This window comes from Anomaloglossus baeobatrachus, chromosome 3 (genome assembly GCF_048569485.1).
Source record: "Anomaloglossus baeobatrachus isolate aAnoBae1 chromosome 3, aAnoBae1.hap1, whole genome shotgun sequence".
In the NCBI taxonomy this organism is placed as follows: Eukaryota; Metazoa; Chordata; class Amphibia; order Anura; family Aromobatidae; genus Anomaloglossus; species Anomaloglossus baeobatrachus.
In genome coordinates this window covers 472924380-472996468 of record NC_134355.1, presented here as the reverse complement: position 1 = coordinate 472996468, position 72089 = coordinate 472924380, and the positions used below count along the sequence as shown (strand labels likewise).

The 72089-nt window shown below is 44.0% G+C and overlaps 1 protein-coding gene across 1 annotated transcript; it reads left to right on the top strand.

Moving 5' to 3' along the window:
* Positions 1–40031: 40031 nt before the first annotated feature.
* On the top strand, positions 40032–63088 carry ZNF639 (zinc finger protein 639). The gene is made up of 5 exons (XM_075340605.1): positions 40032–40151; positions 52791–52854; positions 54059–54157; positions 54317–54424; positions 60777–63088. Exons 3-5 carry the CDS (start codon positions 54070–54072, stop codon positions 61874–61876), a joined length of 1296 nt encoding a protein of 431 aa, XP_075196720.1. The 5' UTR covers positions 40032–40151; positions 52791–52854; positions 54059–54069; the 3' UTR covers positions 61877–63088.
* Positions 63089–72089: the final 9001 nt, after the last annotated feature.

Here is a 72089-nt window from a genome sequence, read left to right as displayed (position 1 = left end):
ACTCGGGCTGGATGTGAATATCCACTACCCCCAAACACGACTAAATCAATCGCCTTATAACAGAGGCTCTTAGTTAAATGTAGCATAAATTACTGTACCATACTTGCCTAGTATAAGGTCAAAGAAACCCTCAGAACCTCGACGCACGTTTCAAGACAAACCTTTTCATCAGGAGGCTCTCTTTTTTTTAGGTGAAAGATCCCTTTGTCTATGTGTTTTTTTCTGGTTATGTTTTTCTTAATGTTGTGATGTTTTTAGTGATTTGGAATAAATAAAAAAAAATTTAAAAAAAATATTTTTTGCAAAATTAAATTATTTTGATACAATATACTCTGATTTCTGTTTGTTTGTTGATGACATTTAAAAAAATAGCAATAACAATGTTCTACCATTCTTCATCATCATTCTGAAATACAAAATGTAAAAAATAAAGAAATAAAAAAAATTAGAAAAAATAGCAATAACAATCTTCTATCATTCTTCATCATTCTGAAATAAAAAATGTAAAAAATAAAGAAATAAAAAAAATAAAAAAAACTAACAATCTTCATCATCATTCTGTCTTCTATCATTCTTCATCATCATTCTTTATTAATCTTCTATCCTTTAGTGTGAACAATTTCGACACAGACATTAATCCTTAACTGTAACAGAGTGCAAATAAATTATTTGTAGTCTCACACTCTAATCCATTTATTCATGCAGAAAAAAAAAGAAAGAAAACAATAGCGTAAAATCAAACATGATATACAGTACAGTCATTAGAAAAACTAAGTATACCATATCAGGAGGTAATAAAAATTAAATAAATAAAACTTGTTCAAAATTCAGATAAATACAACTTCAGATGAACACTAACATGTTATAAATTACACAGTTTCATTATTTATTTAACAAAAACTTTGTTAAAAATTCATTATACCCCAAAAAAGTTAAGAGGGGAGGTAGTAGCAATGTATGACTAATGAAATGTCATTGATTAATTGTTCTTCAGGTAGTGTTGCTTCCACGATAAAAGCAGAAGTTTTATAAGTTTGCTGGTCTGGAGAATTCAGGCAGGTGTTAACACAATGCCAAAGAGGAAAGACACCAGCAATGATCTTGAAGGAGCAATTTTTGCTGCCTACCAAACTGGTGAGGGTTATAAGGCAATTTCCAAACAGGTTCGAAATCAAAAGTTTTCAAGGACAAAGATTATTCAAAAGTGGTAAATATTCAACAACATTAACATTCTTCCCAGGACTGGACATACCTGCAAATGCATCCCACAGTCAGATAGTATTATGATAAAAGGAAAAGATAGAAAAAAAAATCACTGGAGTGGTGCTTTAAATTATCCTTAAAGGGAAGGTGCCATTAAAAAAAAAATTTAATAACTGAAAAAATATAAATTATTAATGTTATAATGTCTTGTTTAAATATCATTTGTTTTTAATGGCAAAATATGAAAAAAATAATTTAAAACGTTTGATATGTTCCACTTTTAAACACTAGGGGGAGCAGCTGTTGAAAACCAAGTGGGAAAACTTGTTTGTATTACAACTGCAGTAACAGTGGGTGGAATCTGCACTCATGTGTGTGATGTCACACCTCCCCTCCCAATCTGGGTGTTTCCAAAAGGATAAGGAAGGATGAAATTTAGGATCACAGAGCAGAGGCATTTCATTGGTGATTGCAAAGTGATCCTGAACTGTGAAAGGTGTCACTAAAGATGCCCGCAATGCTCTGCTACACACGCACGCCGGCAATGCTCTGCTACGCACTGTGACGGGGTATGCAACAGAGCAGTGAGGGACGCCAGGCCAAGGAACAATCCAAAGGGCTTTATTGGAACCACAAAGATAAAGCAGCAAACATAAATATAAATCCTTCAAATCTGCAAGGAGTCCACAACAGAAAACAAAAGATCCAGGGGCACCGCCTGGTATTCCGATGCCAGGGGAATTAGGGCAATGGTCCTTATATGAGTTCCTTGAGTCCAACAGGTGAACAACAAAACACAATCCCAGGTGGCCGCGGATCTCCAGTCTGTAACAGTCCACACACACAGACCCCAGGATCCAGCCGAGCTCCAACTACCTGAACTAACATGTTCTTCTCTCCTGGGATCAGCCCCTTAGGTGGGCACACCTCCCCCTGGCCATTTGATGCATGAATGGACTTTAGACTGCTGGCTCTGTTCTGTTTACCAAGTTGTAGATTGGAGAAGTCCCATGCTGAGAAGAACAATATATATATGCAACCTCCACCAAATCAATGGCAATAGCTACTACTGAAGCCTGATTGCAATATGATACAGGCTGGGGGAAGCTATGGTCACTTACATCACAAGATATAATACTACAGCTAATACAGAGAGAAGGTAAAATACATCACATGGCATCTTATACAAAAATATGGGATGGAGAAAACTACATACATCATGACAATTCCTTCCCCTCCCAACTTGTGTACGTACTAGGGACCTCTACAGGTCGCTAGTTAAGTACACGCAGGCATGGCTGACAGGATTCAAGGCTCCTCTTGCCTGAACAGTCCATCTGCATTTTGGGTGTTGGCTCCATCTTCTTTAGTGTATGATGAAGATGTAGGGTTGAATGTTCGGGTCCAGTTTATATCCTCCTTCACTTAAACTCTGCTTCCTGCACCCACAAATCGGCATTGTATATCTCCCACATCATTGCCTAGGAGTATGTCTGCAGGAAGGCCGCTCATCACACCGATTATGCATTGTTTTGCCCCAAAGCCATAATCCAGGGTCACACTCGCTCTTGGAATGTATCTTTGAGTACCTCCAGCCAATTCAATGGCAATTCCTGGTCCCTTTTGAATTGCTTCTGGTTGAATTACTCGGGGATCTGCGATGGTGAGAAAAGCCCCAGTGTCACGAAAGCCAACAACTTTTTGGCCATCCAGCACAACCTCCTGTAGATGTTTATGCTGAAGATCATAAGAACACGTGGCTGTGGCTCGCACTCCATAGACTCCTGGTAGGGAAGTCAACATATCAGGGTCACTTGGCAAATCATCAGGGCCTGAATCCAGCTCTTCTCCTGCTGAAGGTGTCTGTAGATAATGGACAGGCAAAGGTGGTCTGCAGCTGTTCTGCCTCTGAACACCTGGACAGTGAGCTTGCAGATGCCCAGGATGCCCACAACCATAACATCTGTGCTGCGTCTCACTCCTTCCAGTTTGCCTTCTGGAGAAGTAGGTAGGAGACCTTGGTGACTGATAGGGAGGTGCAGGTGCTGGAGGTGGTTGTCGATTTGGAGGATGACTCCACTGGATAGATGGGCATGTGGCCCGCAGATGTCCAGGATGCCCACAGCTATAACATCTCCGCTCTTCTACTTTCTCTCCTCATCGTATTCCAAAAAATGTGGTAGAAACAACTGGAGGCACGTACACACGGGTATCCACATGAGGTGGTGATCTAGGTCGAGGAACATTGGACACTGAAGGACAAGGAACCTCTGGTGTTGGGGAGCTGGTCATTTTTGCTCCCTCTGCTAGCAGCTTCTTCCATTGAGGCTTGATAGTGAGCACCTCATCAGCTAGAGCTGCAGCTTCCTCCACAGTGGCTGGTCTCCTTTCACGCACCCATTCCCGGATCTCAGCGGGGCACTTGAAGTAAAACTGCTCTTTTAGGAGGACCTGGAGGACGGTCTCCAAGGTTAAGGCCTCCTCTGCCTTCAGCCAACGATGCCACAGATGTTTGAGTTTTGAAGGACACTTCCTCATCACATGCTAAAGTACGGAACTGAGTCCTGTAAGTGTCTGGCGTTACAGCATAATGTTCTAGAATAGTCTGTTTAATATCCGCATACTCACAGTTCCACCGAGGGTCCATAGCTCTATAGGCTGCAGCAGCTCCACCCTCTAAGAGCCCAACCAGATGCCGGACGCGCTCCCTTTCTGGGACTTCCATTAATCGACACTGATGCTCAAAGTCCTGGAAGAAGCCCTCAATGTCACCAGCAGCCTCATTAAAGTGCTTGAAGTCTTTGCGGGACACCCTGGGAAGTTCCCTCATGATGGGTGCTGGGGTTACAGTCTGTCTGGAACCTCTCGCGGCTTCCACAACGAGCTGCTTATCCAGCAATGCCATCTCCTCCATCATGCGCTCCTTCTCTTTAGCTCCACGCATGACCTCCATCTTATATTCTATGGTGGTCTCCTCTCCCAGCAAGGCCATCTCCTCCTCGTACCACACAACCCATTGACTTTTTTGGGTATTTACCTCCGGCTCCCGTCTTTGCTCCCCTTGCTGTGGAAATTGTTCCTCGGTGCCATCTTGCAGGCGAGCGTTTTCCAATGCCTCAATTAGTTGCTCCTTAGAGTGTCCTTTGTAGCCGACACCTAATTCACGGGCCTTTGTTTGTAGGCTCACCACAGTCCAGTTCCTGTATCCTGAGGTTCTGGTTTCAGACGTTGATTGGCCGTTGTCCTCCATTTCTTCTGCTCTGATCCCGCCGCTGCCAACCAGTTTGTGACGGGGTATGCAACAGAGCAGTGAGGGATGCCAGGCCAAGGAACAATCCAAAGGGCTTTATTGGAACCACAAAGATAAAGAAGCAAACATAAATATAAATCCTTCAAATCTGCAAGGAGTCCACAACAGAAAACAAAAGATCCAGGGGCACCGCCTGGTATTCCGATGCCAGGGGAATTAGGGCAATGGTCCTTATATGAGTTCCTTGAGTCCAACAGGTGAACAACAAAACACAATCCCACGTGGCCGCGGATCTCCAGTCTGTAACAGTCCACACACAAAGACCCCAGGATCCAGCCGAGCTCCAACTAACTGAACTAACATGTTCTTCTCTCCTGGGATCAGCCCCTTAGGTGGGCACACCTCCCCCTGGCCATTTGATGCATGAATGGAGTTTAGACTGCTGGCTCTGTTCTGTTTACCAAGTTGTAGATTGGAGAAGTCCCATGCTGAGAAGAACAATATATATATGCAACCCCCACCAAATCAATGACGATAGCTACTGCTGAAGCCTGATTGCAATATGATACAGGCTGGGGGAAGGTATGGTCACTTACATCACAAGACATAGTACTACAGGTAATACAGAGAGAAGGTAAAATACATCACATGGCATCTTATACAAAAATATGGGATGGAGAAAACTACATACATCATGACACGCACACTCGCTCAGAATGCTCTGCTACGCACGCCCACCCGCAATGCTCTCCTACACAGGCACGCCCTCAAACGCTCTGCTACACACGCACGCCCGCAACACTCTGCTACACACACACGTCTGCAATGCTCTGCTACACACACACACGCCCACAACGCTCTGCTACATATGCATCCCCTGGACGCTCTGCTAAACACGCACCCCCGCAATGCTCTGCTACACACGCATTTCCGCAATGCTCTGCTACACACACATCCCCGCAACGCTCTGCTACACACGCATTTCCTCAATGCTCTGCTACACATGCACCCCCGCAACGCTGTGCTACACAGGCACGCCTGCAACGCTGTGCTACACAGGCACGCCCACCACTCTCTGCTACACAGGCATGCCCTAAACGCTCTGCTACACATGCACCATCGCAATGCTCTGCTACACACACGCCCACAATGCTCTGCTACACGCACCTCCTGTGAGCCTGGTGTCTCGGCAGCTACTCCTGTCACCACTGATTACAGTGACAGGAGGAGCTGCCGGTGATTGCAGCTAATATACTCACCTCATTCCAAGTCCTCCGCTAAAGACAGCATCTCCTGTCAGGGTTAAGCCTAAAATGTACGGGCTCCTTCCAGGTCCTGACTGCAGACAGTACATTCCAGTGTCTTCATTAGTGAGTCTGTTACAATGTATGGGCTGCAGTCAGAACCTGGAAGGAGCCCATACATTCTAGTGTCTTTAGTCATGAATCAGCTAGAATATACGAGCTCCTTCCCAGTCCTAAACGCAGCCCATATATTTTAACAGACTCACTAATGAAGACACTTGAAGACACCTGGAAAGAACCCGTATATTCTAGGTTCAACATCCTGTCAGCCCAGTGTCGACTAGCGCTGAGCACAGAGCGGTCACAGGGGAAAAGTGGAATGCACAGCATACGGTGTGGGCTCCACAGAGATGGCGGCGGTCTCCTCCCAGAGCTGTGATCTGGACAGCCCAGGGAGCGGATAAAAGATAGGGTTGGAGCCTGACTATTATCTCTTATTCACAGGTACTGTAGGTACTGTAATATTTGAGGTGAGGAACTCTTGTTACACACAGCAAATGCAAGATGGCAGCCCCCAGTGATTGGGTAAAAATAGAATTAAAAAAAATAAATAAATAAACAATGAATTTAATTTTGTATTAAAAATAATTCCTTCCCTATGGGCATGGACAACGTAATGGTGTTGAGGGAGGAGTTTTTATTTTTACTTAAATGCATTTTTTTTTGCTAAAGCTAATTTTTGCTTTTTAGCTTTATTAAAAAAAATGTAGCATTTGCCTTTATGTCTCACTGTACAAAGAACACTGCAGAATGAGTTAACAGTGAATTCATCAGAGAGGGTGTTATAATGGCAGGTCTATAACTGATTTATTTTTCTGACTTCTCTACACAATCGATTAAAGTCATTTGAACCCACCAATATAATCAAAATGTATTAGCCCCTCTCCCCTAATTGATGATGATAAGGGCAATAAAAGCCTGGCGGTTGAATTCAAACACTAAACATTTTAGTTTTCTCTGAAATTAGTCACTGCCATAATTGTCTGACAGCGGCTTTCTCCTAATTCCCCATGGACAGCATATGAAAGCTTGCTTGGTCATTTCCTTTGAGTGCGAAGCCGATTTATGACCACATGAAGGAAAACTGCACTTTGAGGTGTTCATAAATCAGCTTCCATAGAAGAGAAAAAAATTAGAATCCCTGTCATCAGATGATCTCACTGAGGGATTCACAAGTAACTCATTCTGCATGTTGCCATTGTTTCCACATGCCGAATTGGCATGATGGAGGAAAAAAGATTGCAGATCTGCTCTGCCTCATTGACTAACATTGGTTCGAGTGCAATGCGAGATTTTCTCGGATTGCACTGGTCCAATTTAGATGCTAATGTGAGCAAGACCTTAGCTAGATCATGACCAATTTCCTTAAGGCCCGTTTCACACGTCAGTGAAAAACACTGACGTTCTTCACTGACGTGTAAAACGCGCACATGTCCCTCCGTGTTCCGTGATTCACGGCACACGTGGGTTGTCCATGTGCAATCCGTGATCCGTGATCCCGTGATTGTATATGGACATTACTCACCTGCCTTCACTGCTGCTGTCCATGGTGCTGAACTCCTCGGCTCTGCAGCGTCCGCCCACCGCTCTCTGCAGCTACTTCCTGGTCGGCAGTTCCTGCTTCATGAATATTCATTATCCAGGCAGGAGCTGCTGAGAGCGGAGCAGGCACAGCGAATCGCAGGCAAGGTAAGCTGAAATTTTTTAATACTTAATATGTCCGTGATTTTCTGGTACGTGTTTCACTGATCACACACTGATCACACCATAGTGTGGTCCGTGGGTTATCAGTGATGCCAGAAAAAAACTGACTTGTCTCCATGCAGAATCACGGCCAAGGGTGCACGCTGCACGGAGACACGTTCAGTGAAAAATCACTGATGGGTGAGCAGACCCATTGATTATAATGGGTCTGCGTATGTCAGTGATTCTGGTGCGTATAAAAAAAAGCACAAACGTACCAGAATCACTGAGGTGTGAAAGGGGCCTAAGACAGTGGGAAGAAAAGGACAATAATGATAATAATAAAAATGTTTCCCAGAGATCTTTTAAGATCTCTCAGTGAACAAATTATACAAAAAATGAAAACTAATATAAAAACATCTTCAAAAGAAAAAGTAATCAAAAATAAAAAATGACCATGGAAGAAGAAAAAAAGGATTACATAGATTTAACAAAAACAATAACCAAAAAAACCTACTGATGCTAGGCACACAACTATAATAACATTGGAGATGTATATACAGGTTTTTTTGTATGTGAAACATACCGTAAACAGTAAAAACATAAAAAAATGCCAAAAATTGCTATTTTTATACTTGTGTTGGAAAGATAAGTGTTGGAAAGATAAGTAATAATAAATTATTCAATAATGTACATGGCCCACAAAACAGCGCAAAAAAAATTACAAACTGCCCTTCATAAAACAATGAGGCATAGTTCATACCCAGTGGTTTTTAGGCTTTTGTTTTATCTTGTAAGAAAACTGTTTTGTTTTGGGGGGGTTTCGGGGGGTTTTGTGTCTTTTATTTGTTCACTCATATTTCATGCATTCTCTTTTTAAAGAGTAGTTTGTTAACCCCTTCACTCTCGAGCGATTTTCCATTTTTTCCTCCCTTTCTTCCAAAAGCCAAATTTTTTTGTTATTTTTCCGTTAATATAGTCACATGAGGGCTTGGTTTTTGCAGGATGAGTTGTACTTTTGAGTGATACCCTTCATTCTGCCCCATATTATACTGTAAAATGGCGAAGTGAGGTGAAAATGCAAAAAAAAAAGTGTTATTGCATGATTGTTTTTTGTTTTTTCTTATTTGCCATGTTCACTATATGGTAAAACTGACCTGTAATTATGATTCCCCAGGTCAGTATAAGTTCATAGATACCAAATATGTATTAGTTTCCTTTTATTTTACAGGTGAAAAAAAAAAATCTGAAATTTGTCAAAAAAAAAGAATTACCCTACTGTCAACATTTTCCGAGACCCGTATAGTTCTCCTTTTTCGGGATTTGGGGCTCAGTGATGGTTTTTCTTTTTTCGCTTCTTGAGCTGATTTTTTCCAATTATACCATTTTTGTGTAGATGTGATGTTTGGATCACCTGTTATTGTAATTTATTGCAATGTTGCGGCGAAGAAAAAAAATGTAATTTTGGCATTTTTACTTTTATTCTGCTGTTACGCAGTTTACCAATTAGATTACTTTATTTTGTATTTTGATACATCGGCATTTCTGAACTCTGTGATACCAAATATATGTGTGTTTGTACATATATATACACTGTATATACACACATATATACAGTATATATATATATATATATATATTATTGATTTATGTTCAATAGGACAAAAAGATGGTAAACTTTTGTGTTTTGTTTTTCTTTTTTTCTTATTTTTAAAACCTTTTTTTTCACTTTTTATTGATTTTACTAGTCCACTTTGGGGACTTGAAGCCTGCACTGTCCGATCGCTTGTGCTGTACAGAGTATTGCTGATGCACAAATGATCATCTTCTGTGAATGCCGGCACTGAGCCAGCGTTCACAGGAAGCAAGTCATGACAGTGACAGGGGTCATCAGCAGTCATGACAACCCATCAGAGCCCTGTGTAATTGCACAAAACGTGTACTTGCACTAATTTTCTGGGAGGAATACTTCATTTTCTAGAACACTTTCAAAGGTGCCAAGACTTTCTGCCTTTACTGTAACTAGGGTAAGAAGTAGTAACCTGAGCTATCCCTGAGGAAGGAAGCTGTATTGCTTTTGAAACACATTGGATTTAGCCCGATTTACTATGGATTAAGACGCTGTATATTGCCTGTCTGTCTGAGAACACCAACTAAGAGGTCTACAAGTGAGCGAACACCTCTGGCCGGAGCAGCACTCTGAGCTTTATTACCGGATAATAAGACACCTTTGAACTATGATTACTGCCTGACCCATGGGACACTGTTTGAAACTCTGATGATTTAATACTGGATATTACCTGGAATTGTCTGGACCCTATACACTGGATCACCAGGTACTCTATAATACAGATTCAGAGAGACAAGCAGCTATGCAAATGTGTCTCTAAGGTGGCACACGTGCATGTGCCTCTTAAATGTCTGTTTTTTTCTTGTTTTATCTGTATATCATAGTGTTGAAATACACAGATCACTGTGAATTTCTCTCTGCAGTGCATGTTATTCGCAATAGTGCAAATTGACTCGTTTATGTAGCAAATAAAAAAAAATTCTATTCAAATGTCCGCATATGGGTAATTTATTCCTCTAATTTATTTTTCTATAACTTTTTTAGATTTTTCCAATAAATACTGATTTTTAAACAAATAACGTGTGATGTATTATCTATTTGGGCAATAAATATACAACACATCAAACAACGCTAAGGAGGTTTTCTGGTTTTATACAAATAATTCTTGATCACATGATATTAAAAAGTTCTACAAAGTTCAGGGGCATTTACTTAGGTTGTTGGCCACTACTTTTTAAGTACCTTTTGTGGGAGCTAACTGCCATAGATAAGCACTTTAGTAAATACCTTACTTTCCCAAATTCATATGTAAGCTGAGCCTGGTCACGTGATCTCTGACTAAGAATCCGCTGACTTCCTGTGAGGTCATGACACATTCTCCATGACTTTGTGCTGGAACAGCAGAGCTCACTCACTGCTTCTGTGCATACAGCTGCAGACACAGCTTTCCCCTCTCCTTTTCTACCTCCAGAGACTTTTTATATTTATTATATCTATGTATATGTATGTATGCCACAGGATATGTGTGTGTGTGTGTACACTACAGTTCAAAAGGTCGGGTCACTTAGACATTTCCTTATTTTTGAAAGGAAAGCATAATTTTTGTCAATGAAGGTAACATTAAATGAAACAGAAATACACTCTATACATTGTTAATGTGGTAAATGACTATTTAGCTTCAAACGTTCTAATAGTACAATGTGTTTGCTAACTGTAACAAATCCCTTGAAAACCCTTATGCAAGTATGTCAGCACAGCTGAAAACAGTTTTGCTGATTAGAGAAGCTATAAAACTGACCTTCCTTTGAGCTAGTTGAGAATCTGGAGCATTACATTTGTTAGTTCCATTAAACTCTCAAAATGGCCAGAAAGAAAAAACGTTCATGTGAAACTCGACAGTCTATTTTTGTTCTTAGAAATGAAGGATATTCCATGCGAGAAATTGGCAAGAAACTGAAGATTTCCTACAACAGTGTGTACTACTCTCTTCAGAGGAGAGAACAAACGTGCTCTAACCAGAGTAGAAAGAGAAGTGGGAGGCCCCACTGCACAACTGAGCAACAAGACAAGTACATTAGAGTCTCTGGTTTGAGAAATCGACACCTCACAGTGCCTCAACTGGCAGCTTCATTAAATAGTACCTGCAAAATGCCAGTGTCAATGTCTACAGTGAAGCGGCGACTCCGGGATGCTGGTCTTCAGGGCAGAATGGCAAAGAAAAAGCTATATCTGAGACTGACTAATAAAAGAAAAAGATTAATATGGGTAAAAGAACACAGACATTGGACAGAGGAAAATTGGAAAAAAAAGTGTTATGGACAGACAAATCGACGTTTGAGGTGTTTGGATCACAAAGAAGAACATAAGTGAGATGCAGAACAACTGAAAAGATGCTGGAAGAGTGCCTGACGCCATCTTTCAAGCATGGTGGAGGTAATGTGATGGTCTGGGGTTGCTTTGGTGCTGGTAAAGTGGGAGATTTGTACAAGGTAAAAGAGATTTTGAATAAGGAAAGCTTGATTGTAGCCAATTTCATCCTACAACAGGAAAATGACCCAAAACACACCTCCAAATTATGCATGAAATATTTAGGGAGGAAGCAGGTAGCTGGTATTCTATCTATAATGGAGTGGTCAGCCCAGTCACCAGATCTCAACCCTATTGAGCTGTTGTGGGAGCAGCTTGACCGTATGGTACGCAAAAAGTGGCCATCAAGCCAATCCATCTTGTGGGAGGGGTTTCTGGAAGCATGGGGTGAAATATCTCCAGATTACCTCAGCAAATTAACAGCTAGAATGCCAAAGGTCTGCAAAGCTGTAATTGCTGCAAAGGGAGCATTCTGTGACGAAAGCAAAGCTTGAAGGAGAAAATTATTATTTCAAGTAAAAATCATTATTTCTACCCTAGTCAATGTCTAGACTATATTTTCTATTCATTATGCAACTCATTTAATAAATAAAAGTATGATTTGTCATGGAAAAGACAAAATTGTCTATGTGACACCAAACGTTTGAACTGTAGTGTGTGTGTGTGTGTGTGTGTGTTTGTGTGTGTGTGCATATATGCAGTCCCTCCCTAAGTTCTGACACTTATCCATGTTATGTAAATAAAAGCTTATAATCTCACTTTAAATTCATCCATTGGTTTCATGAATTACTCTTTTGAAAGCTGAAACCCTCCCAAATTTGGTTTAGTTTATGAAAATAAAGTTGCTGCAAAGCTGAAATACTGATCATTTAACCCTAGAACGCGCAAGCATAACAATCTACCATAGAAAACAAATGACCTAGCAGCCTGCGAGGCCCCAGGTATGCGTTCTAGGGTTAATGAACACAGAAAGGTCAGATTTTTGGCAAGACAAAAGTTGTCACCCACAGAAAGTAATGTGAAATTCAAACAAATACCGTATTTTTCGCTTTATAAGACGCACCTGATTATAAGACGCACCTAGGTTTTGGAGGAGGAAAATTAAAAAAAAAATTGAGCCAAATAGTGTGCTAGAATATTTTAATAAAATTAAAATAACATTATTTTAACAATTTAGACTCAACAGGAGTCAATAGCAGCATTGTTGTATTATGGGGGACCTGTGGATGACGCACTATTATGGGGGACATGTGGATGACGCACTATTATGGGGGACCTGTGGATGACGCACTGCTATGGGGGACCTGTGGATGACTCACTGCTATGGGGGACCTGTGGATGACGCACTATTATGGGGGACATATGGATGACTCACTATTATGGGGGAAATGTGGATGACGCACTATTATGGGGGACATGTGGATGACGCACTGCTATGGGGAACCTGTGGATGACACTGCTGTGGGGGATCTGTGGATAATGCACTGCTATGGGGGACCTGTGGATGGCGCACTATTATGAGGGACCTGTGGATGACACTGCTGTGGGGGATCTGTGGATAACGCACTGCTATGGGGGACCTGTGGATGGCGCACTATTATGGGGGACATGTGGATGACTCACTATTATGGGGGACATGTGGATGACGCACTGCTATGGGGAACCTGTGGATGACACTGCTGTGGGGGATCTGTGGATAATGCACTGCTATGGGGGACCTGTAGATGGCGCACTATTATGAGGGACCTGTGGATGACACTGCTGTGGGGGATCTGTGGATAACGCACTGCTATGGGGGACCTGTGGATGGCGCACTATTATGGGGACATGTGGATGACTCACTATTATGGGGGACATGTGGATGACGCACTGCTATGGGGAACCTGTGGATGACACTGCTGTGGGGGATCTGTGGATAACGCACTGCTATGGGGGACCTGTGGATGGCGCACTATTATGGGGGACATGTGGATGACTCACTATTATGGGGGACCTGTGGATGGCGCACTATTATGGGGGACATGTGGATGACTCACTATTATGAGGGACCTGTGGATGACGCACTATTATGGGGACCTGTGGATGATGCACTGTTATGTGGGATCCGTGGATGACACGGCTATGGGGGACCTGCATGATGCACTTTTATGGGGATCTGGGACTACCACCCCCCTCATCCTTAGGAATACACCCATGTACTGTATACCATACATGGCTGTATTCTGAAAGATGAGGGGGGTTGTAGTTACATTTACACTTTGGCCACTACATTAGTCCCTCCCTGGAGTGTTTACAATAAAGGACTACAGCCCCCATCATCCTTCAGAATACACCGATTGATACAGTATATTCTGAAGGCTGATGATGGGGATTGTGTTCCCCTTCAGTGTTTTTTGCTCACCTATTAGGACCCTTCGTTCAACTGACAACACTTTGTCAGGCTCAGATCACTGATTGGTGTAGGCAGCTCTGCAGAAGTTGTCTCCACCAATCAGCATCCAGCCCTAGCGAGGAGAGGGAGAATCGTTCTTCTCTCTCTCCTCTTTCTTATGATAGTCTCCGTCTGCTGCGGAGATCTAAAATGGAGCCCGCGCATGCGCAGATCGCGATCTTCGAGAGCCGCGATCTCTATCTGCGCCTGCGTAGCCTCCGACGCGATGGACTTCAGGAAAATGGCTACGGAAGGCAGCGCATGCGCAGATGGAGATCTCGCTTCTCTGAGGTCTCCATCTGCGCCTGCGTCACCTCCGCCATTTTCCGGAAGTCGCGTTGGAGGCAGCGCAGGCGCAGATAAAGATTTCGGCTATGGCGGCTGCCACCGCAGCGATTGCCGGGGGATCCATGGCGGCCGCCACCGCCACCGCAGCCAATTGCCGGGGGATCCATGGCGGCCGCCACCGCAGCCGATTGCCGCAGGATCCATGGCGGCCGCCACCGCAGCGATTGCAGGGGGATCCATGGCGGCCGCCACCGCCACCAGAGCCGATTGCCGGGGGATCCATGGTTGCCGCCACCACAGCCGATTGCCGCGGGATCCATGGCGGCCGCCTCCGCTCCAGCGGCAGCACCAGCACCAGCCTCCTGTGACTCACTCCACCGCTGCATCACTGCCCGGTAAGTTACATTCACTTTGTAAGACGCACCCCTATTTTCCCCACAATTTTGGGGTAAAAAAAGTGCGTCTTATAAAGCGAAAAATACGGTAATTAACTTCTAATACAAAGATATGTTGCATAACATTGGTGAATGAAGTTGTGGTGCTATTAGAGCCATATTTAATATTTTGTGGGACTTCCATGAGCTTGAAGGACTGCATCCATGTGGTTCAACAATGATTCATACAATTTATTGATGTAGTCATCAGGAATCGCAAAGGATGCAGTCTTACATGCCTTTCAGAGTTCATCTAGATTCTTTGGTTTGGTCTGGGGTGCTGTTTTCTTTTTTTATACACACGCACTAATTAACCGATCATTTAGTGAGCACAGGTGAGGATGTAAACTAGGATTGGGTGCATTATATGACAAGGCGACTAAACTTTTGTCTTGCCAAAATCTGACCTTTCTGTGTTCATTAAATGATCAATATTTCAGCTTTGCAGCAACTTTATTTTCATAACCTAAACCAAATTTGGGAGGGTTTCAGCTTTCAAAAGAGTAATTTATGAAACCAATGGATGAATTTAAAGTCAGGTTATAAGCTTTTGTTTGCATAACATTGATAAGCGACAGAACTTCTGTCAGGGAGTGTATACAGTCATATGAAAAAGTTTGGGTACCCCTATTAATGTTAACCTTTTTTCTTTATAACAATTTGGGTTTTTGCAACAGCTATTTCAGTTTCATATATCTAATAACTGATGGACTGAGTAATATTTCTGGATTGAAATGAGGTTTATTGTACTAACAGAAATTGTGCAATCCGCATTTAGACTAAATTTGACCGGTGCAAAAGTATGGGCACCTCAACATAAAAGTGACATTAATATTTTGTAGATCCTCCTTTGGCAAAAATAACAGCCTCTAGTTGCTTCCTGTAGCTTTTAATGAGTTCCTGGATCCTGGATGAAAATAATAAGGAGAGAAGCTCCGCGTCACTGATGAGTAGGTGCTCTAGGGTAAAAATTATACATAGAAAAAGAGTAACCCCGGCACACTACAACTCCCAGAAAAAGGCAGAATGCAATAAAGTTGTATGCAATATTTTTATTAACACAATAGTTCCTTGAATGTCTTTTCAGAAAAAATGAGTGTGGTCCAACAAACATGGACGTTTCGGCCACAGGCCTTCGTCAACATGGACTATTATCTGACAAATATACAAAGATTACAATCAAAATTACATTCATAAATGAAAAAAAAGGGGTTTTAAATGCATATATATACATATATGCATATATATGTATATGTATATATATGTATATATACATATACATATATATATATATATATATATATATATATATATGTATATATATATGTCTATATATATATATATATATATATATATATATATATATATGTCATATGAAAAAGTTTGGGCACCCCTATTAATGTTAACCTTTTTTCTTTATAACAATTTGGGTTTTTGCAACAGCTATTTCAGTTTCATATATCTAATAACTGATGGACTGAGTAATATTTCTGGATTGAAATGAGGTTTATTGTACTAACAGAAAATGTGCAATCCGCATTTAAACAAAATTTGACCGGTGCAAAAGTAAGGGTACCCTTATCAATTTCTTGATTTGAACACTCCTAACTACTGTTTACTGACTTACTAAAGCACTAAATTGGTTTTGCAACCTCATTGAGATTTGAACTTCATAGGCAGGTGTATCCAATCATGAGAAAAGGTATTTAAGGTGGCCACTTGCAAGTTGTTCTCCTATTTGAATCTTCTATGAAGAGTGGCATCATGGGCTCCTCAAAGCAACTCTCAAATGATCTGAAAACAAAGATTATTCAACATAGTTGTTCAGGGGAAGGATACAAAAGATGTCTCAGAGATTTAAACTGTCAGTTTCCACTGTGAGGAACATAGTAAGGAAATGGAAGAACACAGGTACAGTTCTTGTTAAGCCCAGAAGTGGCAGGCCAAGAAAAATATCAGAAAGGAAGAGAAGAAGAATGGTGAGAACAGTCAAGGACAATCCACAGACCACCTCCAAAGACCTGCAGCATCATCTTGCTGCAGATGGTGTCAATGTGCATCGGTCAACAATACAGCGCACTTTGCACAAGGAGAAGCTGTATGGGAGAGTGATGCAAAAGAAGCCATTTCTGCAAGCACGCTACAAACAGAGTCACCTGAGGTATGCAAAAGCACATTTGGACAAGCCAGTTACATTTTGGAAGAAAGTCTTGTGGACTGATGAAACAAAGATTGAGTTGTTTGGTCATACAAAAAGGTGTTATGCATGGAGGCAAAAAAACACGGCAGTCCAAGAAAAGCACTTGCTACCCACAGTAAAATTTAGTGGAGGTTCCATCATGCTTTGGGGCTGTGTGGCCAATGCCGGCACCGGGAATCTTGTTAAAGTTGATGGTCGCATGGATTCAACTCAGTATCAGCAGATTCTTGACAATAATGTGCAAGAATCAGTGACGAAGTTGAAGTTACGCAGTGGATGGATATTTCAGCAAGACAATGATCCAAAACACCGCTCCAAATCTACTCAGGCATTCATGCAGAGGAACAATTACAATGTTCTGGTATGGCCATCCCAGTCCCCAGACCTGAATATCATTGAACATCTGTGGGATGATTTGAAGCGGCTGTCCATGCTCGGCGACCATCAAACTTAACTGAACTGGAATTGTTTTGTAAACAGGAATGATCAAATATACCTTCATCCAGGATCCATAGAAAAAGAGTAACCCCGGCACACTACAACTCCCAGAAAAAGGCAGAATGCAATAAAGTTGTATGCAATATTTTTATTAACACAATAGTTCCTTGAATGTCTTTTCAGAAAAAATGAGTGTGGTCCAACAAACATGGACGTTTCGGCCACAGGCCTTCGTCAACATGGACTATTATCTGACAAATATACAAAGATTACAATCAAAATTACATTCATAAATGAAAAAAAAGGGGTTTTAAATGCCTTCCAACATCATTTTTAATAACAGACAAGGACGTGCTGTTCAGGTAGAAACATATTGTGACATATAGTGAAACTAACCCCATATGTTCATGAACTAGTAGATATAGGTGAATAAATGGTGCACACTCTAGGACCTGGATGATTATATTTATGCCAGTGATGGAGGTGTGTGCCCAGCATCGTCTATGGAAGTCCGACCAAGGGAAGGAAAAGTGAAGATAAAAAGAACAAAAAAGAAGAACAAGATAAAAGGAAGGAGGAAATGAAGAGCAGGAAAGCAGAGACAAGAAAAGAACAAGATACAAGAAAAAACATGCAGAGTGGAACACAAAATGCAGGGCCCCTGATATAGCACTCACCGTGCAAAATCAAATGTACGCAAATATTCAGTTGAAAGGCTAGTGATCATGGGAATGAGTTGAGCCCCATATGTATTTCACTACAATGAAAAATATGTATTAGTAAAACATAATGTAAATGTGTGATATACATAAGAATAATACCCGATGCATATTAATTATATGCACAGAAAAGTGAAGTACCTGTGTCAATTTGCATACCCACAAATGGAACGGTATATGCGTCAGGGGTATTCAGTGCTAGTACACGGATTCTACACTGTGTATAACAGTAAATGGTGCTATAGAATCAGACCTTAATAGAAAAAATCATATCTCATGTTAGGGACCACAGTAGAGGAAGATTTACTTGCATAGTATCATGGAAGAATTTACCTATATGTATGGTGCCAAAAAAGGAGCAGCATGTGCCTGGTCACATAACATAAGGGGATAACCATAAACTGGTGCTTGAATTGAGTCCTTTCTTCACCTGGAGAGAACTACAAGTACATCAAATGGCATGTGTATAGGTAGTAAGCTATGACCATGGTAGTGTATAATATAACTGCGTGGGTAGAACCAGTTACCTGCTAAGAAGCAGTGAAGTAAGGAAGTTGTAATAGCTGGTGAACAGGCCTGCATGTGCTGTGTCAGTATGATCGTTCTGCGGTAGAAGTGAACAATCATTAACATTAAAGCCTAAAAAGGGAATACTACATACAGAGTGCATTTCCAATGTTCCAATACCTATGTCATCCGGCAGTAGGGGAAAACTGAAGCCGGTAGAACCGGAAGTGCAATTGCCCGGACCTTACAAAGATAAAGGAATGAGACATATAATTATCACAATCAGAGAATGTTTAAGAGCAAAAGAAAGAAAGAGAGAGAGGTCGGCTGCCACTACTTACCAAACCGCTGCTGGACGTGTGTTCTGTGACAAGTCACCTGCACAGTGAGCTATGTCCAGCGTGGAAGCGATTTAAAAGGAAGTGAGGGCGGGTTTATGAGTGTAACTTCCTGTATTTGGAACACAGGAAGTCGGGACTGTGGAACGCACACCGCGCATGCGCAGTGCGCGTTCCCGGCCCGACTTCACTGGCAAGTGTCATAGTGGCTGGATCATGTGATAGGGAGGGGAAATTGCTGGGAGAACACACAAACCGTGCATACTATTGGGTGGAAGCCGGACTGGCTCATCCTAGGTGCCTAGTTACTAACAGGAACGGTGCACAAGGTCCATGTGAGTATAGATAAGTGCCCACTGGTCAAATAATTAGCGTTTCTGCAAAAAAGAGAGAACAATATCAACATATGGGTAAATTAAAAGCATAAGTGAGAAAAACATATATTTACAAGCATGAATCCACTGTGGATAAAAATGCACCGCATCATGATTAGACGTTAGGGGATGCATATTATGTTACATCATACAGTGAAATCATATACATATCATGACATAATTATGTCGGGTATTACGATATGGGTATTTTTGTCAAATCAGTCAGTCCCAAACAGACAAGGGTCAGTCAAAAGACCCAAAGATTAACCAGAATTATGAAACGGCCGTCTCATATTTCCTATTTAGACCATACGGTTCTAATGTGCCCAGAGTATGTATCCATCTAGCCTCTTTTTCTAGTAGGCGTCTAGTCCTATTGCCCCCCCTGCGTGCTATATCGACATGATCGATGATTTGAAACTTTAGCTGTGAGATTTGATGTCCCGCTGTCGAGAAGTGGTGGGGAATAGGCAACAGTGTATTACCGCATCTAATGTCCGATTTGTGTCGGCTGATACGGTCTCGGATATGTTGGGTAGTCTCCCCAACATACCCGAGACCGCACGGGCACTTGATATAGTACACAACGTATGTACTGTCGCATGTATAGAAGCCCCTAATCTGAAAGGTCTTGCCCGTTCTGGCATGTGTGAAGGTACTGCCTTTGGTTACATTTGCACATTGTGCGCAGCCTAGACATGGAAAAGTGCCCTTCTGCTGTGTGTCAAGGAAGACTTGACGTGAGACCGTTTTCGTGGACCCAATGTCGGCGCGCACAAGATGATTTCTCAGATTGGGTGATTTCCTATGACAAAAAAGGGGTAAGTCATGAAAGGATTCTATCTTGGGGTATGCAGACTTCAAGAGGGGCCAATGTTGGCAAATGATCTTTTTCACTAGGGGTTGGAAGGGATGATACGTGGTGATGCATGTCAATGGATTATGTGACACGTTACTCCGACTGGATGTAGAATGTGTAGTATCAGCTATCCCCTTAGGATAACCCCTCTGAATACATTTCTGACTCATCTCGTAATGCCGAAGAATCTTGGTTTCGCGTTTGCTGACAATTCTGTCAACACGTGTATGTTGTGAAATCGGCAGGGCTTTCTTAACATGCTTTGGATGATTACTAGTATAGTATAGGAGGCTGTTCCTGTCAGTGGGCTTAATGTAGATGTCAGTTGTCAAGAGGCCATCATCCTCTATGATAACCATACAGTCCAAATAATTAATCTCATGTTTGTCATAGTGAATAGAAAAGGTTAATCCTGGCGTGAATACATTGAGATCAGCAAAAAATTCCAAGAGAGTACTCAATTCACCATCCCATACCATGAATATATCGTCAATATATCTCCGCTATACCAAGGCGTGCTTGTTGATGAGTGGGTTGGGATGGATGAATTGATTCTCAAAGTGGGCCATAAAGATATTAGCGTAAGGAGGCGCCATGTTACTTCCCATAGCGGTCCCCTTACGCTGTATGTAAAATTGATCCTGAAATAGAAAATGATTTTTTTCCAGTACTATTTTAAGGAGATCTAAACAGAACCGCTTATTGTCATTGGGCAAAGTTGTAAATTCACTCAGGAACCATTCTACTGCGTTGATACCTTCGTTATGCATAATGCTCGTATATAGACTATTGACGTCAAGAGTTACAAGGTATGCATTCATGGGAATATGATGTAGATCCTTGATAATATCAAGGAAATGAGAGGTGTCTTTCACGTATGATGTTGTTAATGGTATAAATGGGGATAATATTTTCTCGATGGTCTTAGCTAAAGGGGAGAGTAGGGAATCAGTCGATGCCACTATTGGTCTACCTGGTGGACGAGTTAGGTTTTTGTGTATTTTAGGTAACGTATAAAATACAGGTATGGAAGGATGTGGATTAATGAGAAAACTAGCCAGTTTCTCATCAATGGTGCCTAATTGTAGGTAATATGCAGAAATGTCCTTAATCAGTGAAGAAATCTGAGATGTAGGATCCCTAGATATAGTCTCATAGGTGTTGGTATCTGCCAATTGACCCAGAATTTCGCTGATATAGTAATTGCGGTCCAAAACGACCGTTGCTCCACCCTTATCTGCCGGCTTAATAATGATGTTAGGATTCTCCTTCAGACTCCTAATGGCCCTTGACTCCTCAAGACTGAGATTATGACTAATACGGAAGTCACCCCTATTTATCTTAGTATTCAATTCATCAATATCTTTGGTAACCAATGCGATAAAGGTCTCCACCGGGTGGTAGTGTCTTGGTGGCATATACGTGCTGGTCATAACCAGACCAAGATTTTTGGGATTAAAACAGACACCACCCGCCGTTGGAGGCCCAGATCTCATGTCACTGTCATTAAAGTGGACTTTCAGTCGTAAAGATCTGAAAAAGTAACTTAATTCTTGCTCTACTTGGAAGGTATCATATCTGGCAGTAGGACTAAATGATAATCCCTTTTGTAGGACTAAGTGTTCTGCTGGCAATAAGCTGTAGGAAGAGATATTATAGACGAGGTTGGTGTTACCTGTGAGCGAGTCCATATTCGGTTGTCCTGGTTGTTAGGGTACCGGTCTCTTCCACCCAATAGTATGCACGGTTTGTGTGTTCTCCCAGCAATTTCCCCTCCCTATCACATGATCCAGCCACTATGACACTTGCCAGTGAAGTCGGGCCGGGAACGCGCACTGCGCATGCGCGGTGTGCGTTCCACAGTCCTGACTTCCTGTGTTCCAAATACAGGAAGTTACACTCATAAACCCGCCCTCACTTCCTTTTAAACCGCTTCCACGCTGGACATAGCTCACTGTGCAGGTGACTTGTCACAGAACACACGTCCAGCAGCGGTTTGGTAAGTAGTGGCAGCCGACCTCTCTCTCTTTCTTTCTTTTGCTCTTAAACATTCTCTGATTGTGATAATTATATGTCTCATTCCTTTATCTTTGTAAGGTCCGGGCAATTGCACTTCCGGTTCTACCGGCTTCAGTTTTCCCCTACTGCCGGATGACATAGGTATTGGAACATTGGAAATGCACTCTGTATGTAGTATTCCCTTTTTAGGCTTTAATGTTAATGATTGTTCACTTCTACCGCAGAACGATCATACTGACACAGCACATGCAGGCCTGTTCACCAGCTATTACAACTTCCTTACTTCACTGCTTCTTAGCAGGTAACTGGTTCTACCCACGCAGTTATATTATACACTACCATGGTCATAGCTTACTACCTATACACATGCCATTTGATGTACTTGTAGTTCTCTCCAGGTGAAGAAAGGACTCAATTCAAGCACCAGTTTATGGTTATCCCCTTATGTTATGTGACCAGGCACATGCTGCTCCTTTTTTGGCACCATACATATAGGTAAATTCTTCCATGATACTATGCAAGTAAATCTTCCTCTACTGTGGTCCCTAACATGAGATATGATTTTTTCTATTAAGGTCTGATTCTATGGCACCATTTACTGTTATACACAGTGTACAATCCGTGTACTAGCACTGAATACCCCTGACGCATATACCGTTCCATTTGTGGGTATGCAAATTGACACAGGTACTTCACTTTTCTGTGCATATAATTAATATGCATCGGGTATTATTCTTATGTATATCACACATTTACATTATGTTTTACTACTACATATTTTTCATTGTAGTGAAATACATATGGGGCTCAACTCATTCCCATGATCACTAGCCTTTCAACTGAATATTTGCGTAATTTGATTTTGCACGGTGAGTGCTATATCAGGGGCCCTGCATTTTGTGTTCCACTCTGCATGTTTTTTCTTGTATCTTGTTCTTTTCTTGTCTCTGCTTTCCTGCTCTTCATTTCCTCCTTCCTTTTATCTTGTTCTTCTTTTTTGTTCTTTTTATCTTCACTTTTCCTTCCCTTGGTCGGACTTCCATAGACGATGCTGGGCACACACCTCCATCACTGGCATAAATATAATCATCCAGGTCCTAGAGTGTGCACCATTTATTCACCTATATCTACTAGTTCATGAACATATGGGGTTAGTTTCACTATATGTCACAATATGTTTCTACCTGAACAGCACGTCCTTGTCTGTTATTAAAAATGATGTTGGAAGGCATTTAAAACCCCTTTTTTTTCATTTATGAATGTAATTTTGATTGTAATCTTTGTATATTTGTCAGATAATAGTCCATGTTGACGAAGGCCTGTGGCCGAAACGTCCATGTTTGTTGGACCACACTCATTTTTTCTGAAAAGACATTCAAGGAACTATTGTGTTAATAAAAATATTGCATACAACTTTATTGCATTCTGCCTTTTTCTGGGAGTTGTAGTGTGCCGGGGGTTACTCTTTTTCTATGGATCCTGGATGAAGGTATATTTGATCATTCCTGTTTACAAAACAATTCCAGTTCAGTTAAGTTTGATGGTCGCCGAGCATGGACAGCCGCTTCAAATCATCCCACAGATGTTCAATGATATTCAGGTCTGGGGACTGGGATGGCCATACCAGAACATTGTAATTGTTCCTCTGCATGAATGCCTGAGTAGATTTGGAGCGGTGTTTTGGATCATTGTCTTGCTGAAATATCCATCCACTGCGTAACTTCAACTTCGTCACTGATTCTTGCACATTATTGTCAAGAATCTGCTGATACTGAGTTGAATCCATGCGACCATCAACTTTAACAAGATTCCCGGTGCCGGCATTGGCCACACAGCCCCAAAGCATGATGGAACCTCCACTAAATTTTACTGTGGGTAGCAAGTGCTTTTCTTGGACTGCCGTGTTTTTTTGCCTCCATGCATAACACCTTTTTGTATGACCAAACAACTCAATCTTTGTTTCATCAGTCCACAAGACTTTCTTCCAAAATGTAACTGGCTTGTCCAAATGTGCTTTTGCATACCTCAGGTGACTCTGTTTGTAGCGTGCTTGCAGAAATGGCTTCTTTTGCATCACTCTCCCATACAGCTTCTCCTTGTGCAAAGTGCGCTGTATTGTTGACCGATGCACATTGACACCATCTGCAGCAAGATGATGCTGCAGGTCTTTGGAGGTGGTCTGTGGATTGTCCTTGACTGTTCTCACCATTCTTCTTCTCTTCCTTTCTGATATTTTTCTTGGCCTGCCACTTCTGGGCTTAACAAGAACTGTACCTGTGTTCTTCCATTTCCTTACTATGTTCCTCACAGTGGAAACTGACAGTTTAAATCTCTGAGACATCTTTTGTATCCTTCCCCTGAACAACTATGTTGAATAATCTTTGTTTTCAGATCATTTGAGAGTTGCTTTGAGGAGCCCATGATGCCACTCTTCATAGAAGATTCAAATAGGAGAACAACTTGCAAGTGGCCACCTTAAATACCTTTTCTCATGATTGGATACACCTGCCTATGAAGTTCAAATCTCAATGAGGTTACGAAACCAATTTAGTGCTTTAGTAAGTCAGTAAAAAGTAGTTAGGAGTGTTCAAATCAAGAAATTGATAAGGGTACCCTTACTTTTGCACCGGTCAAATTTTGTTTAAATGCGGATTGCACATTTTCTGTTAGTACAATAAACCTCATTTCAATCCAGAAATATTACTCAGTCCATCAGTTATTAGATATATGAAACTGAAATAGCTGTTGCAAAAACCTAAATTGTTATAAAGAAAAAAGGTTAACATTAATAGGGGTGCCCAAACTTTTTCATATGACATATATATATAGACATATATATATATATATATATATATATACATATATATATATATATATGTATATATACATATATATACATATATATATATACAGTTAGGTCCAGAAATATTTGGACAGTGACACAAGTTTTGTTATTTTAGCTGTTTACAAAAACATGTTCAGAAATACAATTTATATATATAATATGGGCTGAAAGTTCACACTCCCAGCTGCAATATGAGAGTTTTCACATCCAAATCGGAGAAAGGGTTTAGGGATCATAGCTCTGTAATGCATAGCCTCCTCTTTTTCAAGGGACCAAAAGTAATTGGACAAGGGACTCTAAGGGCTGCAATTAACTCTGAAGGCATCTCCCTCGTTAACCTGTAATCAATGAAGTAGTTAAAAGGTCTGGGGTTGATTACAGGTGTGTGGTTTTGCATTTGGAAGCTGTTGCTGTGACCAGACAACATGCGGTCTAAGGAACTCTCAATTGAGGTGAAGCAGAACATCCTGAGGCTGAAAAAAAAGAAAAAATCCATCAGAGAGATAGCAGACATGCTTGGAGTAGCAAAATCAACAGTCGGGTACATTCTGAGAAAAAAGGAATTGACTGGTGAGCTTGGGAACTCAAAAAGGCCTGGGCGTCCACGGATGACAACAGTGGTGGATGATCGCCGCATACTTTCTTTGGTGAAGAAGAACCCGTTCACAACATCAACTGAAGTCCAGAACACTCTCAGTGAAGTAGGTGTATCTGTCTCTAAGTCAACAGTAAAGAGAAGACTCCATGAAAGTAAATACAAAGGGTTCACATCTAGATGCAAACCATTCATCAATTCCAAAAATAGACAGGCCAGAGTTAAATTTGCTGAAAAACACCTCATGAAGCCAGCTCAGTTCTGGAAAAGTATTCTATGGACAGATGAGACCAAGATCAACCTGTACCAGAATGATGGGAAGAAAAAAGTTTGGAGAAGAAAGGGAACGGCACATGATCAAAGGCACACCACATCCTCTGTAAAACATGGTGGAGGCAACGTGATGGCATGGGCATGCATGGCTTTCAATGGCACTGGGTCACTTGTGTTTATTGATGACATAACAGCAGACAAGAGTAGCCGGATGAATTCTGAAGTGTACCGGGATATACTTTCAGCCCAGATTCAGCCAAATGCCGCAAAGTTGATCGGACGGCGCTTCATAGTACAGATGGACAATGACCCCAAGCATACAGCCAAAGCTACCCAGGAGTTCATGAGTGCAAAAAAGTGGAACATTCTGCAATGGCCAAGTCAATCACCAGATCTTAACCCATTTGAGCATGCATTTCACTTGCTCAAATCCAGACTTAAGATGGAAAGACCCACAAGCAAGCAAGACCTGAAGGCTGCGGCTGTAAAGGCCTGGCAAAGCATTAAGAAGGAGGAAACCCAGCGTTTGGTGATGTCCATGGGTTTCAGACTTAAGGCAGTGATTGCCTCCAAAGGATTCGCAACAAAATATTGAAAATAAAAATATTTTTTTGGGGTTTGATTTATTTGTCCAATTACTTTTGACCTCCTAAAATGTGGAGTGTTTGTAAAGAAATGTGTACAATTCCTACAATTTCTATCAGATATTTTTGTTCAAACCTTCAAATTAAACGTTACAATCTGCACTTGAATTCTGTTGTAGAGGTTTCATTTCAAATCCAATGTGGTGGCATGCAGAGCCCAACTCGCCAAAATTGTGTCACTGTCCAAATATTTCTGGACCTAACTGTATATATATATATATATATATATATATATATATATATATATATATATATATATATATATATATATATATATATATATATATATACACATACACACACACACACACACACCGGTATATATATATACATAAAGTACAGACCAAAAGTTTGGACACACCTTCTCATTCAAAGAGTTTTCTTTATTTTCATGACTCTAAAAATTGTATAACAAAGAAAATCCAGCACGATCCTCAGGGTAGAATAAAAGTCCAAAAATTTATTTGTGAATTTCCATTTAAAATACAGCAGATTGGCAGATAGATAGGATAAGAATATACCTCGTAGAACTACGCGTTTCGACACATAGTCTTAGTCTTCTAAAAATTGTAGATTCACATTGAAGGCATCAAAACTATGAATTAACACATGTAGAATGAAATACTTAACAAAAAAGTGTTACATAGTTACATAGTTACTTAGGTTGAAAAAAGACCTAGGTCCATCTAGTTCAACCTTCCTCCACCAGTTCTACATTTAGTCACTAAGTCATTTATAACCAACAATGTTTTGTGTACTGAGGAAATCATCCAGCCCTTTTTTAAAAGCTGTTATAGTATCTGCCATTACTACCTCTTGTGGTAGGGCATTCCACAGTCTGACCGCTCTAACTGTAAAGAACCCTTTCCTATTTAGCTGTCGGAATCGCTTTTCTTCCACTCGCAGTGAGTGCCCCCTGGTCCTTAGTATTGTTTTCGGAAGAAATAAGTCATGTGCCAGTCCTTTATATTGACCACACATGTATTTATACATATAAATGAGATCTCCTCTGAGACGTCTTTTTTCTAAGTGTGAAACAACTGAAAATATGTCTTATATTCTAAGTTCTTCAAAGTAGCCACCTTTTGCTTTGATTACTGCTTTGCACACTCTTGGCATTCTCTTGATGAGCTTCAAGAGGTAGTCACCGGACATAATTTTCCAACAGTCTTGAAGGAGTTCCCAGAGATGCTTAGCACTTGTTGGCCCTTTTGCCTTCACTCTGCGGTCCAGCTCACCTCAAACCATCTCGATTTGGTTCAGGTCTGATGACTGTGGAGACCAGGTCATCTGGCGTAGCACCCCATCATTCTCCTTCTTAGTCAAATAGCCCTTACACAGCCTGGAGGTGTGTTTGGGGTCATTGTCCTGTTGAAAAATAAATGATGGTCCAACGAAACGCAAACCGGATGGAATAGCAAGCCGCTGCAAGATGCTGTGGTAGGCATGCTGGTTCTGTATTCCTTCAATTTTGAATAAATCCCCAACAGTATCACCAGCAAAGCACCCCCACACCATCACACCTCCTCCTCCATGCTTCACAGTGGGAACCAGGCATGTAGAGTCCATCCGTTCACCTTTTCTACAAAGACACAGTGGTTGGATCAAAAGATCTCAAATTTGGACTCATCAGACCAAAGCACAGATTTCCACTGGTCCATTCCTTGTGTTCTTTAGCCCAAACAAGTCTCTTCTGCTTGTTGCCTGTCCTTAGCAGTGGTTTCCTAGCAGCTATTTTACCATAAAGGCCTGCTGCACAAAGTCTCCTCTTAATAGTTGTTCTAGAGATGAGAAGGTGTGTCCAAACTTTTGGTCTGTAATAAATATATATATATATATATATATATATATATATATATATATATAAAATCCTTTGGCATTTTATATGCATATACAGTGGGTACGGAACGTTTTCAGACCCCTTTAAATATTTCACTCTTTGTTTCATTGCAGCCATTTGGTAAATTGAAAAAAGTTCATTTTTTTCTCATTAATGTACACTCTGCATCCCTTCTTGACAAAAAAAAACAGAAATGTAGAAATTTTTGCAAATTTATTAAACAAGAAAAACTGAAATATCCCATGGTCATAAGTATTCAGACCCTTTGCTCAGTATTGAGTAGAAGCACCTTTTGGGCTAGTACAGCCATAAGTCTTCTTGGAAATGATGCAACAAGTTTTTCACACCTGGATTTGGGGATCCTCTGCCATTCTTCCTTGCAGATCCTCTCCTGCTATATATTCCTTATAATGTATATTTGGACACACAACAATGTAAAAAAAATAGTGACAGAACTACATGAGAGGAATGTCAGCATTATGGCAACTCAACTGATACTTGTTGATCATGATAACCATACGGGTTCTTTTTCACTTGCGCACAGCTTCTCATGCGGGAGCTTTGGAAGCGATATGCTAATGACCCTCTGCTGTGAGCGTCAGCCGAGGGTCATGCGACTGTGAGGCGATCTTGCGATCATATCACACCTGCGGAGAAGATGGAGGGAGCACTTTCTCCCCGTATCCTCTGCTGTCTGTCTCTGTGTATATCGCACTGCAGTCGCATAACATGCGAGTGCAGTGCAATGTTTCACACGCTCCCATAGGCTTGTATGGGAGTGCTTGAGCCGAGACTCGCTGCAAAACGCAGCATGCTGTGATTGCACCGAGGGCACGATTCGTGACGAATAAAAAATAAGCAAGAGGACTGGTGTGAGTACAATCCGATATTTTATCGGATCGCACTCGCACATAGAAATCGAAAGTGGAAAAGAACCCTAAGAAGAATAAACATCCACAGTGAAAGTAGTCACAGAATATGTAATGGCAGCCTCACACATAAATAGAGGTTATGCATCTAGTATTACCTAATACTAAGATGACCACTGCACATCGTGTATATGACACCACCTCACTCCACCCCGACACGTGTTTCGCTCTGCTTCTTCAGGGGGCCTCACTAAACACTGTATGGAAATGTGGTGTTCCACTCTATATATTACTTACAGTGCCTACAAGTAGTATTCAACCCCCTGCAGATTTAGCAGGTTTGATAAGATGCAAATAAGTTAGAGCCTGCAAACTTCAAACAAGAGCAGGATTTATTAACAGATGCATAAATCTTACAAACCAACCAGTTATGTTGCTCAGTTAAATTTTAATAAATTTTCAACATAAAAGTGTGGGTCAATTATTATTCAACCCCTAGGTTTAATATTTTGTGGAATAACCCTTGTTTGCAATTACAGCTAATAATCGTCTTTTATAAGACCTGATCAGGCTGGCACAGATCTCTGGAGTTATCTTGGCCCACTCCTCCATGCAGATCTTCTCCAAGTTATATAGGTTCTTTGGGTGTTTCATGTGGACTTTAATCTTGAGCTCCTTCCACAAGTTTTCAATTGGGTTAAGGTCAGGAGACTGACTAGGCCACTGCAACACCTTGATTTTTTTCCCTCTTGAACCAGGCCTTGGTTTTCTTGGTTGTGTGCTTTGGGTCGTTGTCTTGTTGGAAGATGAAATGACGACCCATCTTAAGATCCTTCATGGAGGAGCGGAGGTTCTTGGCCAAAATCTCCAGGTAGGCCGTGCTATCCATCTTCCCATGGATGCGGACCAGATGGCCAGGCCCCTTGGCTGAGAAACAGCCCCACAGCATGATGCTGCCACCACCATGCTTGACTGTAGGGATGGTATTCTTGGGGTCGTATGCAGTGCCATCCAGTCTCCAAATGTCACGTGTGTGGTTGGCACCAAAGATCTCTATCTTGGTCTCATCAGACCAGAGAACCTTGAACCAGTCTGTCTCAGAGTCCTCCAAGTGATCATGAGCAAACTGTAGACGAGCCTTGACATGACGCTTTGAAAGTAAAGGTACCTTACGGGCTCGTCTGGAACAGAGACCATTGCGGTGGAGTACGTTACTTATGGTATTGACTGAAACCAATGTCCCCACTGCCATGAGATCTTCCCGGAGCTCCTTCTTTGTTGTCCTTGGGTTAGCCTTGACTCTTCGGACAAGCCTGGCCTCGGCACGGCTGGAAACTTTCAAAGGCTGTCCAGGCCGTGGAAGGCTAACAGTAGTTCCATAAGCCTTCCACTTCCGGATGATGCTCCCAACAGTGGAGACAGGTAGGCCCAACTCCTTGGAAAGGGTTTTGTACCCCTTGCCAGCCTTGTGACCCTCCACGATCTTGTCTCTGATGGCCTTGGAATGCTCCTTTGTCTTTCCCATGTTGACCAAGTATGAGTGCTGTTCACAAGTTTGGGGAGGGTCTTAATTAGTCAGAAAAGGCTGGAAAAAGAGATAATTAATCCAAACATGTGAAGCTCATTGTTCTTTGTGCCTGAAATACTTCTTAATACTTTAGGGGAACCAAACAGAATTCTTGTGGTTTGGGGGGTTGAATAATAAATGACCCTCTGAATAAACTTTTCACAATTTAAAAAAAAAAAATAAAAAAAGAAATAACATTCTTTTTTGCTGCAGTGCATTTCACACTTCCAGGCTGATCTACAGTCCAAATGTCACAATGCCAAGGTAATTCCGAATGTGTAAACCTGCTAAATCTGCAGGGGGTTTAATACTACTTGTAGGCACTGTACATCTGGCCAGAACAAATAGCTGATCAATGAGATTACAAAGTCTTGAAATCCTGCTCATCTCATATAAATGACTTATCCTATACAGAGGTCATCAATATGTTAGTGCTTGATAGCCCCTTTAACCCTTTCACGACCGGCCGATTTTTCGCTTTCCGGTTTTTTTTTTCGCCATTCTTTTTCTGAGAGACGTAACTTTTTTATTTTTCAGTCAATATGGTCATGTGAGGGCTCATTTTTTGCGGAACGAGCTGTACTTTTAAATGAAACCATCAGTTTTACCATATTGTGTACTAGAAAATGGCAAAAAAATTCCAAATGCTGAAAAATTGCAAAAAAAGTGCGATAGCACTATGGTTTTTGAGATATTTTATTCACTGTGTTCACTATATGGTAAAACTGATGTGTGGGTGTGATGCCTCAGGTCAGTGCGAGTTCGTAGACACCAAACATGTATAGGTTTACTTTTATATAAGGGGTTAGTTTGTCCGAAAAAAGTGGCGCACGTTTTACGCCATATTCCGTGACCCGTAGCATTCTCATTTTTCGGGATCTTAGGCGCAATGACGGCTTATTTTTTGCGTCTCGAGCTGACGTTTTTAACGGTACCATTTTTGCGCAGATGCTACGTTTTGATCGCCTCTTATTGCATTTTGCGCAAAAGTTGTGGCGACAAAAAAACGTCGTTTTGGCGTTTGGAATTTTTTTGCCGCTACGCCGTTTACTGATCAGATTAATTGATTTTATATTTTGATAGATCGGGCGTTTCTGAACGCGGCGATACCAAATGTGTGTATATTTTTTATTTTTTTAACCCTTTAATTTTTAATGGGGCGAATGGGGGGTGATTTGAACTTTTAGGTTTTTTTGTTTTTTTTTAATTTTTTAAAACTTATTTTTTTACTTTTTTTTTTTATTTTACTAGTCCCCCTAGGGGGCTATTGCGATCAGCATTCCGATCGCTCTGCAGTATCTGCTGATCACAGCTGGAAGGCTGTAAACAGCAGATACGCTGTCTTTCTCTTTTGCTGTGCCCCGGGCACAGCGAAAGTGAAACCAATTCATGTGTAGTACAGGAGTCATCACATGACCCTGTACTACCATGACAACTATCGGGAGTCACGTGATCGCGTCACGTGACTTCCGGTTTCGGCGGTAAGTAAAACTTTACCGCGATTGCGCTTATAATGGCGCTGTCATGTATTGACAGCGCCATTATAAGGGGTTAATCGGCACGAGCAGATAACGATTCTGCTCGTGCCTAGCAGGCACACATCTCAGCTGTGAAAATCAGCTGAGATGTGTGCCGATCGCGGCATGCTGCCGCCGGAGGACCGCGGGCAGTAAGATTATGTCCTTTAGGACGTAATTTTACGGCCCGCGGTCGTTAAGGGGTTAAAATGTGATGGTGTATAATTTCTTATTTTTAATATGGTTTTATGATACCTTCAAAAGCATTCTGTCATCAGGTTTTTGCTACCCCTTCTGACAGCAGCATGATGTAGAGACAGAGACCCTGATTCCAGCGATGTGTCATTAATGGGCTGCTTTGATACACTGTTTTCTCTGCTGCAATTCTAGCAGTTCTCTGAATGCTGAGCTGTGTATAACCCCACCCACACTACTGATTGTAAACTTCCCGCCCATGTACACTGTATACAGGAAGGTGCCAATCAGTGGTATGGGCGGGGCTATACAAAGCTCATGAATATGGATGACTATTTGGAAGTGATAATCTCCTGCTGATAAAACAATGATTTTATCAACACTACACTGGAATCAGGGTCTGTTTCTACATTATGTTGCTCTGAGATTAGGTGGCAAAAACCTGGTCACCAATTCGCTTTAAGTAATAGCTGCCTGTTACTGAGATATTATTCAGTGGAAAACAGATTCATGAATTATTATGATGGGCTCCCCATGTTCCAGGGCACAGATGGTGTGTGTTTAACCTTCAGTTCTCCTGGGAATACAGCAGGAAGCAGAAAATGAAAGAGATTAGAGAAATAAACAGAAGCTCCGCAGCATGCCGAGTATTACATGGACTTTATGCCTGAATGTTATGTGTATACTCGATAGAAAGGACTAGGAATAGTAAAGTACAGGAATATAAGGGGTCTCCATAATGGGATTGCAGGATTAATATATGCTCACAGTCCTTGTATTCACTTATTGCAATTCCACTATAACTACAAAGGACAGATTTGTCAGATTTATACAGAGCATACACTATCCTTTCAGTACTGAAGTCATGACACGTACATTGGATTTTGATGGTTGTTTGCATATTTCTTTCATATGATGGTACAAGTTCCCCTACATTGGATTTCTAACCCCAAGAAAAAAATAGTTTAAAAGAACTGCGAGTCCTCAGTGGTTGATACCTTTTAAGTTAAAAATCAGTGCGAGTGGAGTGCGATAAAACATCGCATTCCTCTCGGACCAATTCTAGCCTGTGTGTCAGCACACATGAGCGATTATTTTCTCAGCCCTAATTGGACCGAGAAAACAATCGCAGCATGCTGCGATTGTAATGCGATCCTGTTTTCTCTCGCACTCATTCAAGTGAATGGGGGGAGAGAAAACTCGCACTGCACTCGCGGTACACCGGTGTACCGCGCGTGCAGAGCGAGAATCGTAATAGCCGGCTTTGGAGGAGAGAGGGAGATAAATCCCTCCCTCTCCTCCGCAGCACTGGCCCGCCCATTCTCAGAGCTGGCCCGCCCCCCGCAGCTGAGGTCCGCTCGCACTGTCCGACCGCAGTCGCAGGGATACTAGCATGACACTCGGCTCCTGCTGTGTTTCCAGCGCGAGCAGAGTGTCATGCGAGCATCGCAGTAGTGCCCCGTGTGGCCCCGGCCTTAGCCATTAAAAGGTATCTACCACTGAGGACTCTCAGTTATTTTAAACTATTTTTTTTCTATCTACTGGCTAACACGGTACAAAGATATATTTTATTTTATTTTTACTTCCAAGAAGCCACAATGTTTGCTTAAACTGCCAGTCAAAAACTGGTGGCCTGGACTTGAGGTCTGACACATTTACCAAGTGCATTAGGCAGATTTTTTTCCACTTCGTTGCCTATTGTAGAAATAGAGGTATGGTTGATGCTGTCTAAAGACTGTCTAGCCTAGGTTAGTAAATCTTCTCCCACATATTTGTTAACATTATTCATGTTGTGAGTATATACCGTATTTTTCGGATTATAAGATGCACTTTTCCTCCAAAAAATTTGAAGAAAAATGAGGGGTGCGTCTTATAATCCGAATGTAGGTTACCGGAGCAGGTGGAGATGGGTCACAGGAGATGGTGCGGGCTGTGGGCGCTGTGCTGCGAGTTGTGGGCACCGTGCTGTGGGCGCTGTGTTCTGCAGGTGTGGGGACTGTGCTATGGGCTGTGGGTGCTGTGTTTCGGTGCGCTGCAGGCTAGGAGGCAGTGGCTGGCATTCTGAAAATGTTGGCAGTGCGGGTTTCAAATAATGGCGCCCGGAGTCGGCACGTGCGTAGATGGAGCTCTTGGCTCCAGATCTCATCTCCGCACGTGCCTCCTCCGGCCCATTGATCTCTCTGCAACGGACTTAAGAAAAATGGCCGGAGGTGGCGAATGTACAGATGAGATCTCGGCTTGTCATTGAGCTGAGAGCTCCATCTGCGCACGCGCCGACTCTGGGTGCCATTTCTTTGAAGCCCGCACTGCTGACAGTTTTTGGAAGTTCCTCCTGCCTCACTGTACCCACAGCAAGGATCTGGGACAGCTGCTACACCACCTGCAGCATCACCCTACTCCAGCACTGCCTCTTCCTCTGGTAAGACACCAGCGGATTATAAGACGGACCCCATATTTTTTTTCCATTTTTTTCCCTCTAAATTTGGGGGTTTTCTTAAAATACGGTGGGTTTTATAAAACGATACATGATTCCATACGGTTCCCATATGCTGGGGTTCAGCCTGTGCCCATGGAATTCTGCACATTTCAATGGACAAGTTACACTTATACATGTCCCTAAATATTACTATTAGAAAGCTCCCGGTGTCACATGGAGGATTTTGCTGAGAAAAATTACATTTTAATGAAGATTGATTATGGTTTGTGAGGCATATTCATATTTAGTGGATTTTTGGCAGAAAGGTAGGACAGATGTAGTGTCACAATGGTGAGCAGAGACAATTCGGCATGCATTAAAGTAGTGAAATATACTCACCTGGAAAATACATGACTGCTCCAGCGATCCTGCCAGTCATTGCGAACAGTTCGGTAGGTATGACGTAGAGAAGCTTGACAAAAAAACAATGGCAAAAAGCAAAGTCATCCTTAGACCAATATTTCACTGTGTAATATAGCCGGGTAGCTTGGTAGCATTTCCACAGCAGGTGCACTAAGAATTAAGGCAAGGTCCAGGGATATAGAAGCAGTACTGAATAAAGAAGATGGCTGCCTGAAAAGCAGGGTGGTTGTGGTGCTAGGGGTGGACCGATCCCCCTTTGAGCAGGTCTGTTGTCAGCGACCTGCTGGGCAACATAGGGGATTCATGGGACTCACCGGGTACAAGGAAAAGAGCCGAGTTAGGACCCCAGGAGAAGGATGAGGTTAGACTATTCAGCTGGTAACAGGACGCAGTCCAGAGGAGAGGTGTAGCACCCATGGGGCAAGGGGTTAACTTTACTCGTCGCCGGGCTTGGTGATGTGGGATCTGGGGATGTCACCGGTGGTCCTTGCCTGGTTTTGTGGCCCCAAGGTGTACAATAAGAGGAGAGGGGAAGGATAGTGGAGGATTGTCTCGTGACGCCACGTGCGGTACGCGGCCAGGGAATAGCCGCTGCTGCTGTTGCTGTCCTCCGGGGAGGATGGTTGTAGCAGCTAAGATGTTTCTGCTTCCCACAGGTGGAGCTGGCCCTGGGGACGATGATGAGAGGAGTAGTGATGGCTGACGCCGAAGCACGGGGCAACAGCAAGGACAGGACAGGCAGACATAGTCTCTGCGGTTTTCAAGTTTCTTTATTCACAGCTCCAGTTCGCCCGGGAGATACCGGTCACCGCTGTGATGGGCCCCAGTCAATCCCGGATCCGTTGGAGGTCAGAATCAGTACGTTGGTCGATGGGCCGTTCCTCCTTGCACCTCTAGAGATGGATCCCCGTGGCCTGAAGCTACTTGGGGACCCCGGTTCTTAAAAAGTGAACTACTGTCCCGTATGCAGGTGCTGTGGGTCCGTGGTATGCCTGACTTAGATCATAACTCCGGACCCTATGTAGCACTGTGCTCAGGGAACTCTGGTGACCGGAGAGACATACAATCCCTCTGGCCTGCAGATTTTGGTGATACAACTTGAAGTACGTTCCACCCTAGGATTCTGCACCCTGCTATGTAGCACTGTGCTCCGGGAACTGTGGTGGCCGGAGGGACATACAATCCCCCTGGCCTGCAGATTTTGGTGATACAACTTGAAGTATGTTCCACCCTAGGATTCTGCACCCTGCACTGCGTCGGTCCCGAGGAAGCAATGAAGCTCTCCCTTCGGCGACCATTTTAACACATGCATCCCACCAGAGTCACCGGTAAACCCGGCTTCTCTCTTCCTCTCCTGCTGGAGAACTCCCTAACTGTTGTGTTGCTCCTAACTCCCCCTGGTGGCTGCTCATCCCCCTGTTCCCTGCCACTAGTGGGTGGCAGCCCGCCATGTTTGGTGACTACCTTAAGACCTAACTCTAGCCCGATCCCCATTGGGGAGGGCAACCTATTGGTGTGTATGAGTTGTTTGTTGTGAAACCGGTGCCGACCTCCTTTGAATCCAGGATGAGTACCGCACCATAAGTGAGGTGCAGTACCTGTGGCGACTGAAGCCTCAGGGGCGCCACAGAGGCAGACAGAAGAAGTGCAGTATAGTGGTAGTGTGCACAGGAAGAAAGAAACTGTTTAAAGTGACTGCATTTTGTATGGAAACCTTGGCACAAAAGTACAGTAAAAGATACTTTTAAGAAAAGAGAAACCGTCTGTGTCGTCTCCTTGTTTGTTTCTGCACCAAAAGTAAAAAGAGACAAAGTTACCCCAAGTGGCAAATAAGTGGACGAAGCCCAAATGTTCATGGATTATCTGCCTGTAGCAGGGCCAGGGGGTCACATGACACATTGACCACGACTACAGTGCCCCTGTGCCGTCTATTTACACTTACAACCAGTTAGCATTGACTTACTGACTCTATTCTCTGATAGACAGGAGTAGCTCGTGCCATCTTCGTTTTTCGGCCAGCCATCGCTCATTTCTGTGGGCCGTGCTGACGTCGCGATTGGCTCCACATAGGAGGCTATTACTGTGAAGAGGCAAGCCCAACTATCCATAGCTGATACCAATCCTACCGAGCGACCATGTCTGCAGATAACAGAGAGCCGCACACTTAATACATCAGACTTGTTCATTTCAAGCCTCAGTATCCAGAACCGCCCCATTTGCAGGACATTTGCTAGTTGGACCACATATCTGTTCTTGGCAGTAAAGGAGTGCGGACCCGGCAGGGAAGAGAGCGCAGGATGTGTCACTCTGCTCAGTCATTAGTAACTTGTAATCCCAGAAAGCCAGACTTTTTATTTCGGTCCCTTCACATACTCCCTAACCATGCGGCATGTACCCTGTGGTATACAGTCGACTGGCAGAGAAACATTGCCATAGATCTTTTATACAAAGTAGTAGTGGTCATTCTCGATGTCCGCACCCTTAAACCCACAAAGAGACTCGTAATTAGTCAGACCCCCTGTGATTACACACTGTGGACAGGTAAGAAATGATGTCTAAAGGAACACCCATTAAATGGACTTCTATAAGAAAAATATACATTTCAAATCAAAATTATTCTATTTTCTCCTTTTCAAATGTTACTTTTTATATTTGTAAGGGTATGTGCGCACGTTGCTTTTTACCTGCTTTTTTGCTGCTTTTTCTTCTGCGCTGTTTAATGCCAAAATGGATGTGTTCTTCTATTCAAGCAAAGTCTATGGGAATTTGGGTTTCTTGTTCACACTATGTTGTTCAAAATGCTGCCTTTTTGTGGCAGAACTTTGGTCAAAAACTCAGCTTTGCAGTGCAAAACCCAAATGGCAAAAACAATTGACATGTTGCTTCTTTGAAAAGCTGAGTTTTTGACCAAAGTTCTGCCTCAAAAAGGCAGCATTTTGAACAACATAGTGTGAACAAGAAACCCAAATTCCCATAGACTTTGCTTGAATAGAAGAACACATCCATTTTGGCATTTAACAGCGCAGAAGAAAAAGCAGCAAAAAAGCAGGTAAAAAGCAGGTAAAAAGCAACGTGCGCACATACCCTTAGTCACATCATTTGTGGTGGAGTAACGCGGAACCGTAGGACCGGGGTCGGGTGACGGCCCGCTGGTACCGACCGGGGAGCGAAGTGAAGCCAGCACACACAGGCAGGGCCATCAGACCCCGACCAGGCTTGGAACCGCCGACAATAGTCAGATCTGAATGTGACTGGAACCCCAGGGGTTTCACAACAGCAAAAGTCCCGATTGAAGGCAACAGCCCACACCGTGAGGGTATACAGCTACCGCCTAAGGCTAGAGACCCAAGGGCCAGCGTCTGCGGGCAAATGGGCTCCTCCGGTACCTATACACCGGGGAGCGGACTACCGTTGGGAATCCATAGTAGTCAGAAGGAGAACATCAAGGTGCAGGGAAAGACAGCCGCCATCACCTGTCCGGGGAGAGACACAGCAGCTGGCTGCGGGACCCGTCCATCCAGCCGTTTGGTTTACCGAGGACTTTGTACCTTTCTTGCTGAGTGAGTACATCCGTGCCATCCGGCACCGCGCCGCGCTGTCCCTGCAACCCTGCACCTCACCAACCCTGCCTCCCCGTCACATCATCGGGTCCCGGGACCACTGACCCCTACCCACGGAGGGGGAAAACAACATCCCAGCTGCTCCCTACCATCGCTCCCGGGATCCCCGTCACCAGCAGCGGTGGTGCCCATCTTCACCACGACCCGTGGGTGGCGTCACGGACTAAATCCCCCAAACCAACCACCCCTTTCACTCACGGGCGAGGAGCGCCGCTCGAGTCCCCGGATCCGGCCCACCGCTTGAGCAGTCGCAGCAGCGCTGGACCCGAGCATTAGCGAGAGCGCAACAGCGACGGCGTCCTCCCCGCCCGCGACACTAGCACTTCTCTGAATGCTCATCTCTGTATCACTCCGCCCAAACACTGTAACCCCACCCACACAACTGTATAACCCGCCCACACCACTAATTGGTAGCTCTCTGCCCATATACAGTGTACATAGAAAGCTGCCAATCACTGGTGGGGCGAGGTTATACAGAGCTCATGAATATGCTGGACTACCAGGCAGCACGCCAAGTAGTCCTCTTATGATAATCTACTGCACATTACACAGTGATTAACTAACTACAAACTACAGCAAGCAGCCCAGTAACTGACACATTGCTGGAATCAGGGCCTCTGTCCCTTTATCATGCTGCTCTTAGATTAAGTGGCAAAAACCTGATGACAGATTCGATTTGAAGGGGGTAAATTCAGCCAGGCCTGGGGCTTCAGACCGCACGGCATCCAGGACATTGGACATGGTGTGACATTCGAGATGACGTCATACGATGGGTCACAGGATGATAGGGCCCAGGATGCCATTTTACAATTCGCTGTGATTTCCTGGTCCTTGAGAATGTGCATAATGTATGGCCGGTAGTGGGCACGTCACTGGAAGCGGGAACCAAGTGGCACATGGCCCACAGCCACACTGGGAATGCATTAGGCTAGTAATCAGGTATATTACATAACACTAGGACCTAACATGCTTACAGGACGTTACTGGACAGCACTTCCAGCACTTGTTTATTCCTACAATTAGACCCACTGCACTGTTATATGAATAGTAAGCAGCCAGGGAGCTTTAGATCATTTCTAAGATGCCTCAGTATCCAATATACCGCACCTATCAAACACCTGTGTGCACGGAGCCATGCCATCACCAGGCCCTGCAGCATCATGTGTGGTGACGCTGGCGACCACTAGACGTCGCTGTCGCTTTCCCGCACACTCTCTTTGCCGGTGGCGCTCTGGTTGCCCTTCACTGCTCGATGCTCTCGGGCTCCGGGAAGGGCTGAGCTTGTGCTGCGGACTTTCCGGCCTGTCAGGAGCCAGGCGGCCGTGCGTTGCGCGAGTTCCGGTCGCCATTTTACGCTGTTCAGGTAAGGTAATCGGTGCTGCGCTCAGGAGCGGGTGTGCGGCGGGGGCAGCCTGGGGGTCCTCAATCATTATTGTGCAGTGTTAGGTGTATATCGGAGGGGGCGTCACCAGGACGGGCACAGTGTGAACCTGCCGGGCTGCAGTGGTCTTATCCTCACACGACCCCCCAGCAGCACTGACCTGGGGTGAAAGGTCACAGGGAACATGAGGCCGATCCCACAATATGCCGGACCTCAGTGTGACCTGCCACATCCAGAAACGCCATAGGTTTCTGTGTGGGAGAGAATCCGGCCACACCGCAGCCATTGTAATGGATCCATTGCAGAAATGGCATCAGAATCTGTACTTGGCCTTTCAGTATTTCTTACTAATGAGCACATTTTATTTTCTCATTCGCTAATGTGAACTTAGGCCATATTCACACATTAGTTTCTATTTTTACATTCCATCAAAGCCTGGCCATTTTTTTTTCACCAGTTTATTTATTTATTTTTTTAACTGAATGAGATGACCTGCCTGATCTATCCCCGTTATCGCCTCCGCTATTGATATTTAGTAATGGATCAGTCAAAACAGCTGACAAAAGGACAGGAAACAGATGTCATCAGTTTTTGCCAGATGCACCTTGACTTCAATACCCAAGTCTGATCCGCAAAGATGGATAATGATAGGGGTGTATGGGTCGGTGTGTCTGCTGTAAAAACACGGACAATAGAGGGCTATGGGTCAGTGTGTCTGCTGTAAAAAAACGGAAAATAGAGGGCTATGGGTCGGTGTGTCTGCTGTAAAAACACGGACAATAGGGGTGTATGGGTCGGTGTGTCTGCTGTAAAAAAAACGGACAATAGAGGGCTATGGGTCGGTGTGTCTGCTGTAAAAACGGACAATAGGGGTGTATGGGTCAGTGTGTCTGCTGTAAAAAAACGGAACAATAGAGGGCTATGGGTCGGTGTGTCTGCTGTAAAAAAACGGACAATAGGGGTGTATGGGTCAGTGTGTCTGCTGTAAAAAAGGACAATAGGGTTGTATGGGTCAGTGTGTCTGCTGTAAAAAAACGGACAATAGGTGGTCTATGGGTCAGTGTGTCTGCTGTAAAAACGGACAATAGAGGTTTATGGGTCAGTGTGTCTGCTGTAAAAACGGACAATAGGGATGTATGGGTCGGTGTGTCTGCTGTAAAAACGGACAATAGAGGTCTATGGGTCGGTGTGTCTGCTGTAAAAAAGGACAATAGGGTTGTATGGGTCAGTGTGTCTGCTGTAAAAAAACGGACAATAGGTGGTCTATGGGTCAGTGTGTCTGCTGTAAAAACGGACAATAGAGGTTTATGGGTCAGTGTGTCTGCTGTAAAAACGGACAATAGGGATGTATGGGTCGGTGTGTCTGCTGTAAAAACGGACAATAGAGGTCTATGGGTCGGTGTGTCTGCTGTAAAAACGGACAATAGGGGTGTATGGGTCGATGTGTCTGCTGTAAAAACGGACAATAGGGATGTATGGGTCGGTGTGTCTGCTGTAAAAACGGACAATAGGGGTGTATGGGTCGGTGTGTCTGCTGTAAAAACGGACAATAGGGGTGTATGGGTCGGTGTGTCTGCTGTAAAAACGGACAATAGGGGTGTATGGGTCGGTGTGTCTGCTGTAAAAACGGACAATAGGGATGTATGGGTCGGTGTGTCTGCTGTAAAAATGGACAATAGAGGTTTATGGGTCAGTGTGTCTGCTGTAAAAACGGACAATAGGGATGTATGGGTCGGTGTGTCTGCTGTAAAAACGGACAATAGGGGTGTATGGGTCGGTGTGTCTGCTGTAAAAACGGACAATAGGGGTGTATGGGTCGGTGTGTCTGCTGTAAAAACGGACAATAGGGGTGTATGGGTCGGTGTGTCTGCTGTAAAAACGGACAATAGGGATGTATGGGTCGGTGTGCCTGCTGTAAAAATGGACAATAGAGGTTTATGGGTCAGTGTGTCTGCTGTAAAAACGGACAATAGAGATGTATGGGTCAGTGTGTGCTGTAAAAATGGACAATAGAGGTCTATGGGTCGGTGTGTCTGCTGTAAAAACGGACAATAGAGGTCTATGGGTCGGTGTGTCCGCTGTAAAAACGGACAATAGAGGTCTATGGGTCGGTGTGTCTGCTGTAAAAACGGACAATAGAGGTCTATGGGTCGGTGTGTCTGCTGTAAAAACGGACAATAGAGGTCTATGGGTCGGTGTGTCCGCTGTAAAAACGGACAATAGAGGGCTATGGGTCGGTGTGTCTGCTGTAAAAACGGACAATAGAGGTCTATGGGTCGGTGTGTCCGCTGTAAAAACGGACAATAGGGGTGTATGGGTCGATGTGTCTGCTGTAAAAACGGACAATAGGGGTGTATGGGTCGATGTGTCTGCTGTAAAAACGGACAATAGGGGTGTATGGGTCGGTGTGTCTGCTGTAAAAACGGACAATAGGGATGTATGGGTCAGTGTGTGCTGTAAAAATGGACAATAGAGGTCTATTGGTCAGTGTGTCTGCTGTAAAAACGGACAATAGGGGTGTATGGGTCGGTGTGTCTGCTGTAAAAACGGACAATAGGGATGTATGGGTCAGTGTGTGTGCTGTAAAAACGGACAATAGGGGTGTATGGGTCAGTGTGTCTGCTGTAAAAACGGACAATAGGGGTGTATGGGTCGGTGTGACATGCTATGAAGAAAAAGACATGGATCGCACATCCCACAAAAATACAATGATCTAAAGCCGTTAGGCAAAAAATTAATTAAATAGAACATGAGGTTCTTTGTTACCATTCTGATCAGATTGTATTAAGCCCACTGCCACTTCATGGCAAACCTCTTGAGTGGGTCCCTATCCTAAACCTTTTAGTGTGGCACTGTGCACTAACCACTGCTGCAGCGACAAAGCGCCAGAAGGGCAGGCGACCTGGTGCCTCACAGCGCCCATGCTGCAAGGCAAAGCCCCCAAGGCTCCAGATCGCAGTGCCCCACTGACACGACACCAGCACCCTGTGAGAGGAGCTGCGCACTCACCTCCCACTAGCTTATTTAAACGTATAATAATCCCCAATTATATGAAAATAATTTTATTTTTATTCAAGTAGAAAATTTATACATCATACCATTTTGTGCATACTGACATTACATAGATCAATTGTTTTAAGCCAACTAAATGGCAACCCCTGATCTTGAATATCAAGAACAGGGTTTACAATGAAAAATAGAAGACAAATTGATACAATTTAAAACATATATAGCCAATTACTGGTTCACAAAAGGACACAGAGTGTGTAAGCCAAACTTAACTCGGTAGCTCCCAATGTGACTATGCTGGCACGTTAGTGCTGATTCTGTGGTCACAGTCATAAATATTCATCCAGGAGTATCCACACGAGGCGTTGGAAAAAAGGTCCTTTAGTCAATATAGTGAACCGCCAACCATTTCCTATCAATTAAAGACGTCTCCACCTCGACGCGTTTCCCCACAAGGGCATGTGGTTCATCAGGAGGTTGTCAGATAGTATAATGAGGGATATGCAGGTCCATGGCGCCACACGAACAGATCAGCAGCACTCCAGTCAATACTGTCTTCATGACATGCTCCCGTCCTCCAGGCGTCATATTTATGACTGTGACCACAGAATCAGCACTAACGTGCCAGCATAGTCACATTGGGAGCTACCGAGTTAAGTTTGGCTTACACACTCTGTGTCCTTTTGTGAACCAGTAATTGGCTATATATGTTTTAAATTGTATCAATTTGTCTTCTATTTTTCATTGTAAACCCTGTTCTTGATATTCAAGATCAGGGGTTGCCATTTAGTTGGCTTAAGACAATTGATCTATGTAATGTCAGTATGCACAAAATGGTGTGATGTATAAATTTTCTACTTGAATAAAAATAAAATTATTTTCATATAATTGGGGATTATTATACGTTTAAATAGACTGTTATCCCCAGGGCCTTAGAGCTAAATAACTTTGACCCCTCCCACTAGCTCCCATATGTGGACTGGGAGCAAAAAAAAGGGCTGACCCCTCTTGCAGTCTCCTGCTGGTCAGTGTGTCTGCTGTAAAAACGGACAATAGGGGTGTATGGGTCAGTGTGTCTGCTCTAAAACGAATAATAGGAGTCTAAGTCAGTGGGTCTGCTCTAAAACGGATAAAAGGGGTCTATGGGTCGCGGTCTATGGGCCGGTGTCTCTGCTCTAAAAAACAGACAATAGGGGATCTATGGTTCAGTGTGTCTGCTCTAAAAAAAACCAGACAATAGGGGATCTATGGGTCAGTGTGTCTGCTCTAAAAAAAACGGACAATAGGGGGCCTATGGCTCAGTATGTCTGCTCTAAAAAAAACGGACAATAGGGGGCCTATGGGTCAGTGGGTCTGCTCTCAAATGGATAATGGGGGTCTATGGGTCAGTGGGTGTGCTCTAAAACTGATAATAGGGGTCTATGTGTCAGTTGGTTTGCTCTAAAACGCATAATAGGGGTCAGTGGGTCTGCTGTAAAAATGATCAAAACGTAGCATCTGCGCAAAAATGGTAAAAATGGTTAAAAATGGTTAAAAAACGTCAGCTCGAGACGCAAAAAATAAGCCATCACTGAGCCATAGATCCCAAAAAATGAGAATGCTAAGAGTTTCAGAAAATAGCGCAAAACGTGCGCCACTTTTTTTTGGACAATCTTGTGAAATTGTTTTAACCCCTTAGATAAAAGTAAACCTATACATGTTTGGTGTCTACAAACTCGTACCGACCTGAGGCATCGCACCGACACATCAGTTTTACCATATAGTGAATAAAATATCCCAAAAACTATTGTACAATCGCACTTTTTTTTTTTTTTTTGCAGTTTTTCTGCACTTGAATTTTTTTTTGCTTTTTTCCAGTACACTATATGGGTAAAAGTTATCGTTTCATTTAAAAGTACAGCTCGTCCTGCAATAACAAGCCCCTATATGGCAAGATTGATGGAAAAATAAAAAAGTTATGGCTCTTGGAAAAAGGCGAGAGAAAAAAAAACAACCTGAAAATTGCCTGGGGAGAAGGGGTTAAGCATGTTTCCGGAAGATCTTCTGGGAAAAATGCTCGAGTTCCCCATTGAGCTCGTCCGAGCGTTCAAATGCTCATTACGCCTACTGAACATAGTAGTGCTCGCTCATTATTAGGGACTGAAGAGTAGGTCAGACATGAATGGAGGGACAGATTATGGATGATCTTATAGGTTCCTGTCAGTATTTTGAACAGGATTCTCTGGTCAGTGAGGAGACAAAGGGGAGAGGTAGAAGAGTAAGGCCCTGTGCCCACGGGACAAACTTCATGTGGATTTTGCTGCGGAAAACCTGTGGATTTTCTGTATTTTCCAGACAATCCGCAGGTTTACGCAAGTACAGACACTTCCCATGTTATCCTATGGGGTTTGGGGAGTGCTGTTTCAATGCTGCGGCTTTTGCGGCTGCGGGACATGCTGCGGAATTCCCGCAGCCGCACGTAACTGCATGTCAATCATTCCTGCAGATATTTCCACACGATCTCTATACTTACCTGCCTTGATTGAAGACACCAGAGACTCCTCCTTCAGTGTATAAGAACGGGACAGAGCCAGGAGCAGGCTGCAAGAGATGGGTGGGGCCTGCACGAGCTGCGGTCATGTGACCGCCCGAGCTCCGGTCATGTGACAGCCAGAGCTCGTCCAGGCTCCGTATATCTTCTCCAGGAGCTGGCCGGAAACCAAGTTGCTCTGCGATACAGGTAAGTATGAACTCACCGATCACTCCAGCACTTATTCTGCATTGAGGATGCAGTGCCCAAGCCATGGTACTGTATCCTCAATGCAGAACGCCCACAGCATATCCGCAGGACATTCTGCTGGACTTCCACACCAAAAACGCAGCACATTCCGCAATACAACCGCAGCATGGAAACAGACAAAGTTATGCTGCGGATTTCTGGGAGCTCCTGCGGAATGTCCTGCAGATATATCCGCAGGACACTTTCCCCGTGGGCACATGGCCTAACAGGGCAAGAGGTAGATTCATTGGGTCACAGGGGTAAGGACGGATTGGAGCAGTGTGAGATGGAAAGTAGAGTAGTTGGTAGATGAGGTCTTCCACTAGCAATTTTTGTTAATTCACATTAAAGGGAACCGGTCACCAGGCTTTTCCCTTGTAACCTGCGTCCACCACCAGTAGGCGCTTACATACATCATTCTAGCATACTGTATATAAGAGCCCAAGCCACTGTAATATAAAATAAAAAAGACCTTTACTATAATCACCGGGGGCGGTCGGGTCCAATGGGCATTGCTGGTCTTGAGTCCAGCGCCTCCTCTTTTCCTTCCATCCAGCTCCATGTGGTTGATGTGTCCTACATTATCCACACAGAGGCCGCCATTGCGCTCCTGCACATGCGCACTTTGATCTCCTGAGGGCAGAGCAGAGTACTGTAATATACAGATGTAGGGAAAAGTGAAAGACCGCATCCACACTACAATACTTTGATCTGCTCTGAGCATGGCAGAGAGAGGTGCGTGTGCGCAGGAGTGCAATGGAGCACTCTGTGTGGATGACATAGGATGCGTCATCCACATGGGCCTGAGAATGAGGACGACGACTCCACAGGATAGAGGAGGCGCCCATTGGACCCGACTGCCCCTAGGTGAGTAAAATGAAGGTTTTATTTTATGCTATACAGCACCGCCTGAGCACTTATACAGCATTCTAGAATACTGTATATGTAGAAGGGCTCACTGGGGGGCGCCGCAGGTTATAAGGGAAAATCTTGGTGACAGGCTCCCTTTAAGAAAAGAGCAGAAGCTATAGGTCTGGTGAACCATGAAAGTCACAACTAGTGTTGAGCAGACCCGGACTTGAAAAATCCGGATCCGCGCGGTTTCAGCAGTAGATCCAGGTCCGACCCGGACGCGGGATTCCGGGTGCACGATCCGGATTCGGCATTTTTTTTTTTTCTCGCTCTCGCGCTCTCTCTCTTGCTCTCTCCCCGCTCTCTCTCCCCGCTCAACTCTAGTCACAACCCTTTTGTTTCTCTTATATTCTGTGAGTGGAACATGATTACAGCACATGGACACATACATTGTATGACCAGTCACCCCCCTCTTGCTAAAAAAAAATGATACTAATGCTCGTGATCAGATAGCTGAGGATAGAGGATGTCTCTGCATGGTCCTTGCGCTCACCTGTGTTCAAATTATCATTAAAGAACAAAAAAAAATGTTTTAAAGATCTGAGAGTCCTCAGTGGTTGATACCTTTTTAATGGCTAATGGAAAAGATGGTAATAATGCTTTCTTTATCGTAACTTTGGGAGACCCAGACCATGGGTGTTTAGCTTCTGCCTCCGGAGGACACACAAAGTACTACACTTAAAAGTGTAGCTCCTCCCTCTGAGCTTATACACCCCCTGGTAGCCAGTCCTAGCCAATTTACTGCTTTGTGTCAGGAGGCATACATCCACACATGCATTCTCATCTGATTTGTTTGACTTTTGGAAAGAGTTTGAAGAAAAGCGGGTCCATGTCTGGACTCCCGGCATGTCCCTTCTCACCCCACTGTGTCGGCGGTGTTGTTAAGGTTGGTTTACAAGGCTGCAGCCTTACATGCCGCGCTCCTTCACCATCCCTTCTGGGCTCTGGCTTGAAGTGGGAGCCAGCACGGTCTCCATGCCTGGCAGGAGTCCGGTCTCCATCCACAGCCCCTTGAGGATTCTGTTGGACCGGAGCACTCATCCCCAGGGACATGGCCCTGCGTCTCAGCAGCTAAGTACCTGAGACGTTTGTTGGGGGTCCCGGTTCTTTATTGTAAGGGGAGAGTATGCTGTATGTGATTGTTTTAACTTTTTCGGCGGGTTCTTTAGCTTTTGCCTGAGAACCGCGCCGATGGTGCCTGCTTGTCGGCCTCGCCGCTTAAATTTAGGCCCCGGCTTCGCCGGAGGCCTAGTTTCATTTTCCTGCCCTCACATGTCACTCATGCAGAGGTACAGGTTCGGCTCCTCCCGGCGGCCGTTCTACACAGGGGAGGGACACTCCCCACTGCTGGGGCGTCCCTCCTTCCCTGCAGGTCTCTATAGCCCTCCAGTTCCCGCTCTTATAGGAACGCCCCTAGTCCCGCCCCCTCTCTTCGCTTCGGGGGCCATTTCTCAGGCAGAGTTCACTCTGCTCTGGGACATCCTGCATTCTGCATCTCTGCTGAGGTGCTGCGACTGGGGGACCGGGCTTCGGGATCTGGAGGGCACACAACACCGCGCTCAGCGGTCTGGTAAGCCACAGCCGGTCTCCGGTTGTGGACCTCTGTATATTCTCCCTGGGGTTCATTCTCTGCAAAGCCCCCACTCCAGCAGCATGTCTCACACAAGGAGCAAGGCTCCAAAGCTTTATGCTGCATGCACTGCATGTAAGCTCCTGCTGCCTGAGCCGAGCATTTATCCACACTGTGATGGTTGCACTAACTTGGCGGTGCCACAGCCTGGAGTCTCACCCCCAGTGGTCTCTCAGGCTGCTGCTGCACCTGTGACTGAACCCCCAGCCTGGGTAGAGTCCTTTTCTAGGTCCATATCCCAGTCATTTGCTGAGTCCATGGGACTTTTGTCCAGGACTTTGATGAATATGCATCAGCCTCCCTCACAGGGTGCCTCTAATACTCTTGACAGAGGACTCCTATCCTCTGACCTCCGTCCATCGGAGCTCACGGAGGATTCATCATCTGATCCCAGACCCTGTCCTTCTAAGAGAAGGCGCAGGGTTCCCCCCCCTCCCCATCCCACGGCTTTGTCTCAAGAGCTGACTCAAGATGAGGAGGATGCCCTCACTGGGGGCTCGGAGGCTATGTATCCCATCGATTTCTCTGAGGGTGACTCAGATCTTAGTGATTTGATTGCTTCTATTAATTCTGTGCTGGATCTCAATCCGCCAGTGTCAGAGGAGCAACTCTCTTTGGCAGAAAAACATCAGTTTACCTCGCCTAAGAGAGTGAAGAGTGTTCTTTAACCACTCCAGTTTTCAGACCGCTGTGACCAAACCCAGGGCCTGCCCTGACAAACGCTTTCGAAAGCGTGGTTCTGATGACCGTTTTCCCTTTCCACCTGAGGTGGTCAAGGAGTGGTCTCACTCCCCAAAGGTAGACCCTCCGGGGAACGGTTCAGAGGTTTTTACTCAAATCTCTTCCTAGTTCCAAAAAAGGACGGTACCTTCTGGCCCATCCTGGATCTCAAGCTTCTCAACAAGCATGTCCGGGTGCGGCATTTTCGCATGGAGTCTCTGCGATCAGTCATTGCCTCTATGACCCCAGGGGAGTTCCTGGCGTCCATCGACATCAGAGATGCCTATCTACATGTGCCAATCGCAGTGTCACATCAGCGTTGGTTACGTTTTGCGATAGGAGAGGATCATTTCCAATTCGTGGCTCTCCCCTTCGGATTAGCTACAGCCCCTCGGGTATTCACCAAGGTCATGGCGGCAGTGATTGCGGTCCTGCACCTCCAGGGGTTAGCAGTGCTTCCTTATCTGGACGACCTTCTGGTCAAGAATACATCCAGCGCAGACTGTCAGCGGAGTGTTTCGCTCACTCTCGCCACCCTAGCCCAATTCGGGTGGATTGTCAATCTTCCCAAATCCACTCTGACTCTGACCCAGAGTCTCACGTACCTAGGGATGCAGTTCGAGACTTTGCCGGCACTTGTGAAGTTGCCCTTAATCAAACAGCAGTCTCTCCGGCTAGCGGTGCGCTCTCTCCTGAGGCCCCGACGTTATTCCCTCAGGCGCCTGATGCAGGTGCTGGGTCAAATGGTGGCCTCTATGGAGGCGGTTCCCTTTGCCCAGTTCCATCTGCGTCCTCTGCAGCTGGACATTCGCCGCTGTTGGGACAAGCAGCCTTCCTCCTTTCAGAGGTTAGTGGCTCTGTCGCCACGGACCAGGAGCTCTCTTCAGTGGTGGCTTCGACCCCTCTCCCTGTCCCAAGGGTGCTCCTTCCTGACTCCGTCCTGGGTGATTCTCACCACTGATGCCAGCCTATCCGGCTGGGGAGCGGTACATCTCCACCACAGAGCACAGGGCACTTGGACTCCGTCCGAGTAAGCCCTTTCAATCAATGTGCTGGAAACCAGACCTGTGCTTCTAGCTCTCCTAGCCTTTCACCCCCTGTTGGCGGGCAGGCACATTCGAGTCCAGTCAGACAACGCGACAGCGGTTGCCTACATCAATCACCAAGGCGGGACACGCAGCCGCCTGGCAATGTTGGAGGTCCAACGCATTCTTCAATGGGCGGAGGACTCCAAGTCCACCATATCCGCAGTCCACATCCCTGGCGTAGAAAACTGGGAGGCAGATTATCTCAGCCGTCAATCCGTGGACGGTGGCGAGTGGTCCCTGCACCCGGCAGTGTTTCAGTCAATCTGCCGCAAGTGGGGAACTCCGGACGTGGACCTAATGGCATCCCGTCACAACAACAAGGTTCCGGTTTACGTGGCTCGCTCCCATGATCCTCAGGCCTTCGCCGCGGATGCTCTGGTTCAAGACTGGTCCCAGTTTCGTCTGTCCTACGTGTTTCCCCCTCTAGCTCTCTTGCCCAGAGTCCTGCGCAAGATCAGAATGGAGGGCCGTCGAGTCATCCTCATTGCACCGGACTGGCCTAGGCGAGCTTGGTATCCGGACCTGCTCCAACTGTCCGTGGAGATGCCGTGGCATCTTCCGGACCGTCCAGACCTGCTCTCGCAAGGTCCGTTTTTCCGCCCGAATTCTGCGGCACTCAAATTGACGGCGGGGCTCTTGAGTCCTGGATTTTGACGGCTTCTGGTATTCCTCCTGAAGTCATCTCCACTATGACTCGGGCCCGTAAGTCTTCCTCCGTCAAGATCTATCACAGGACTTGGAAAATTTTCCTGTCCTGGTGTCGCTCTTCCGGCCATTCTCCTTGGCCATTCTCGTTGCCGACCCTTCTGTCTTTTTTACAGTCCGGTCTGCAGCTAGGACTGTCCCTCAACTCTCTCAAGGGACAAGTCTCAGCTCTATCAGTGCTGTTCCTGCGGCGTCTCGCCCGGCTGGCTCAGGTCCGCACCTTCATGCAAGGTGCGTCTCACATCATTCCGCCTTATCGGCGGCCCTTGGATCCCTGGGACCTTAACTTGGTCCTCACGGTATTGCAGAAACCCCCTTTCGAGCCCCTTAGGGAGGTTTCTTTGTATCGTCTTTCTCAAAAGGTGGCCTTTCTAGTTGCCATAACTTCTCTCAGGAGAGTCTCTGATTTGGCTGCGCTCTCCTCGGAGTCACCTTTTTTTGTTTTTCACCAAGACAAGGTAGTTCTCCGTCCGACCCCGGACTTTCTTCCTAAGGTGGTTTCTCCCTTCCACCTTAACCAGGATATTTCCTTGCCTTCCTTCTGTCCGGCCCCTGTTCATCGCTTTGAGAAAGCGTTGCATACTCTAGATCTGGTGCGTGCTCTCCGGATTTATGTGTCTCGCACCGCTGCGCTTAGGCGGTGCACCTCTCTTTTTGTGCTAACCACAGGGCGGCGCAAGGGTCTCTCTGCTTCTAAGCCGACCTTGGCCCGTTGGATTAGATCGACCATTTCGGACGCCTACCAGAGTACTCGGGTGCCTCCCCCGCCGGGGATCAAAGCACACTCGACCAGAGCTGACGGTGCCTCTTGGGCTTTTAGGCACCAGGCTACGGCTCAACAAGTCTGTCAGGCTGCCACTTGGACTAGCCTGCATACCTTTTCGAAGCACTACCAAGTGCATGCTCATGCTTCGGCAGATGCGAGCTTGGGCAGAAGCATCCTTCAGGCGGCTGTCGCCCACTTGTGAAGTTAGGCTCCGCCTACTTCTTAGTTTTTTCTGTTTATTCCCACCCAGGGACAGCTTTGGAACGTCCCATGGTCTGGGTCTCCCAAAGGAACGATAAAGAAAAAGAGAATTTTGTTACCGTAAATTCTTTTTCTTATAGTTCCGTATTGGGAGACCCAGCTCCCTCCCTGTTGCCTGTTGGCAATTTTCTTGTTCCGTGTGTTGTCACCGGCTGTTGTCGTGGACAGAGTCTCCGGTTGTTCCGGTTCTTACTCGGTTCTACTTGTGGGTGGCTATTCTCCTTCAGCTTTTGCACTAAACTGGCTAGGACTGGCTACCAGGGGGTGTATAAGCTCAGAGGGAGGAGCTACACTTTTAAGTGTAGTACTTTGTGTGTCCTCCGGAGGCAGAAGCTAAACACCCATGGTCTGGGTCTCCCAATACGGAACTATAAGAAAAAGAATTTACGGTAAGTAACAAAATTCTCTTTATTATCACCATCTTTTCAGTTAGCCATTAAAAGGTATCAACCACTGAGGACTTCAGTGCTTTTATACAATTTTTTATCTCTGTTGGCTGACACGGTACAAAGATATATTTTACCTGCTTTACAGAACACACTGTCCTCATACCCATAGCCACATACCAAAAGCACATTTTTGGATCATGAAGTGGTGGCTCGGTAGCACGAGTTTTTTTTTTTTTTTTTTTTTTCTTGTATGTTTTAGGTTTTTTTTTTTTTTTAATGGTCCATCCTGTAGCAGAAAAGATGATATTTCTGAAGGAGTGTTGGTGTATAATTTAGTATTATTGTATGGTGGAGTAAAGCAGATCTCTTTCATTTCTGTGCAGAATAACGGACAAGTAGAAGAATTTTTTTCACCTCTGGTCTATGATAAGTGATTGGGCAACATATGTAAGTATAATTGTTCTATTGCGTATACAATGCTCAATATTAATGTGTACACCCCCTTTGTATGGCTCTACTTATGGGTGCAAACTGGTTACCAGAAAGACAATCGTGAGGAGTAAGAGGACAACCTGAGCCTGTCCCATCTGGCCAGTTTTCTTACCTTACATGAGCTGATGGAGATGCATAGTTCCCAGCTCAGAGTGAGTGAATATAAGGTTCTACTGTATGTAATATTTACAGTATATAGACACACACAAACCCAGTGCTCACGATAAATGAGTACAACCCCTTTTGAAAGATAAGATTTTAATTAATATTTCACTGAATACAAGAGTAAGACTGAGTTTCAGAGATCATTTTTTAACCTATAAAATGAAAGTATGGTTAATAATATAACTTTCATTTCAAAATATTCAGTCAGGTCATAAGGGTGCTTTACACGCTGCAACATCGCTAGCAATGTCGTGCGCAATAGCACCCGCCCCCGTCGTTCGTGCGACATTTGGTGATCGCTACCGTAGTGAACATTATCGCTACGGTAGCGTCACACGCACATACCTTTTCAGCCACGTCTCTGTGACCGCCGAACAATCCCTCCTTGGGGAGGTGCGTTCGGCGTCACTAAGCGGCCGCCCAATAGCAGAGGAGGGGCGGAGATGAGCGGCCGGAACATGCCGTCCACCTTTTTTCCTCGTTGCCGGTGGACGCAGGTAAGGAGATGTTCGTCGTTCCTGCGGTGTCACACATAGCGATGTGGGACGCCGCAGGAACGTCAAACAACCAGCGGCATGCACACGCTGCGATGTCGCTAACGACGCCGGATGTGCATCACTAACGACATGACCCCGACGATATATCGTTACCGATGTCGCAGCGAGTAAAGCACCATATAATGGTTATCATGTCAACAGACCAAGTGACACTATTTTTTACTGCAGCTACCCCTTCTTTTTAATGCAGACTTTTAGTGGACATCAGCTTGCCAGTGGTCCTCAGAGAGGAGCTAGTTTGGATACTTTATAGCGCTAGATTACTCAGTAGGATTTCTGGGGTTCACAGAATCTAGCCACACTGCATGCGCACAATAGGTTCCTCAACAAGTAAACTATCTAGATGTCCATTTTATTGTGCTGCTTTCTATTGGTTTCTCTTGTGGAAGGTCATATAATTATGTAATATTAGGCGAACTATGTAAATCTCGTTTCAGACTGTAGCGATATGAATGAACATCCTAAGAAACGTAAAAGGAAGACCTCTTTTCCTTCGCGGTATGCGGGGCAGACATCAGCTGTTGCTTCTGCTCCCGGTAAGTTGGACTCCAAACCTTTCCGTGTAATGATGAGGATAATATAACCACAGCAAAGTCCTCATAACAAAGACCAAACACCTACCTGTTTAATTTCTGAATGTCATAGGTCTGATTATCACATAATCAACCACCACCTTATTTTCCCTTTTTTTCCAGATGTCGTTCTTCCAGTCAAAACGATAGAAAATAATGGGATATATTTTGATCACTGTTACAGTGTCTGTTCTCTAATTCCAGCTGATCCTAAGCCTCCGGAAAGTGAAGGTGAGTTAACAAATAAGCCAGAAATAGATCACACAACAGCAAGAGAATTGGATTTCATGGAGTGGGAATGTTTTCATCAAGTATTTCTAAAATTTGGATTTAATGATACACTCTGTAACTTAAGTTACTCTATAATAAACCATGTGTCAATATTCTTGTAAATTTGAATCTTGTCGGCCAATATAGATTTGGGAAGCGGTGCTAGACAGGGATGTCCCCAATGCTTTTTGCTTTGACTTTATAGCCCATCGCTCTCAAAATAAGACAGGATGCCATAATGGTGGGAATCAAGATAAATTGATCAGTCAATTTGGGGAATTTCTGGGACTTGCATAAATTAAAGAAAATCTTTGGTAATGCCGCTGAAAGATAAAGTTTTGGTCCTATGGTCTACAAATTGTTAATAAAATAAAATATCATTATTAAGAAAAACCCAAACATAGACTTAAAAAATAATGTATATCGTTTGTCTACTATGCTTAAAAATAAATTTGAGAGCTCGTCCCAACTGCCCCTTTTAGTAGCTGGGAAATCAACCTTCTTAAAATAATTCTTACAAAATGTCTATTACTGGAACACTCCTCTAGTAAAACTGCCCAAATAGTCTTTAAGAAACTACATAGCCAGATAGTCGCATTTATATAGGGCTCTGCAAGCCCTAAACTCAGCAATGGAACATTGCAGAGACCCAAAAGCCAAGGGAGCTATGCGACACATGATCTACTCTTGTATTATCTAGCTGGCCAATTACAATACCTAAAGAATTGGATATATGGTAGCTGCCCGTTTAGTGCATAGACATATCTCACTCAATTTTTAGATGGAAATTTCATTTAGGCGGTACTGGAAGGTTCTTATATGCCACCACATGGTTTATTAAATCTGCACAATATGGCATTACAGGTCTGGAAAGAAAGCAAACATTGTAAATTTTACTGACCAGGTGGGGAAGTTTCAGTTGTGGGATATCCTGAGGTCCAACACATCTTAAAAATGTACAGGACCCAATATTTTGGAAATAATCCAACATTGCTAGATCAATTTTTTTTTTCTTTTAACAAATTTAACCCCTTCACGACCGCGGGCAGTAAAATTACGTCCTATTTTAACGTGACTTAACGACCAGGGACGTAATTTTACTGCCTAAACTTCATTTGATTGCCGTGGCCATAGCAACGGCTTTCAAATGATGTCCCCTGCTGTTTCTTACAGCAGGGGACCTTTGCTTGACCCCAGGGGGGGCGGCATCGCCACCCCCTATCGACGATCGATGTGATTGGCTGTTCAAATCTGAACCGCCAACCACATCGATCGCACTAATTTCGGCAAAAATAATGCCCGAATTAGTGCGATCCTGTGAGATCCAGCTATGAGATGCCGCAGCTGCTGCAGCATATCATAGGTGGACCTCAAACATGCCGCCCCCAGCCCCTGCAGCACTGATTGGAGCGATCGTGCTATGACGCGCAATCGCTCCAATCAGTGTGCAGTGGGGCGGTCTGATCTGCCGGTGGCCGCCCTCCCCAGGCCTGTGCTGGCCTGCGAGCCCTCCCCCAACATGTCTGCAGCGTGCAGTGGCTGGTACTTGTGGTACCACGCTGCCGCCGCCGCCGTAGCTGAGGTCACCGCTGCTGCTGCACGTGAGTACTGTGCTCACTTTGCAGCCCGTGCGCGCTCCCGTGGTGTCCCTGCGCGCTGCCGTGATAGCCCCTGCCGTGCCCCCCCGCGATCTGCTCCCCCCAACACCCCCCCCCCTCCCGACATCCCGATCTGCTCCCCCCGCGATCTGACTGCCTCCCCCATTATCTCTATTCTGCTTCTGCAGCTCCCTCTCCGGTCTCCCCCTCTGCTCTCCCCCCTCCCCCTCTGCTCTCCCCCCTCCCCCTCTGCTCTCCCCCCTCCCCCTCTGCTCTCCCACCCCCCCCCTCTGCTCTCAACCCCCCCTCTGCTCTCACCCCCCTCTCTCCCCCTCTGCTCTCCCCTGACGTCCTCTTACCTGTCTTCACCGGCCTGATCACATCTGCGTCCATCGCTGGGTCCTTCCTGGGCATTCTGCTGATCTGCCTGCTGCTCCTGTAAAGCTGTCCATCTCTCTGCCATCTGTTCATCTGCAGCTCTTCTGGTCAGTGATCCTCCTGCTAGTCCTCTGGGTACTGTGAGTATAACTTTTTTTTTTTTTTCCGTATCCCCTGTCCATTTTTACACCTCATCCGTCTGTGCGTCCCGCCAAGCGCTGATCAGGGATGCAGATAACGGATCGGCATCCCTGCTCAATTTTTGGCGTGACTTTTTTTTCCGTATCCCCGACGCTTTTTGTATCACATCCGTCCGTGCGTCCCGCCAAGCGCTGATCAGGGATGCAGATAACGGATCTGCATCCGTGGTCAGTTTTTGGCGTGACTTTTTTCCGTATTCACGACGCTTTTTGTATCGCATCCGTCCGTGCGTCCCGCCAAGCGCTGATCAGGGATGCACATAACGGATCAGCATCCATGGTCAATTTTTGGCGTGACTTTTTTCCGTATTCACGACGCTTTTTGTATCGCATCCGTCCGTGCGTCCCGCCAAGCGCTGATCAGGGATGCAGATAACGGATCTGCATCCGTGGTCAGTTTTTGGCGTGACTTTTTTCCGTATTCACGATGCTTTTTGTATCACATCCGTCCGTGCGTCCCGCCGAGCGCTGATTAGGGATGCAGATAACGGATCGGCATCCCTGCTCAATTTTTGGCGTGACTTTTTTCCATATTTGCGACGCTTTTTGTATCGCATCCGTCCGTGCATCCCGGCAAGCGCTGATCAGGGATGCACATAACGTATCTGCATCCATGGTCAATTTTTGGCGTGACTTTTTTTTTACGTATCCCCGACGCTTTTTTTTATCGCATCCGACCGTGCGTCCTGCAGCGGCCGATCAGTGCACTGCGTCTGTGCGTTTGAAAAGTCAAATGGCGCTCCTCTTCTGAGCCCCGCCATGCGCCCAAACAATTACTTTCCACCACATATGAGGTATCTGCGTACTCAGGAGAAATTGCACAATACGTTTTATGGTGCATTTTTTCCTGTTACCCTTGTGAAAAAAAAAGCTACCTAGTTGAAGCAACCGTTTTGTGGTAAAAAAATTTTTTTTTTTTTCACGGCTCAATGCTATAAACTTCTGTGAAGCCCCCAGGTGTTCAAAGTGCTCACCAAACATCTAGAAAAATTATTTGAGGGCTCTAGTTTCCAAAATGGTGTCACTTGTGGGGGAGCTCCACTGTTTAGGCACCATAGGGGGTCTCCAAACGTGACATGGCGTCCGCTAATGATTCCAACCAATTTTGCTGTCAAATGGCGCTCCTTCTCTTCTGAGCCCCGCCATGCGCCCAAACAATTACTTTCCACTACATATGAGGTATCTGCGTACTCAAGAGAAAATGCACAATACATTTTATGGTGCATTTTTTCCTGATAGCCTTGTGAAAAAAAAGCTACCTAGTTGAAGCAACCGTTTTGTGGTAAAAAAAAAATTTTTTCTTTTCACGGCTCAACGCTATAAACTTCTGTGAAGCCCCCAGGTGTTCAAAGTGCTCACCAAACATCTAGAAAAATTATTTGAGGGCTCTAGTTTCCAAAATGGGGTGACTTGTGGGGGAGCTCCATTGTTTAGGCACCTCAGGGGGTCTTCATACCCCACATGGCGTCCGCTAATGAGTGCAGCTAATTTTGCACTCAAAAATTCAAATGGCGCTCCTTGCCTTCCGAGCACTGCCGTGTGTCCAAAGATTTGATTTCCACCACATATGAGGTATCTGCGTATTCAGGAGAAAATGCACAATACATTTTATGGTGCATTTTTTCCTGTTACCCTTGTGAAAAAAAAAGCTACCTAGTTGAAGCAACCGTTTTGTGGTAAAAAAATTTTTTTTTTTTTTTCACGGCTCAACGCTATAAACTTCTGTGAAGCCCCCAGGGGTTCAAAGTGCTCACCAAACATCTAGAAAAATTATTTGAGTACTCTAGTTTCCAAAATGGGGTCACTTGTGGGGGAGCTCCATTGGTTAGGCACCTCAGGGGGTCTTCAAACCCGACATGGCGTCCGCTAATGAGTGCAGCTAATTTTGCGTTCAAAAATTCAAATGGCGCTCCTTCCCTTCCGAGCTCTGCCGTGCGCCCAAACAATTGATTTTTACCACATATGGGGTATCAGCGTACTCAGGAGAACATGCACAATAAATTGTATTGTGTACTTTCTCTTTTCTCCCTTGTAAAAATGAAAATTTTATGGCTAAAGTAACATTTTTGTGTTTAAAAAGTAAAATTTTCATTTTTTCCTTCCACATTGCTTTGGTTCCTGTGAAGCACCTAAAGGGTTAATAAACTTATTGGATGTGGTTTTGAGCAGTGTGAGGGGTGTAGTTTTTAGAATGGGGTCACTTTTGGGTATTTTCTGTCACCTAGACCTCTCAAAGTCACCTCAAATGTAATGTGGTCCCTAAAAAAAATTATTTTGTAAATTTTGTTGGAAAAATGAGAATTTGCTGATGACCTTTGACCCCTTCTAACTTCCTAACGGAAAAAAAATTTGTTTCGAAAATTGCGCTGATGTAAAGTACACAAGTGGGAAATGTTATTTAGTAACTATTTTGTGTGACATATCTCTCAGATTTATGGGCATAAATTTTCAAAGTTTGAAAATTGCGAAATTTTCAAAATTTTCGCCAAATTTCCTAAATTTTCACAAATAAACGCAAAAAATATCAGCCTAAATTTACCACAGACATGAAGTACAATATGTCACGAAAAAACAATCTCAGAATCGCCAGGATCCGTTGAAGCGTTCCAGAGTTATAACCTGTCAAAGTGACACTGGTCAGAATTGCAAAAAATGGCCCGGTCATTAGGGTGTTTTAGTGGCCGGGGGTGAAGGGGTTAATATTGCATATGTTTCTCATAAAACAATTTTATAGATATCTTTAATTAAGACATGCAATAATGCACCAGTTCCCTCATCAATGCTTGTGTATCTCAAGGAGCCCATTAATAGGAATACGCACCACCTAAGGTCCCACAAGTGTGCTATCTGCACTCTATATATTCGTACTAAACTCTAAGGCTATGTTCACACTCTGCGTTTTTGGTCCGTTTTTGCTGCAGAAATTTCTTGAGAAATTCTTGTAACCTTTCTGCAGACATTCCGCAGCAAAACCTATGGCAAAAAAAATTAGCTGTGCACACACTGCGTTTTTTTCTTAAGAAAATTCTTTCTTGAGCATGTCACTTCTTTTTTGCAGCTAACTGCGTTATTTGCCATAGATAATTGGCACAATACCCGCAGGGAGCAACCAGCGGTAAAAACGCACCGAAAACGCGGCAAAAACGCAGGTGCGTTTTTGGTGCGGTTTTTTAACGCAGGTGCACTAATCCTTCACTCTTAAGAAATTTCTTAAGAAAAATCATTTTTCTAGTGTGAACATAGCCTAAAATTGTTTCTGCTCCACCTCCCCTTGAGCATAAATTACATCATTTGATTCCTTCATTAACTGGACAAAAGTGGTATAGGGCTTTAAAGCAGGGGTCCTCAACCTGTCACTCATCTTACGTTTTCTTTTCTTGTATGTTTCTAATGTTCAGTATGAAGGATCCTTCAATAAAACCATTTTAAAAATTATATATATCACATAGAATATTCTGAGTGTAGCATATCTGCACTATTGTTAGTGTTAGAGTAGAGTTAGTGTTAGTGTTAGAGTAAGTAATGACATGGGTGAAAATACATATGTAGATCATTCTTAGGTTGTGTTCACGTTTCCACACAACACTGGGACCTCATGGGCTCCGTTGTAAATCGTGGTATCCTGGTGCAGGAGTCTTGTGGCTTCTATTTATAATGCAAATGTGAACATTAGCTGAGCGAGATATGTTGGCCACAAAGCGTGTCACTATGACAATACCCAGTCCTGTGTGACCCCCTCATATAAGAGGGATTCCTGCCTTTCTTTTCTCCATCTGATTTAGGAATAGTAGAAATTGCATGACTTCATTTCTGGAAGTGAAAGTGAATTTCCCCACATAGCTTCTCATAAGCCTGATCAGATACCCACACTTTGCAATCACCCCAAAACACTGTGTCTGCAAATTGGGATTCTGATCTGGCAATAAATCCTAAGTCTTATGAAAAGGCTTGTTTAAATAGCCACTTTTGACTTTTAGGATTGCTACTTCCAATAGGTGGCACTAGAGTTTGTCTCCTTCCTCACTGGAGGGACAATTTGGAAGTGATAAGTGAGTCATTTTGTCCCTGTGTGTACTCTAAATAAATATGTGAGCAATGAAATCTGAGAAAATAAATGTTACTGTGTTTGTTTCGTAGAGGAGCAGCCCAGTACTAATGGAGAAAGCCAAGAGATGTGCGAGTCTCCCACACTAATCCCCCAGCCAGTTCATGAAGAGGCAGTTGTAGAAGTCCATACCGAAGAGCCGGAGTGTGTTCCCTCCCCCGTGATCGAGGAGGAAATCAAAGATGTGCCGCTTCAGATACAAGAGAGTCCCGAAGGCAGCCCCTCCTCCAATCTGACAACTCCTCAGAAGTGGCCGCTGCTGAGAGCCAACAGTAGTGGCCTCTTTCGTTGTGACCAGTGTGACTACAACAGCAAATACTTCTCGGATCTGAAACAGCATATGATTCTGAAGCACAAATGTGCGGAGTCCCACATCTGTAAGATTTGCAAGGAGAATTTTTCCAGTGATGAGCAACTCCTGGAACATGGCAAAGTGCACGAGGAGGAGCAGCTGAGCTGTAAGCACTGCGACTACAAGACCTGCTCATTTGAGAATCTCAATCAGCACGTGGCCGATGCCCACTTCACGGACTTTCTCTATTGGTGTGAGCAGTGTGATTTGCAGTTTTGCACAAGTAGTGAACTGTACCTGCACTTCCAGGAGCACAGTTGTGATGAACAGTACCTATGCCAGTTCTGTGAGCACGAGACTAACGACCCAGAGGATCTGCATAGTCATGTAGTAAATGAGCACACGTGCCGTCTGATAGAGCTAAGCGATGCCTATAACAATGGAGCACGCGGGCAATTCAATCTATTAAATAAAATTAGTTTTGACAAATGTAAGAACTTCTTTGTATGCCAAGTATGCGGCTTTAGCAGTAGGCTCCACACCAATGTGAACCGGCACGTGGCAATAGAGCATACTCGTTTCTACCCTCATGTCTGCGATGACTGCGGGAAAGGGTTTTCTGGCATGTTAGAATATAGTGAGCATCTAAACCTGCATTCATCTGAAGGCGTCTACTTATGCCAATATTGTGAATACTCAACCGGTCAGCTGGAGGACTTAAAAACGCACCTAGACTTTCGGCATTCTGCAGACCTGCCTCATAAGTGCGGGAGCTGCCTTCTGAGGTTTGGATCAGAAGATGATCTTAAGACCCATAGTCAGACACATGAGAGAACCTGAATCATTCAGTGGTAAAATACACTTTCTGGCGTCTGCCGAGACATTACTGTACGAGATCCAAGCACTATGTATATTGCGAGTGTGTAGTACGTTGTATACCCCATCGGGGTCTGAACTTTGCAGTGAGAATACAGATCTGAATCTGCCATTACCAGAAGATGAACACTTCACTTCTAAAGCCGTAGTAATAAACTTCGTAGAGAAAAGAGCCAACACTGCATGCTTGGTCTATACGAGGCGTATCAGATTTTTGTTTATATTCTCCCTAAATCTATTACTCTGTGTTAATGAAATTGTAAGATGTCTAATTCCCACGTGTGAAACACTCGATACGAGGCTGAACTGAAATTATTTAAATGTAAGTGTTTGTGACAAATATTAAACTGGGGGAAAAATCCTTGTAACTTTGTGTAGTCAAATTGAATGTGCCAAGAATATGCCATGTCGGGCAAACTTATTTTCAGTGTCTTTTATATGTAAACGGAGAGACATTGCCCACTCTGAAGTCTTCGTGAATAGAATACGGTATTGTGTACGTCATATGTCATAGGTGATATTGCCTGCTGTATTGGTATGTTTATGAATCACAAAGCTATTTAATATGTAGACATGGTGATATACTGCCTGCCTTTGTCATTTCTGTGCTTTCCTATGAAGTAAAATACTGTTCAAGGCATCTGAAATAATTTTGATTTATTGGCAACGAGGCCCCACCAAAAGTTTAAAGGGGTGGTCGAATACTTTATATTGATGGCCTCTCTTTAGTGTAGGTCATTATTAGTTCAGGTACAGCATCCGGCATCGCTATCGATCTGATGTTTCCGATGCTGGCGGCTGTACAGCGCCGTCAACTGTATAGTGGCTGTGGCTGAGTACTGTACATCCAGCTATGTGAATGAATAGAAGTGGGTCTGCAGTACCCGGCTGCACCAACGAAGAACAGCTGATCGGTGCTGGGTGTTGCACCTCCACCTACTGATATTGATGGGCTATACTAAGGAGACACCCTTTAATGTAACGGCAAATGACAGCAGAAATAATTAATTAGTGGAAAAATAAATGAATTCTAATGTAAAGTTTTTTGCATGTACTCATCTGTACCTGAGAAATATGAACTTTGGTGATCTGTTATTTGTGCTTTTGTGAGTTGTGTCCTAATCGTATAATTTCATAATAAAAGAATAAATGTGCTCATAGCATCTTAGGAAACTATATCATAAAGTTCTTGATATTTTGGACAATGAACTTGTCCAATGAAAATGCGTCTTGGATGGGTTGTAGCTAGAGTTGAGCAAGTACCTAACTATTCGTACTCGTTATACTCCTAACAAGTACTGTCTAATGGAGACCACAAAAAGAAAGGGCGTGTAAACCTGCACTGGTCTAATTTAATGTCTAATAAATAATGCATACTTTGTTTCCCTGAAAATGAGACCTAGCAGGATTTTTCAGAGAGGCTTAAATATAAGACATCCCCCGAAAATAAGACCTAGCTGCGGTCACTAATGAAGTGTCCATGCAGAGGTAAAAAGGTTAGACACTGCAGGACACTTCATTATAGACAGCGGACACCCCCAGAAGAGAGAAGAAAGAAGACCCCTGCAGTCATACTCGCCAGACGCCGACCGGGAGCAGGGGAGCGCATCAAGGTCCTACGGCGGAACACATACACAAATCAGATTACACACACAACGCATCCACACACTCACCACATCCAGCGATATCGCTTGCTTCTTGGCTTGCATAAGGACTTGAGATGCTGTACAGTGGATCTTCCAGGACCTGTGGGAGGATCTAATGGCCAGAAGCGCGTGGTATCTCCGGATGTTGTGCGCGCGCGATTGTACAGGTGTATGCGATCGGATGTGTAAGTGTATGCTGCCTGATGTGTGAGTGTTGGCCGGATGCAGGGGAGGATGACGTGCAGCACAGCTGCCTGGAGTACTCACTGGAAATCACAGGGAGGAATGATGTGGAATCTGATGCGTGCGCTATCTGATGCAGGGGTGGCGTGCAGCACAGAGATCCCAGGGAGGAATGATATGGAAGTGTGTGTGTCTATATGAGTCTATGCTATCTGACGTATGAGTGTATGCTATCTGATGTGTGTGTGTCCTGATGTATGTGTGTGTCGGCCAGACGCAGGGGAGGGCGACTTGCTGGGAGATCTGGGAGCCATACAGATGCCCAGTATGAGGATCCTGGGAAGGGGTGTCTGCTTTTTGTGGGGGGTAAACTTACCCCAAACATGTCTCCTCGATAATAAGACCGCCCTGAAAATAAGACCTAGTGCTTTTTTTGGGGCAAAAAAAATATAAGACTGTGTCTTATTTTCAGGGAAACAGGGTATATAGCCATGAATCAGAAATTGTACTAAATACACAGCCAGAAATCTCCAAGGTCAAGTGCACATAGCTTTAATCTTTGTGCAAAAAACAATACACAATAAGACACCACATGATGGAAAACCAAATAGTACCGCAGTACAAAGAAGTAATGTAGAAAAATTCTACCCCTCACATCAAATATGCACTGGCAATCTAATATATAAAGCTCAGTGTATGTGTCTATATATGTGTGTATGTCCGCTAAAGGAATCCGCATGTACAATCACGAAATTTTGCACAGACACTCCATGTGACTCAGGGAACGTCATAGACTATGTTTCGGTGGGAAAATTTAACCCCGTGCTTTCCAGTTACTCTACAAAAATCCTGCAGCCATTAAACTGAATGGAGCTGGGAGCTCCAGGCTATAAATAGCAACTGTCAGTGGTTGCTATAGGAACAAAATAAACTGTCAGTATAACAAGCTTATGTGTGAGGTAACAAGATGTCAGTGGTGAGACGGATAGAGAGAGACAGAAAAAGACAGAGACACAGATGGGGAAAGACACAGACGCCCAAAGAGACAGAGTGGGAAAGAGACAGACGGGCAAAGAGACAGTCCTGAACAGAGACACCCAGGCAAAGAGACAGCCCTAGAAAGAAGCAGACAGGGAAAGAGACAGACAGCCGGGCATAGAGACAGCCGGGTAAAAAGACAGCCAGATAATGAGACAGATGGGCAGAGAGACAGACAGACAGATAAAGAGCTTGAGACAGATAGACTGATGCAAATACAGACAGAGATAGAAACAGGCAGACAAGGAAAGAGAGACAGAGACTGGGAGAGAGACAGAGAGACCGTTACTATCCTGGGCAATGCCCGAGTACTACAGCTAGTATATTCATATAATGGACTTCAGTAAGGGTAGAGATCAGATTGAATAAAGTGCACAGTGCCAAGAGACAATGTATGTCACAATGCAAATAATATACAAGCTATATTATCTCATATATCTAGCTATATCATCTAGTGCACAAAACAGTACGTATGTGCAGAAGAATGCAATACAAGTAAAAAAGATTTTTTGGGATACAAAATACAAAGTGACAACATACAGTATGTCTCAATACAAACATGCAAACACCGGCACATTTATAATACCTCAGATGCAGAAATAAATAATCACCCAAATGCTGCAGATTGAGGGAAATAGGTACTGCGGTACACTCCCTACGCGTTAAGCCATTTTCATAGCTTCATCAGGGCCAAATGTTCTGGATAGACCATATTGTGACCCTCATATATACCCACATCCTTACCCAGAATGCAACAAAGGGTGGTTGCTGGATCAAACCACCTGTTCAAATAATCCTCCACGTGGAGCAAGGAAATATACCACCGCTATAATGTGAGGCCGGCGTGCATGTAACACTGGAACGTAGCCACTTCATTTGCATGTCTGGATATGCGCACTGGCCACCATGCGTCACTGGTGTGGGGTGCATAGCAGTCAGTGACATGCACAGATGTAGTTAGTCCGTGCTACTGAAATAGAGTGCAGGAACACACAACATCCGCGCAATGTTAGGTAGCCGTGCTGCATTAAAAGTTAAATAACAGATCTCTCGGGTCCAAACTATTCAATGTAATACACTTGTGTATTCACAGGGCAGAGTAAGTATACCAGGATCAACCTAGCATTGAACAAGTGCAATTTTAACAAATGCAAGATTAAAAAATACACAATGCATATAACAATCTGTACAAAGAAGAGATTAAATAACTATACATATATACATATGTCAGCTAACTAAGCAAATGCAAAAGAGATTTACAAAATCTCAAGAGAGGCACACACAGGCACAAGACAGTCAATATTATATTTAGTTATGATTTATTCATTTGTAGTATTGTTGTTATCAATGAAGAGAAAGGGAAACTAGCTAGCCTCAGGAACTAGCATTTATAAAACCCAGTAAATAATAGGTTTTCGTTAATTCCAAGGGGAGCCACACTTTGTAGATCAAAGATCCAATGAGATTCCAGCCGCAATAAGGAACAGGTGACGTCACCACCTCTAATGCTCTCAAAAACCCGGTCCACACCAAGAATCTTAGTGTCCCGTAACTTGCTTCCATGATGCTCCAAATCATGTGCAGCCACTGTGGACAAAGTTTTCCCTCTTTATTGATGCTGTTCCACCAATGCAATATTCGAGAAGTGCTGTTGGATATGTGCACGGAGCTCTTGGGATGTTTGACCTACATTATTTTTATTGCATGTGAGTACATATATAACATTCTTGACCCTACAATTCACATAATGCCGCAGCTCAAAGGTTTTTCGATTTCCTTGATTGACAAACGTAGTCGTGACTTCTATAAATTGCCGCACAGAGCATCCTCCACAAGGATATGATCCCCGTAGGACAGTACCCCTTTCCAGTCTACAATAGGGCCTCCTGAAGTGACTTTGGCAAAACTGGTCATGAAGATTCATTGATCTCCCAGCTGTTAGTTTAGGTCAGTGGGGGGATAAAGTTTTTGATTTTATTGTCCAAAAAGAGAATATCCCAGTTTTTCATCAGCATGCGATAAATCTCATCCCATTGTTTATTAAATGTTGTTACCAACTGTATATTGTTGTCCTCCTTTCCATAATTCCTCCTGGGCTGTAGCAATAACATGCGATCTTCTCCTTTGGGTCCCTGAAATGCCTTGCCAATAACTTTCCTGGGGTATACTCTAGCTTTAAATCTTTTCCGAAGATCTGTAGCCTGGTGTACAAAATGAGTTTCAAGGGTACAATTACGCTTGGCTCTCAGGAATTGACCAACAGGTATCCCATCTCTAAGTTGACGAGGATGAAAACTTTTATAATGTAAAAAGGTATTGGTTGATGTTGACTTATGAAAAAGGTCGGTAATGATACGCCATTCCTTGATGGACAATTATAGGTCCAGAAAGTTCATAGATGATGAAGATATCTGATGAGTCAGTTTTATGTTCAGATGATTGATTCAGAACTCGTGGCAGGAATCCTCAATACCTGTCCACAGGAACAAAATATTATCAATTAATCTGAACCACCCACAGACAGACTCCCGAAACCGTGACAGGGTGTACACACACCCCTCCTCCCACCACCCCAAAAAGAGATTAGCGAAAGAAGGGGCGCAGCGCGCCCCCATCGCGGTACCAGAGACCTGCCTATAGGTGGTGCGATCAAAGACAAAGAAATTATGCCCGAGGACAAATGAAAGAAGATCCAAGAAGAACAAACTATGTGGTGTCATACCTCCATTATCATACATGAAGAACAAAGCTGTAGCCTCCAAACCTACGTCATGACCAATGCTGGTATATAGAGCTTCTACGTCCAACGAGAGAAGTAATGTATCTGGGGGTAAAGTCACATCTTCCAACTTCTCCAGCAGATGTGATGTATCTCTGATATATGAGCGCAAGCCTAAAACCAATGGTTGGAAATAAAAATCCAAATATTCACAAGCCCTCTCACTGAGGGTTCCAATTCCAGCCACAATTGGCCTTCCAGGGGGATTCTGTAGACATTTGTGAATTTTTGGGAGTAAGTAGAATGTAGGGGTCACAGAATGGCTAACAAAAATATAATCCCTTTCCTTCTTACCTATAACTCCTCTGGTGACTGCATCCGAGAGTAGATTTTGCAGCATTTTCTGGAATATTGACGTAGGATCTGATGGCAATGGTGCATACAGTGCAGGGTTAAGGAGTTGTCGTTTGGCTTCTTTGACCTACATGACCACCGATCATAGGACAATATTTATAATGGACTGATTATTCTTGAGAGAGCTGATTGCCTCCTTTTCTGTAGCTGATAGATTTCCTTCTGCCTTATTATATATCTGTAATTTGTGAATATCCTGGACCATCGTGTTGAAAAATACACAATACATGCACAATGATTAAAGCTATTTGCACTTGACCTTGGAGATTTCTAGCTGTGTAATTAGTACAATTTCTGATTAGTGGCTATATATGCATTATTTTATTAGACATTAAATTAGACCAGAGCAGATTTACATGCCCTTTCTTTTTGTGGTCTCTAGTGTTTATATTTGGCATTTACACGGTCTTTCAGGTGGTGCCAATCCATGCTTGTCTTTTTTTTGAGTACTGTCTAATACTCGCGTATTCATTCCGAGTAGCATGTGCATTGGAAGTCAATGGGGAAAACTCGCTATGCAACAAGTAACCCGAATTCCGCACTATTCACTACTCGCACGAATAGTATGGCATTTGGGTTACTCTTTACTTTGCAAGTTTTTCCCCATTGACTTGCATTGCACATACTATTCGGAATCAATATGCGAGTATTAGACAGTACTTGTTATGAGCAAAGCAAGTACGAATAGTTAGGTACTTGCTCAACTCTAGTTGTAGCTGTTGTGTATATGAAGAAACTGATGTGGGAGTTGTTAGAAATGTTGTGCAGCAAAAAATTTGCTACCAGGAGCAAACATCCCTGTCACCTTCCACCCTCCCACCCACCCCATCATGCTACACCTATACCAGTGCCCTCTAACTTATGGCTCTCCAGCTGGGGAATAGGTATGGATAAGTTTGTGCAGCACCTCGATCTGCCACCCAGTCTGACCATACTGTACATGTGGAAAGATGTCATGCAGGCAGGTATTATACAGTTGAAACCAGACGTTTACATGCACTATATAAAAAGACACATCTGCATGTTTTTCTCGCTATCTGACATGAAATCAGAACAATGCTTTACTGTTTTAGGGTAATTAGGAACCAAAATTATTTATATTTGCCAAATGCCAGAATAATGCAAGAGAGCATGTTTAAGGCATTTTTATTACTTTCTGCAAAGTCAAAAGTTTACATACATTAAGAGTACTATGCATTTAAATAATATGGGACAGCCCATGTGATGATGTCAAGTCTTTGGAAGTACAAACAAGATGGGAATGTCCGGCCATCATACCGCTCAGAAAGTACCACAGATGAACGTGGTTTGGTCAGATATGTGTATATCAACCCAAGAACAAAAGCAAAAGACCTTGTGAAGGTGCTGGTGGAAGCTGGTAAGATTGTATCATTATCCACAGTGAAACAACTACTGTATCAACATGAGCTGAAAGGCCACTTTGCCAGGAAGAAGCCATTACGCCACAAGACACACCAAAAAATCCAGATAAATGTTTGCAAATGCACACAGGAACACATTATTCTGGCATTTGGCAAATATAAATAATTTTGGTTCCTAACTGACCTAAAACAGGAAAGGTTTATTCTTATTTCATGTCAGATAGTGAGAAAAACATGCAGATGTGTCTTTTTAGATAATGTATGTAAATTTCTGGTTTCAACTGTACATGGATCCTATTGTAAATAATAGGACACGTGCATGATGCCTGCCGTGTATAAGCCGCCTCCGCACATGTCCTGTTCAGTGTGCAGATTCTTCACATGTTGATACAGTCATATGAAAAAGTTTGGGCACCCCTATTAATGTTAACCTTTTTTCTTTATAACAATTTGGGTTTTTGCAACAGCTATTTCAGTTTCATATATCTAATAACTGATGGACTCAGTAATATTTCTGGACTGAAATGTGGTTTATTGTACTAACAGAAAATGTGCAATCCGCATTTAAACAAAATTTGACCGGTGCAAAAGTATGGGCACCCTTATCAATTTCTTGATTTGAACACTTCTAACTACTTGTTACTGACTTACTAAAGCACTAAATTGGTTTTGTAACCTCATTGAGCTTTGAACTTCATAGGCAGGTGTATCCAATCATGAGAAAAGGTATTTAAGGTGGCCACTTGCAAGTTGTTCTCCTATTTGAATCTCCTATGAAGAGTGGCATCATGGGCTCCTCAAAACAACTCTCAAATGATCTGAAAACAAAGATTATTCAACATAGTTGTTCAGGGGAAGGATACGAAAAGTTGTCTCAGAGATTAAAACTGTCAGTTCCCACTGTGAGGAACGTAGTAAGGAAATGGAAGAACACGAGTACAGTTCTTGTTAAGCCCAGAAGTGGCAGGCCAAGAAAAATATCAGAAAGGCAGAGAAGAAGAATGGTGAAAACAGTCAAGGACAATCCACAGACCACCTCCAAAGACCTGCAGCATCATCTTGCTGCAGATGGTGTCAATGTGCATCGGTCAACAATACAGCACACTTTGCACAAAGAGAAGCTGTATGGGAGAGTGATGCGAAAGAAGCCGTTTCTGCAAGCACGCCACAAACAGAATCGCCTGAGGTATGCAAAAGCACATTTGGACAAGCCAGTTACATTTTGGAAGAAGGTCGTGTTGACTGATTAAACAAAGATTGAGTTGTTTGGTCATACAAAAAGGCGTTCTGCATGGAGGCAAAAAAACACGGCATTCCAAAAAAAGCACTTGCTACCCACAGTAACATTTGGTGGAGGTTCCATCATGCTTTGGGGCTTGTGGCCAATGCCGGCACCGGGAATCTTGTTAAAGTTGAGGGTCGCATGGATTCAACTCAGTAACAGCAGATTCTTGACAATAATGTGCAAGAATCAGTGACGAAGTTGAAGTTACGCAGGGAATGGATATTTCAGCAAAACAATTATCAAAAACACCGCTCCAAATCTACTCAGGCATTCATGCCGAGGAACAATTACAATGTTCTGGAATGGCAATCCCAGTCCCCAGACCTGAATATCATTGAACATCTGTGGGATGATTTGAAGCGTGCTGTCCATGCTCGGCGACCATCAAACTTAACTGAACTGGAATTGTTTTGTAAAAAGGAATGGTCAAGTATACCTTCATCCAGGATCCAGGAACTCATTAAAAGCTACAGGAAGCGACTAGAGGTTGTTATTTTTGCAAAAGGAGGATCTACAAAATCTTAATGTCACTTTTATGTAGAGGTGCCCATACTGTTGCACTGGTCAAATTTTGTTTAAATGCAGATTGCACATTTTCTGTTAGTACAATAAACCTCATTTCAATCCAGAAATATTACTCAGTCCATCAGTTATTAGATATATGAAACTGAAATAGCTGTTGCAAAAACCCAAATAGTTATAAAGAAATAGGTTAACATTAATAGGGGTGCTCAAACTTTTTCATATGACTGTATGTCAAGTCAGAAAAGTGCTGAGAGGCCTCATTCACATTTCTGTTTAAACACATATCTGAAGAATAGTAACGGTATCATCAGTGTTTTGGATGAGCGTATCATCGATGCACTGTCTGCGTGAGTCATCAGTGTTTTTGATCAGCGCATCATCAGTGCATGGTCTGTGTGACTCACCAGTGTTTTGGATCAGCGTATGATAGGTGGATGGACTGTGAGTCTTCAGTGTTTTGGATCAGCGCATCATCAGTACCCGGTCTGTTTGAGTCATCAGTGTTTTGGATCAGCGTATCATCAGTGCATGGTCTGTGTGACCCACCAGTGTTTTGGATCAGCGTATCATAGGTGGATGGACTGTGTGACTCACCAGTGTTTTGGATCAGCGTATCATAGGTGGACGGACTGTGAGTCTTCAGTGTTTTGGGTCTTTCAGCTACCGGGGGTAGCTAAGAACCTAGCAATCACGATTCCGGCTGGTTTTTCCAGTCCCTGATCACATGATCCTCGTTACACACCATGTAACTGTGAGGACGTGACAGTAAATGGCGGCGCCAGTAAAAAAATGATTTATCTCCCACCTAGCATGATCAAACATGTCAGATAGGAGACAAATCTTGTCCCCTCTGGTCCCTCAGTGTCGCCAAAGTACCCTCCCGATCCCCCCAATCCCCTCTCGATAATCCAGGATGGCGGCGCACACAACCAGCGCACCTGCCGCATTCATCTCCTCCTCTGATTTCTGTTGCATGTGCCATGAC

What these genes read in the sequence shown, in the direction of transcription:
- ZNF639 (XM_075340605.1), top strand. Translation starts at nt 54,070, where the DNA reads ATGAATGAACATCCTAAGAAACGTAAAAGGAAGACCTCTTTTCCTTCG. An exon ending in AGCTGTTGCTTCTGCTCCCG is followed by an intron (nt 54,158 to 54,316) that starts GTAAGTTGGACT and finishes CTTTTTTTCCAG; the next exon opens with ATGTCGTTCTTCCAGTCAAA. An exon ending in TAAGCCTCCGGAAAGTGAAG is followed by an intron (nt 54,425 to 60,776) that starts GTGAGTTAACAA and finishes TTTGTTTCGTAG; the next exon opens with AGGAGCAGCCCAGTACTAAT.